The sequence below is a fragment of the Notothenia rossii genome (assembly GCF_949606895.1).
Source record: "Notothenia rossii genome assembly, chromosome: 11".
Lineage (NCBI taxonomy): Eukaryota > Metazoa > Chordata > Actinopteri > Perciformes > Nototheniidae > Notothenia > Notothenia rossii.
Genome location: NC_136910.1, coordinates 6,455,285 through 6,518,378, shown reverse-complemented (window position 1 = coordinate 6,518,378; position 63,094 = coordinate 6,455,285). Strand labels below are relative to the sequence as shown.

Sequence of the window (63,094 nt, the reverse complement as noted above, 5' to 3'; positions counted from 1 at the left end):
AGTGATGTATACATGGTATGTGTGTGTGTGTGTGTGTGTGTGTGTGTGTGTGTATGTGTCATTAAATGTGCAGCTCAGGGCGGGAAACAGGTAGAGGAAATTGGGAAAGCATTGATCTGCAACGTTAATATAAAGTAAATCATAAACACAAATAGGTCATTTAATCTCGAGTGTTTGTTTAAGCGACTGGATTTCACTCAGGCTGTGGTGAGGATTAGGGGGAAGGAGGTAAATATAGGTGTTTTGTTGTTGTTTACAATATTTTTTCAGATGTTTTTAATTAAATTTTCCATTGAACGAAGAAGGGGATATTTCTTCAAATAGGACCTAACAAAACAAATTAATAATAATAATAGATGAGTAAATATCAAAAATAATTAATATATAGAGATAATAAGTATACAGATAAATCCAATAAAAATACAATTACATTTAAAAATGTACAAATTACAAAAGAATAAATTACAAAATAAAATAATAATTACAAAATAAAGGTAATAAAAAGACAAAAGAAACAGACTTTTACCAAAAATAAAATGGGCTCTGCAGTGACATGTGAAAATAACATTTGCATTTATTGATAGTTCTCCATTATATTATATCACTATCATTACATCAACACCACACACACACACACACACACACACACACACACACACACACACACACACACACACACACACACACACACACACACACACACACACACACACACACACACACACACACACACACACACACACACACACACACACACACACACACACACACACACACACACACACACACACACACACACACACACACACACACACACACACACACACACACACACACACACACACACACACACACACACACACACACACACACACACACACACACACAGCCAGTATGCACTTCAGAGCTGGAATATGCTATTATATTTGAAATGGCTTTGTGTGTGTGTGTGTGTGTGTGTGTGTGTGTGTGTGTGTGTGTGTGTGTGTGTGTGTGTGTGTGTGTGTGTGAGAGAAATCAACACTGCATGTCAATCAATGGCAGTTTGGATGTGTGTTTACACTCCTCCTGTTAGAGAGAATCCCTGCCAGGAATACCAGGAGCGTTTTATTCCGGAGAGCAAATGGGAAACAGGAATTTGACATTCAAATGAAAATATAACTCAGAAATCTGTTTAAATGTGTCAGTTGTCGTTTGATAAATACTTCCCCTGTGGTAGAGTTTCAGGGAGTGGTTAGACGCCAGAGGGGTCACGATCTGACCTTTGACCCTGTGTTTGATATCAGCTGCAGCAGAATACCACAAACAATACAGTACCTTTCAATATACATAAAAGGCATGGTGGAAGTAAACGTCCTATATTCAATATGTAACTGAAGTAAAAGTACAGTATTTGCATTAAAATATAACAAATGTGAAAGTAGTCATTATGCAGAATGGTGAATTTTATACATATATTGCAGTATAATAATAAGTGAAGATGTTAATGTAACAGCTGATGAAGTCAACATTCAAAACACTTCAGTTACTGCTGGGTAATTTGCGAATGTACCCCTAAATCTGCTAAATCACTGGTTACTATCGATGTTATCACTAAAGTGTGAGTGTAAGGTGCAACATTACCAGAAGAGTATAGAGGTATGAAAAGCAGAAAGAAATACAAGTACTGTATTTTTAATGACTTTCCATCACTGCAAAAGTATACTATACAAGCTGGGGCTAGGACACAACAGTAAAGAAGGATGCCAGCGAATTCACTCACAGTTTAAAACTATAATGTAGTTTGATTACAGCTACCTGCGAAACATGGGTTTATAACAACACTGTATACAGGAAATACATATATATTAAGGCATAAGTTATCTAAAGATAGAATTTCAATAGTATTAGTAAGTTTAACGACTTGATACGTCACATCAGTTGTAGAATAATGGATCATGTCTTGATACTTTGGTTGGATGACTTGTTTGAGTTGTTGTTGGTTGAGTTGTTGTTGTTGTATGAGCGAGTTCTGTGTTGCAGAGCAGATCCATTGCACTGAGTTACCCAACATGCAATGCAACTACAATGCACCACAGCTCTGGCCAGTTTCTCCCTCTGTGCATTCTTCACGATTCAATTTGGATGTTGTTGTAGAGAATATACTTTAGATTTTATTTTACACAGCTGTAAATTAAATATACATACATACAAATAATCAAAAATAATATATAAATTATATTAAATGTCTTTGCTTTGCCTAATCAAATTGCAAATTATAGTTATTATACAGCACTACCCAAAATATTATTTACATAATTGTTGTATCCTGCTTTATATAGAAAACAGCTCTTAGTTGTATTGGCGGTCTAACTGTTGGACAAAACATTTCCTGGTTAATCAGACCTTTGACACGTGTGAGCTCTGTAGTCCCACCACCAGGGGGCGCTCAATAACTAACAAACACACTGCTGGAGGATAGAAGAGTCACAAACACCAGGGGGGGGGAATCAACCTGGGGAGTTGAGGCAGAGAAAAAGTAGACCCTTCTGCTCCTCTGTGAGCCGGTTCCTGCAGGTCCAACACGCCCAGGCCTCTGCGACACATGTAGAGATGTTAGGGTTAATGTCATGCACACAATGAGTCCCATATGTCACTAAACTCGGCATCGTTAAAATCACGTTTCTCTTTTGTCCAGATAAGTGTTTACAGCAGCAGTTGTGGTCACTCAAGCAGCACATGGTGCCTCTGGGAAACGTGACTGATTTCCTTAATTAGTACAACCTTCAACAAGACTTGTACCAATACTATGCATTTACTAACATTCATTTTTATAATATTAAAAAACATCTATAAGAGAAATCATTTTTTACCTCTTTACTTCCGATTTTTTTTTTTTAATAAACCAAAAAACTTGCATTGACGAAGAATTTTGATATATAAGAATATAAATAAATAAAGGTTTAAAACCCTCAAATAGTGTTTGAATTGAAGTCAAACACCATTTTTGAGCTTTTTTCTTAAACATTTTGAAAAGTGAACATTTCCCCTGAGTAAATTGAGGACACAAACGCATTTCATTTACCTGTTGAGGAGTCCAGCAGCTCTTCTGTGCAGTATGACTGGTCTGATTTAAAAGCTGCACATGTTGAGTGAAACAGCTCCTGAGCTCTACTGTCCCTCAGGCACACCCCTCTCTCTCTTTTTGACCGGGAAAACGCTCCAGTGACCGAGGCTGAATGTGTGGGGCCATGTTGTGGGATGAGGCGATTCCTGAGGACCAATGGGGAAAGGGTGAGGGGCCCATGGGGCCTCAGGAGAGGGTTTACTGCAGGTCAGCCTCAGATATTACCATCTGAAGAGGCATGGTGGTATGCCAAGGAGAGGGCTGAAGAGGTGGCACTGCAGAAAACCAAATGAAGACGCAGGAGTTCGGACACAATGCTAATGTTTTATTAGAGTTCATGCAGGAGTCAAACAACACAAAGAGAAATGAGGCAGAAAGCAGCAGTCGCACAGCACGGCCTCTTTTATCAGCATCTCTGTTCGTAAGGTCCGCGACGGACAAAGACACGGTTTGTTCTGATGCTGAGATTCAGTTACAAATCACTGACGAGCTCACACGGATAGAAACCAGGTCAAACAGGAGAGAAACAACATGTATTTCTTTTTTTTAAAACACACATTTGGAGGCTTCTTTCTTGTCTTTTTTTGAGATAAAATGTTCCTGCGTTACCGATCTCACACACACACACACACACACACACACACTCACACACTGAACACTAAAACAAACAGGGAGAAATGAGGTGTCCCTTTCAGAAATGTGCAATGTTGATGCTTTGTTACAGGATAGGTAACGCTGTGAGTGAAATCAACAAAAATATGTATTCTTCATGCGATAATTAGTGTGATTGACTCCGCCCTTTTTAGAATACTCACATAATCAAGAACCATTAGCCAGCAGCAATGTATATATAAAAAAAGGATTTTCAATTAAACTCTATTAACACTAAAACACATGCCGTTATGACAATCCCTCATTCTCTCCCTTTTTCTTTTGCACAATAAAATGATCCAAAGACATCAAAAACAAAACAGCTGAATAAATTAGTTCTACACTTTTGCTCAAAAGTATTTCCCAACTCATTATTATTAATTACATCTGTTGATTTACAGCACAGGTTGAAAGCTAACGCGCTGTCAGAGTGCACGCTTGTTTCTAAGCTTGTCGTGATTGTGTAACATGTCGCATTTATCGTTGTTAAATATCTCATTTCTAAAAACAAATGCCACGCGGAAAGGTCAGGCCCTTTTTAAAAAGGTGTTAGCGCGAGGGAATAACGGAGAAAATGCACAAATGAAAATGTGCAAACAGCTTTTGTAGTGTGATACTGAACTCTCATTACAGCGTGTTGAACTCAGACCAAGAGAGGACCAGTTACGTAAAGTTAAACATAATTATCCAAGTGTTTTCCAGCTTGATTCAAAAATAAAAAGCAAATTTTTGGTCCTCTAAACTGAATTTCAAACCGTAAATCACACATCTAACGAATCCACAGTAAATGACAGCATGTGTCTTTTTAACTCATGACAACTTCTCAGCAAAAAAAAAAGATAAAACTGAGATATTTAAACGGCATTTCTTTCAGCAGATTGAATTATCTCCCTGCAAAAATTAAGACGGCAGCTTAAGGTGAATAAAATCTCTCCAACATCATGTGATTTTAGAGGAGGGTAAAAGGACACATCTGTCGGTTTGGTGCGCAATCATCCCTATCAGGAAGGGAAAAAACGGCATTCCCTTCTTCTTAAATTAATTTAGTAGATTATCAAATGTATACTCTTCCCTTTTGAAAAACCCCGCGAGGCACATCCCTCATGTCAGAGCAGCTGGAAGATAAACCCCTTTTTCAAAAACAACATTAAATCAACATCTCTTTTTAAACATCTGTAGCTTAAATATACACACGACTAATAAACGTGACATTTGTCATTTACAGATTTACAACTCGGACTGACTTGCAAAGGGACCGATACAAACACCAAAACAATATCATGTCTCTCAGTGGGCAATAACGACCTATCTGGGGGGGGGGGGGGGGGGGGGGGGTTTCGATAATTATAAATTATTTTGGGGGAGGGGGGTTTAAATGCATGCTTTGAGGGTAAGAAATCCTACTTAGAAGGACAAGGAAAGCAGATTTTATAAAATGTTAGCTGCGACATGAAGCTCTGCAGTCCACAGCAGGCGGAGGGATATTCTTCACACACAGAGAAGAAGGAGAATTAAAGCGCGCTGCCTCACAGTCTCCATCCTCTGGTGGCGTAGGAAAATAGGCCTTTGTTTGGTTTTGGAAATGAACAGCATGAACGATTCCCTTTTCTTTAAGGAGTGTAGTGTGAGTGATAACCAGAGCGGAGGTGGGTGTGTTTAGTCGAGTCAGTCTGTCCTTGGTGGTGCTGTTCGGCTGGTTTTAGGCTGGGGGTCGGAGGTCAGAGGTCTACATGGCGAACAAAGCGTCCTCCGGTCGGTCTGGTTTCTTGCGGCTCGGGGTCCCCTGCGCTGCGCCTGGCTCGCCGCGGGGGGGCGAGGGGAGGCCGGGGATCATCTCCGAGGCTTTGGCTCGCTCCTCCAGGAACTTATCGAACTCTGGGGGGGGGGGGGGGGGGGGTCGAATCAGAGGGAGGAGGACGAGGAGGAGGAGGGAGAGGAGGATTAGAAAGGAGATGTTGGAACACAGCAGGAAAAATACTGAAGGTGGCGGTCGTGTTTTTTTTTTACTTAGGAAGTAATTATGTTGTTGTTTGTTTTGTCCGTGTCCCCTTAGGGGCTCCATAAACAACAGTTTCAACAACAACATTAAAAAAAGACACATCCCATTCATGTCTATATAGTCATGCTATAGTCAAAACTGCTTTTAGAAATTAACTTATAGAAACAAGTGTGTGCAGACAGACTGACAATCAAAACTGACAACCTATTAATATATCAAATTAAAAGTGTGAATTTGACAAGTATGCTAAAATCTGGCCCAATTAAAAACTAGATTTTTAAAAAGCAGCACGGTTCTCCAGGATCAAATGTATCCCGATAAGCACGCATTACCATATTTGTATGAATGACTTCCAACAATTTAAGCCATGCGAGCATTTGACCTGCTATTCTTTGTTAACTTATGATGACATTCTTCATCAAAACAAGAGAGAAAGTATTTCTGAATTGTCCTTCACATCATTCCTTAACGCCATGACGTTTTCCACTGAGTTAAAGAGGTTAGGAAAAGGTCACAAGACCCTACTATTTGATCCCAGCCCTGGAGAGAAAAAGGAGATGTATGATGTCTTACCTTCGCTGGTCACGCCTTCTTCCCCTTCATCTCCTTTCTGTGGAAATAAAAACACCACGGTCACACCTGGGAGTCACTTTGCTGAAGTTAGTCCACTGAAAACCACCGCAAACAAAACCAAGCTGTGCATGTGGCCATTATTATTATTATTATTATTATTATTATTATTATTATTATTTAACACACACTTACCACTTTGTATTGCATTACAAGGAGCCACTTACCTGTCAGAACCACTTGCCCAAAATTGAAAAAATAAATTAAGAAATAATAATAATATTGGATTTTTAAAATTATTTCCCATTCAATGAATACCAAAACAAATCCACCAGTTGAATGTTATTAGTAATCAGTACTGCAACACAGTCTCATCCATTTGTGTGAAATGAGCATGAACTCTTACAATGCTTCATATTTATATATAAATACAATATGCAATATACTTTTACTTTCTGGATGCTTTCCCACTACTTTCTCCATGCTACAATTATTGTTTTTTAAATACTGCTAAATATTGTTATCCACTTTGTACATTTTAATTTGCATATTTCCATCTTTAAAATGTTGTGCATGGCTCTTATTTAATATTTTGTTACTTTTGCTGTAACAATGTACATTTTCAAATAAACTAGTAAAGGTATTCGGATCACTCATTCTCGACCACTAACACCAAATGATACATGTTTTAAGCTTAGGCTAATCACACAATTTGGTTCAGATGTGCTCTCTTAGATACAGTTCATCTACTGCTAGCTCCTTCACTCATTTACTAAATGAGTAAGTGGCCTTCAGTCGTTAGTTAAAGATTGAGCAACAAGAAATATTTGACCGCATATGCAGCAACAACTACAAATAAAAACAGTAAAAGACACATTTTATCTAGGTGTTAAAGCTCATGAATTATAATTTTTGTAATGATCAGTTTTAAACAACTCAGTGTCTGTTACGATATCTCAGTGTCAGACTAAAACCAGATTATTTAAACGTCTTTTAGAGGGAAAGCTGTATGCACATCTGCATTCAAGACCTCATGCTCATTTTCACAACGTCATCATGTCAGTTCGTCTCCACACAACACATGCTAGTAACTTTGAGTGATCCACCATGTTACAGTGTGATTGGTCAAACGTGAGGAAATGTTATGGAGGAGGAATGTGTTATGTTCTGGGTTGAGAGAAAGTTGGGGGTAAATCAGAGAGGAGAGAGAACTGCAGGCAGAAATAATAATCATGATGTGCTCACCACATCAGTACACAGCCACTCCTCTATGTCATCCATGACAGAGGACTGGCCTCCGACACCCTGAGGGGCCGCATCGAGAGGTGTGGGGGGGGGGGGGGGGAACATAAAATATGACTTAAATGAACTTTTTAAATCATAAGTATTTCGTGAGTCAAATAAACAAAGAAATGGGGATGTTTGTATGGCGTGGATCATCACACACAGTGACGATAATGGAGTTCATATGCAGGAGAATCCACTTAGAGCTGGTGATGAGCAACTGACAGCACAGCAGGTCCATGCAGATATTTCTTACACAGTCACTGACCCACAGAGCTCATGAAACAAACGCTCAAGTGTCAGGTGTGACAGCAGGGCAAGTGACGAGGGTCTTGTTAGTAAAGGTTGCAAAACAGCTCAAAATAAGTAGCCCTTAAGATCCTTGAATAAAATACCTTAAAAGATACATGCACAAACATCTCGAGATGTAGCCTGAATACTTAAGATATCTCTTTCCCGCCCAGTCTACAAATCATATTATTTTTGGCACGTGGCAACCCAATTACTGCCAAGCAAATACCAACTGAACGGGACACACTGCATTTTGTTTTACTCACTTCCACCATCTGTCATTCCCGCTACTTGGGATGGTAACTGCAAATATCTTACAGAGATTCTCTTTGGTACTCGAAGCAGCTACTGATTCCCAAACAAAAGTGATCTTTATGATTTGTTTGATCCTGTGCCGTTAAATGAAACCTTCATCATACCCAAAGGCAAGCAGAATTGCAAGGTGAAAAGAGGCTTGTACGATCAGAGCCGATGAGGTCCCTTCTTTGAAGCCATTCGATTGTGTTATCAACATTAGCTCATAATGTTAAAGCAAAAATGTGTCTGTTTCTATTTCAACTTTGTGGTTAGTAGCACAAGTCAAAGCGTGGCGCACATACAAACACACTCTGAAAGTTGTTTGTGTGATTTTGAAAAACACACGGTAAGATTTAAAGCCCACGCTGGACATAAAGCCTGTGTCACTGAGACTCACCACTCCTGCAGTCGGCTGCTGGACGTCCAGAGTTGGGGGGGGGTCTTCAGAGGTGATGCTGTCTTCTGCTGTAGTCCTGAGAGAAACAGGTAAAGAGTGGATTTTAGAATCATCGCTTGAATATCTATTTTTACAAATTAATCTGCAGATTTGAGCCTCAAAATGACCTCTGAGAGAAACTTAGAGGTCCCCTATCATGCAAAATCCTCTTCTTCATGTCTCTTATACATCAACATGTGTCCCCTCTTCTTCATGTCTCCTCTACATCAACATGTGTCCCCTCTTCTTCATGTCTCTTCTACAGCAACATGTGTCCCCTCTTCTTCATGTCTCTTCTACATCAACATGTGTCCCGTCTTCTTCATGTCTCTTCTACATCAACATGTGTCCCCTCTTCTTCATGTCTCTTCTACATCAACATGTGTCCCCTCTTCTTCATGTCTCTTCTACATCAACATGTGTCCCCTCTTCTCCATGTCTCTTCTACATCAACATGTGTCCCCTCTTCTTCATGTCTCTTCTACATCAACATGTGTCCCCTCTTCTTCATGTCTATTCTTCATCAACATGTGTCCCCTCTTCTTCATGTCTCTTCTACATCAACATGTGTCCCCTCTTCTTCATGTCTCTTCTACATCAACATGTGTCCCCTCTTCTTCATGTCTCTTCTACATCAACATGTGTCCCCTCTTCTTCATGTCTCTTCTACATCAACATGTGTCCCCTCTTCTTCATGTCTATTCTTCATCAACATGTGTCCCCTCTTCTTCATGTCTCTTCTACATCAACATGTGTCCCCTCTGTGGAAAGAGACTCTGAAAGTTTCAGGAACAAAGATTCTCTCTCTTTTTGTCCTGATCCATTTCTATAAAAACCTGTCTGAAAATGAGCTGATCAGATTTTGGTCACTTTATGATGTCATAACGATTTTTTGTCTTGTGTACACCATTAGCCAATCAGCAACCAAGGTAACCCCCCCCCCCCTCCCACCTTATCACCTGAATCTCCTCCTAGAGCACCATTGTGTTCTTTGTAACCAAATGTCTCTCAGAGGGGCGTGGGGAGGGGCTCCTTATTTTCATCTAAAGTAACAGACAGAGAATCAGCTCTTTGGAAACAGGGCTGAAACAGAGGGGATTATGGGTAATGCTGCAATGATCTGTTTGGTGTTTCAGACAAACACTTCAGAGACATGTTTTGTATATATCTGAGACCTGTAATATATTGATGAAAAACAGTATAATAAGGGACCTCTAAGTTCCACTCTGTATCTCAAACAGCACACACTTTAAACTCTTCTGCCTAAAATGTGAAAACAGAGTTAACGATGAATTTCTGAAGTCCTTACGTGATGCGTGGTTCGGGCTTGGCTCCGGTTCTGGTCTGAGCGAACACGTCGAAGTCATCCTGACCCGGCGGCTGACAGCTGGACAGAGAGCTCAGGGTGCTGCTCACACTGTCAGCTCCCATGTCTGGAGGAAACACACACTTTATTGTCTTGAACTGCATTAATAACACATTTAATAGAGAATTGTCTATTCTTTTTTTTAGGTTTGTACAGAGGCTTTTTTTCTTGAAAAGGCTGTCTTTAGGAAAATATCGAGATGTCCTGCTTTTTGTTTTTAATAGCAGATTGATCTAACAAAACTGGACATTTAAAAACATCCTTTAGGACGAACATTGTTCACAATTTTCAGACACTATAAATAAATAAATGTAGAAAAAAAACTGATGATTTATTGATAATGAAAATAATGACTAATTTACTTTTAAGTGATATTTTTATTCCATTTGATCTTTGATTGCACATTTTACTTCTATTTCTTATGTTCGTAGAATGTTTAAATGAATATCTCTTATTTTCAATTGTTAATCCTACACTATTACTTTAACTTATTATGTTTATATAAATATTTTCAAACGGAATCGAAAGATAACCCTTCTCTCCCCATTGACTTCAATACACCATTTTTCCGAAATAAGGTCCCATGGGTCGGAAGTAGATGGGCGGGACTTCGCCTCTCTATTCTAACTACTCGGGACCCCCCTAAAACTGCATGACGTTTGCTTCTAAACCCCCACAACATTCATTATGCCACGGAAAACGTTAAAACTTCGCCCAGAAAGTCATATGTGTCGTCTCAGTGTGTGTGTGTGTGTGTGTGTGTGTGTGTGTGTGTGTGTGTGTGTGTGTGTGTGTGTGTGTGTGTGTGTGTGTGTGTGTGTGTGTGTGTGTGCGTGCGTGCGTGCGTGTGTGTGAGTGTACGCACCGAGGCCGGCCAGGCGGGAGGCCAGGGTGGCCGGAGAGGAGGGTCTCCCTGGGGGGGCGGTGATGGAGGGGGGCAGGCTGGTTGGGGGCAGGCTGGTGGGGGGCAGGCTGGTGGGGGGGGCGTTGGGCACGTTGGGTATGTTGCTGACCACCGCCGGGGAGCCGGGGCCGAGGTCGATCAGGTTGTCCTCCGTGGCCTCGCTCAGGACCTGAAGGACAGGAAACTGATGAGAAACCTCGAGTAATTCCAATCCCCCCCCTATGTGCAATATAAATACCATTACCATCATTACAAAACACTCTGCTATATAACATCTGCAATATTATTATTATTATTATTCGATAAATAACGTGAAATCACACAGCTACCACTACGGTTTTTGCACTACACATTTATTTTATTTTATATTCTTTAACTTTTAATGCTGTTTCATTTCTCTGTCTGTCTAAATAATAATACTGTTAATAGTTACATTTCTTCTGTGACCGTCTGTGTTTCCTGTAGTTATTGAATTGCTCTTTTTACTGCACTGTTAGTGTACAGTTTTATTATTATTGTGCTGCTGTATTTCTTGTATTTTTGTAACTTTGGCACAACAATGTCCTTCGGGGTGAATAAAGTCTTATCTTAACTTAAGGCCGAGGACGAGACAGAGCAGCAAAACAAATCCTTTGGTGCGAAGCTAAGGACAGGCAGGGTCATACAGCACAGATTCATTGACTGTGTCGGGGGAAAGGAAATGTAAAAAGATGAAGGTGCGTGATGTGAATAAGTGAAACATGGTTAGCTTCAGGAGAGCATGAAAATGTCTGTAACTCAGGGTAGCAGGGGAGTTCTTTTCTGAAGTACTGTTTCGTAAGGGCATTCAAAGAATAGCTTTCGATATTAGACTGTTGTTAAATGGTATTCTGTTGTTCCTAAATGTGCTTTAAAGAAAGACAATCCCCTTAAGAAAGTAGATGTACAGTGAGGTAGGAGGAGGGGAGCAAAAACATTTAGAACATTTTGTAAAACCCAAACCATGATGTTTGATGTAATGCAAAACATGACACTAATAGTAGGAGAAACAATAGCTTCATGTGTCACCGTCAGTTTGTCCCTAGATTTCCTCATATCTTTGGGGATAGTCAAAACATGCCATATGGGGGTGATGGTTATAATATGGAGGAGGGACCCATATTATTTAGCCATGTTTCGTTGTGGGGGAGGGGGGGGGGTGACGCTTGGCTTTTAGGGACAATATTTTCATACTTGCCTGTCTCAGCTAGCCACAGGAGAACATAAGAACACACAGGAAGAGACAGTGAATACCATTAGCATGCTGTGCTGCAGGGACACAATGTAATGGTATGGACACTATGGAAGATATAGCATGGCTGATGAACTGGAAACCCAATGAAGAGCTGTGTGTGTGTGTGTGTGTGTGTGTGTGTGTGTGTGTGTGTGTGTGTGTGTGTGTGTGTGTGTGTGTGTGTGTGTGTGTGTGTGTGTGTGCGCGTGCGTGTGTGTGTGGATGGATTCAAGCAGAATATATCTCTACATGAAATTCGAAAAATATATGACATGTATCTTTTACTTATTGAATGCTGTAGACTTTTGCACTTTAAAAGTTAAGTGAAATATAGGAGTCTAAAACCTTCCTACGCAGCCACCACTGAAATCTAAATTCTACAAATCGTGTATTACCATTAATAATATCAATAGAGTAGCCTAAACTTCATCTGGTGAAATGTGAAAGTGATTCTGAGACTGGGCTTTCAAGAGGTCTTGGTCTTTTGTCCTAAATCTTAAAGAACCCTCGTGGGGTACACCGCGCTCCTAAGCTGTGACAGGACTGCTGATTGCCTTTACTCTGGCTCAAACATGAGTGGATCTTTAAAAAAACAACCAGCTCTACTTCAGAACTTCCCCAAGAGCCATAACTTTTTCTTTGCATTGACTAATGTATTACCATAGTCAAGGTTTCCCCCTACAGGACAGAACTTAAACGGCCTGCTCCGACTGTGTTGTAGAAAAACAGTGGAAGATCAAAATGAATACCAAAAAGATGTGTGTTTGTATTTTATTAAGAAACGAAATGTCTTTGAGTGGTTTCCATTTAATCAGACATGTAGATGTGTTAAATCGGTAGGTAACAGACAGATCGTAAAGCCTGCCCTGGTAATGTAACATGCACGTCCACATTACTGACACTGAAAGATGCCAACATCAGAGGGAGAGGAAACAAAAGCACAGAATAGACAAAGGACTGTTCGGAGGACTCAGACACCGAGGTATTTTAGTGATGCAACCATCGGGTGTTATTAACCACTGAGTTACTAACGCTGACTCACCCCGTTGTTGGCGCTCTGAGCCGAGGACCTTCCAGATCTAAACCTCTCATACCTGAGGCAAAGAAAAGGCAAAATAAATTACAAAGACCTCTCTAAAAATATACCTTCCCCAAATGTGAGTAAACATACGACATCAGGGTAAAGATGAGTTTCAATGTGCATACGTATTATCTCCAAAAGTTGCACCTGGATTGGATTGTTTTCTAACCTTTCGTAGCGTAGGAAAATGTTGTTGAGGTCATCGTTGACATGCAGCAGCTCTTCAGTCACTGACTCATTGGAAACACAAGAGATGAGCTCCATGATCCTCTGCTGCATGGATCTACAGGTCCTGTTCAGCTCCTAGACACACAAAGGCATAGTCCTTTCAGATGAGTATTTTCATAATGCTTTGTGTGTGTCTGACAAATCTTATCCCGTAGGTTTGCTCAAGCACAATTTAGAACGCACACACGCACAGGTAGACCCACACACAAGTGTTTCCTTGCCTGTAATAACTCGTAGTCTGAAGCGTCCTCCTGGCCCGGGACCATCTCTGTCAACATCTCCGACATCACTTTAGTGTTTCCACGCACAACGTCCAGCTCACTGCGCAGCCGGCAGATCTGTGTGAAAGAGGCAACGGGTGTTTAAGAGATCAAATGAACAGTATTGCATTAAGACAGGGAATCCAAACCAGAAGTACCATTGAAAGCGTAACTAATAACTCATCTTAATTCAACTTATAATGTAGATTATGCTTTGAATAAAGTGTGGTAAGGATCTCGATTAAAAGCAAGAAAAGGCTTACAAGTCTTTAGTTAACTTACACGAGTCTGATTTAACTGAAAAAAAGACCATGTGTTGCGATTAAGAGTGTATTTAAATTTGTGAGTGAGAAAGGATTAGTAATAGACGGTGAAAAGTCCCAAATAAAAAGTTTAATTAGTTAAAGCTAAAATGTGTTTCGTAAAGTAAGCTAAAAGTGATAGATTAACAGAGAAAACAGTCAAACTAAATGTATGAATGAGTAGTTCAATAGTTAGCTTAAAGTACGAACTAAGTAGTGAATAAACAGTTGAAATGGTTTCCTAAAAGGCAATGGGTTCACTGTTGTCTAAACTTCCACTTTCTATTATTAATACAAACACAAGCTTAGCCTAGCAACACTGATCCAAAGAGGTCGGCTGAGGGCAATGTCACTTTGCAGCAGTGCATTCAAACTCGTTAGTATTTAATCGTTTTGATTGGTCAGGTTGGACAGGTGGAGAAAACCTTTTTTTTCTTGCATTGAACAAAAGTAGATACCTAAAATGATTCCTTTTATTTTAGAGGACACTGCAAGCTGCCATTGGGTGATTCCTCATAAGATAAGTTAAGTTAGTACTTTATTGATCCAAATTTGGGAAATGTTTGTGTTGCAGCATCATCACAAGACATGGCATTGTACAATGAAAATTAAAAGACATTAACAAGAAAGCAGAAAATATACATGTTGAATTTACAAATGAACAATAACAAGATATAAAAGCAAGGTATCATATATTACCTGTTCAGGTGTGGGATTGATGGAACCAGCGGCTTGAAGGACTGGGACCTGAGGGGCGATGTAGGCCGGCGGGACGACCTGTGGGGGGGGCTGAGGAGGGGAGCTGAACTTATGGAGGGTGGAGTCTCCCTCTGGAGCAGATACCAACTAGGAAGTAAGAGATAATACATGTGATAAAATGCCTCGGGAAAGATTATCTTCACTTTCTTGGACTTTGCACAGAAACGTCGGCACAGATCTTAGTGTGATGCCTCCTACCCTCTGAGGGGTGTGTATCGGGGACAGGGTCTCCAGCTCTGACAGCGGGAACTCAATGCCTTTCCTCTTTAGCTCCTCATAGACCTGGACCACGCCTGTGAGGTCTGGACTGCTCCTGAACGCATCGGCCCATGCCTGGAGTAGGGAGAATTAGAAAATAATTAAAAAGGAAAGAGAGAGCGACTGAACAAAACAAAAAGCAAGAGGTTAAGAGAGGGCTGACAAAGCAAACAAAGCATGGGAACAGAATTGTTAAAGAGACCTCTGATCCTTATTGTTTGTTTGCCTTCCCTTTCAGTAAACCACAAAGCTATTGGTTTTTCTGTCTAACCAGTATGCAGGTTAAAGCTAAACTCAGCCACTACAAGAGCTAAAAACCATGACACACAAGGGCTTTTAGACTTTTAGGTAGGGCTGCTCAATTAAATCCTATTTTAATCGCAATTACGATTTTGAAAACAACATAATCTAAAAAAAAAAAAAAAAAATGTATTGGTTTTTCAGTTGAATTATACTTAAAGTTCAGGGTAATCAACTGTTAAAAACACTTTTTTTTCAATAAATGTTTTCAAAGTAAATGAATAATCGTTTTTTAATAATCGTGATATCAATTATTGACCCAAATAATCGAGATTATGATTTTTGCCATAATCGAGCAGCCCTACGTTTAGGCTGTCTGAAATGTTTCCACTCAGTCACTCCCAACTGAAAGCCTTTTTGAACTAAAACACAGCTTCCCTACTTAGTGTGAACAATTCTAACCAAAGATGGTGGGAGACGGAATTGATTTGATGGAATATATAAACGTAAATAAGAAATATTAACCGTGCACACTTCCAATGTAACACATTAACGCCTCAGGGATGAGACGGGCAGTTAGACAGCTAACTACACAAAATCAGTCTGCTGCACAACTGGATATAATTAATGGGAAATCTGGATTATGTGTTACGTTTTACAATATTGTTTAGAAAATTGGCCAGGAACAAAAAGGCAGATTTATGCAACAGGCAGTATTTTCATTCTTTGCATAACTTGAACTCAATGCTGTTCTTGAATGTTTTTAGTGAAAATATGTATATTAGTGCAAGTTTAGCAAGAATAAATGTTGCCTTTTGGTGTGTTTGCATTATTGCAATCAGTTGATATATTCCATGACCTTATGCACACTTTAATCTGCTTTCATTAGATCATTTGCCCAAAGCAGACCTAAGTAGATCTTGAAATTAGCACCTTTATATACTGAATTGAACCGTGAGACACTGAAGGATTCACACTCCTATTAACAATACTTTTGCCTTAACCCTCAGATGCATAAGTGGGTCTTTTTTGACCCGGTGAGGTGGTTTTCTTGAAGTATCTTTGCAATTAAACATTTTTATCATTTCATATTCCAGCTATTCCTCAAAAAACATGTTTTGGATATCATGCCATTCAAATTTTTTATTTACATTTTAAGAAATTGTAGTTTTTGTATTACTACCCCAAGCTTTCCATAAGTGGGTCAAATTTGACCCGCATGCATTTTCTATGGAATCCTATGGGAAAACGTTTTTTTTTCCAAATGTAAAAAAAATTCAAAAATTATAAATAGTGAAATATTAAATATTAAATATTTCTAGTGTGAACCAAAATATAATACTAAATATTAAACAAGTGATTTTTCTTAACCAAAAGGAAAAAAATTGGATAAAAACACATTATTCTAATGCGGATCCTTTTTGACCCACTTATGGAAGAGTGTGGGGTCCAGTCACCCGGGCATCTAAGGGTTAAGGGAATACTGCTGTTCGGTACATTTTCTAACACCAGGCAGTTTTCCAGCTGAACCTCCTAATGATGAGACAAACAAGATACAATTAGCTCCTCTCCTCTGTCTCACAGCTACTGTTGTGCCCCCCCGCCCCCTCCTGGATCCATGCTAAGCTGTAGTCACATGGTTCCCCTGGTGGAAATAAGAGCAGCCCACATGAGCCTGCAGCGTAACCCGAGCCCTGACAGGTAACTAGAGCGGCTCCTGGCAGAAGCCCTGACGACACAGTACTTTACCTGAGGCTCTGCCTGGGGATGACATGACACACACCCCCCCACACACACTTTACTAAACACCTTCAATGCAAACCTGACTAAACCTCTCAATAACTGACTTACTCAGAGATACCAGCCCTAAGCTTTATGACATGTACAACACAAGGCAACCAACCTACCTACACACAAGCCACCTAAGCGTTATCTTACCTGAATCAGCGCGAGTACTTTGTCTTGTACGATTGTAGGCGGGTTGTTTTTAGGGGAGATTATTTTAACTAGAACGCCATCCACAAAGTCCCTGCTAGTGATCAATGCATGAAAACGATGGCCGCAGTTCTTCACACCCGTTTCCAGGACCTGATGGATGCAGAAGAGAATCATTCATGAATCACTTTGTGTGGCCGAGTGTTGCAGAAATGCAATGGAATTATATTTTGGATTGCATATTCTCAGTGAACTTTGGCGTTAGAGAACAAGACAACATGAATACTTGTATTACTGTAACATGTAAATAAAGCTTCCTCTAGCCCACTCACCGTTAAAGTCAACATCACTTCCCGATAGTTCCTGTTTCCATTCAACCTCTTCTTCACTGCTCTAATGGCATCTTTTGGCCTGCAGACACAAACAGAAAAGCACATATTTAACACACTGGAATAAAAGGATTACCACATGTTTTACATTCTTGGTAAGTCATTCGAAGCAGAGCACAGACGCCTGCCAAAAACATAATGGGTGTGGGCTTAAATGGCATTTGTAAATGGCCTTTGTAAATGGCCCTGATAGGATGATAGACACAACAGCAAATACCAGGCAAAAGAACATATCAATGATTCTTTGACTTTTTTTTACATGCTCTGCAATATTGACAATGTGTCTGTTAATCTCTATGATAGTAATAATTAACTTTTGGATTATTTCACCACTGTTATCAAATCAAAACAGCCTCGGAGCAGTGTGCGAATCACACCCCTTACGTTCCCCAGAGAGAAGAAAAACAGTAGAATCAGACATCTTTTTATAGACTGCTGATATACTGGTCCACTGCATTAGACTAGAACCAGCTAAGGCAGTTTACAACCTACTATTCAAACAGTGCCTGGCCAGCTCAAAACATCCAGTACAAGGTTAATGGAGGAGTGAGATAAGCACTGAGGCCTGACATAAATCCACTTTACAAAGCCAGGGCTTCTTCTCTTAGGACACATATTAAGAAAATACTTTAATAGCATATATTTCTACAGCAATGTAGTATATCAACAGCATAGGATCAAGGAAGACAGAACCGCACCTGTGTATATCAGAAGATAGTTAATCAATAACATTAGGATATTCATTGCTTTTCTTTCCCAGGGTACTCACCCATCCTCTGTTTCATTGATGATGTCACATATTTCCATATTAAGGGTCCAGTCTTCATTTTGCAGAGAGCCATCAGTAGCTCTCTCTGGAAAAAGATAAGTACTGTAGTCAGTTACGAAAATAACCTTTAAGGACGACTAAGGTAAACACAGCAGACCAATTATAAGGCGGTGACAAGCGGCAAGCTAGCTTAAGCTAACGTGGCTTACAGTCCTCCTTTAGGTTATTGACTTCGTTATTGTTGTTAACAGTGAATATACGAGTATATACTGAAAGAAAACAGACATCAAGTCTTTGTAGGTATCGCTAGCACAATGACAACACATGATACGGTTAACTACCAACGTTAGTTAGCTAGGCGGCTAACGGTCCAGCTGTAACTCATTCAGAGACCTTAGCATGCTAAATGTAGCTAGCCGTAACGCCTAATGACTACCGCACAATATAATACACATTTCCAGGACATAATTATCAACCTTTGCGAGTTGTCGCTTCCTAAACATCTGGTTTACATACCAATGCAATGCCCCACAGGGGTACTGTAAGGATTTCCCAAAAGGAACTCCATCTTGCTCGACAACAAACAAGTCAGTCCATGGGATGATGATGATGATACATGACGAAACGTCCCTTAAGTCCCGCCCACAGAGCAACGTCATTGGCTAAAAGATCCTGACCTTTAGTGTGATTGGACGGTTAGAACATCCATCATGACAGTTGGGTTAATTGTAAATAAAATAATAATAAAACACCAATGAAATTGCTTTTTTATGACCGTAGCACTCCTTCGAAATGATACAGACATTGAATATGCACATTAATGACAGACATCTACAAGTCTTTTGAATTGTTTGGTTTTTAATTCACAATAAAGTTTACTGACATTTTCTTTACAATAGGTGGAAAGGGCACAGACAAACAAGTCATTCTTTGAATTTATTTCCAGTCGGGAAAGCAACAACACCTTCAGCACTGTATGTGAACATGACTACTGTATGAGGATGCAGAAAATATACTTTTCTGCTTAAATACTACTTTTTGAAGAAACAGAACTGTGAAGTGGAGATGATGCTAATCCATGTACATGATCTTTTACCTCATTAGTTACCACAAAAAAGCCAAAATACCTAAAACATGAATGAATTTAAATTACAGAAAATAATTGGAATGCAGTATGTTCCATCTGTTGCTCCTATTACAATAGCATATGCACTTTGCAGTATTCAAATGTGGCAGACAGAAGGCAGACATGGAGTTAACATTCATCCACCAAATAGACAACAGCATTAGTCATAATCCTCCTGAAACCATGCGCAGTGCCCAAAATGTCACGGGCAACTGAGAACCGGCTGGAAACTCGGTGAGGGGTGGCACACTTGGCAGCTGCCACGTATAAACACTGCAGAAAGATAGCCAATGTTTTCAATGGAGTGAGATGACTCTATAACAGATCACAGACACAGCAGCTGTCACTGCTAAACAGAACAAGCAGGGTGTATGTGTGTTTGTCTGAATGGATAAAGAAGCATGGATAAACTGAGGTGTTCTCAGTTTAAGGGCCCACACACTTTTCAATTCTGCATAAGTTTGCGTTTGACAGTTGAACTCTCAGATGAGAGGTGAACAAAAAGAGCTCCAGCAGCAGTCCGTGCCCTCAGCTCATAACTTTCGTAGTCATGGGCCCACTCCACGTTTCCCCAGTATTTTATCTGTGCAGGAGGGGGGAAAAAAATGTAAGATGACTATACAGAAAATAATAAGAGTCTCTGCAGGACAAGCACCATGTCATCCTTAGTGTTTCTTCATTGTTACACTGAAGCAACTTTATACAGCTGTAAAAGATAGAACAAATGATAATGGTGATGATGATGATGATGATGATGATATTGGGATCAATAAAGTACCATCTTATCTTAACAGCTACCAGCATAGGGTTCATGGGTAAAATGTAAAGAAAACAGAAGAGGGCGCCGTTCTTCCAGAAAAAAGCAAGCAAACTTTTTGAGTTTCTTGGCAAAGAGAAAAGAAAAACACTTCCAACAGCTCTTCAATTGAGCCACTTAAAACTTTTACCGCAGAAGCAAGGACTGTAATAGCAAGAGAAGTGATGGGATTTTTCAGGATTGTCAGAAATACTAGGTCTCATTTGTTTATGGTTAGTAAAGAAATATGGTAAACAACGCTGAATAAAAAAAATGTGGTTGGAAATTGTAATCTGCTACCCCCCTACCTGGTATTCCTCCTCCAGTCTGGAGAGCAGCACAGCCTGTTCCACACTCAGATGTCTGTCAATCACCCCGATCGCCAGGACAACAGACTTCAGCTGGGTGATCGCAAACTCAAGCCCTGCACAGGAGAAACCATATTACTGTATAGCTCAAGTATACTTTAAAAGCTTATTATAATACTCATTACCAAAGCAAATGTACGTAATATCACAATTATTTCCCATGTTTTACAAACACCTTAAGTGTCTTCCTTAGATACATTGTCAGCAAAGTATGAAAGATAATATTTAGCACTACAGGTAAATCATCTAAACAAAAGAGCAGATAAGAGTGCTGCGGGAATGAGTTTGAAAATCAAGACATTTGGTAACTTTCTACATTGGTAGCATTGTAAGAAATACAGAATACCCCAAACTTGAATTTTGAAGCATTAACATGTCTTTAAAAAGTTGGCTGCTTCCAAGACTGTTGTTTGATACAGTTACTTTCTGCTATTATCCAAAATCTGGTGAAAAAAATCCCACTGGCTTTATGTTTTGAATTAGCACAAGGCCATCTTTTAGGTTGGCCTAGAGCAGTGCTTCTCAAAGTGTGGTCCGCAGACCACTGGTGGTCTGTGAGCGCCCCCTAGTGGTCCGTGAGTATATTGGTAAAAATTTCACATTTGAAATAAATGTATTTATTTAAGTTTTCCGCACTCTCGCAGGAATATCTCCGCAATGGAGCGAGTTTAAGTTTCACTTTCGATTGCATGATATAGCCCAGCGCAACACCTTCATCACACATGTTGCCACTTGTTTGTACCATTTTCAGGCGATTTGTAAATAACAATGTGTTTTTGGATATTTGTGGAGTTAGGTGGTCCGCGAGTGTTTTTTTATTGGTTAAGTGGTCCTTGGTATGAAAAAGTTTGAGAAACACTTGCCTGGAGCAGTGTTTCTCAAACTCTTTCATACCAAGACCACACTTTGAGAAGCACTGGCCTAGAAAGATATACCATCCATGCAGCACTCTATAGTTAAAAATGCTTATGTCGGATCCGTTGTTTTACCTGTCATGGACCAGAAGTTGTAAGACTTCAGGTGTTGCCGAAACGTGTCTTTTGTTTCCTTTGGAATCTCAGGACCCAAAATATTGGACGAGGATCCAATAGTGACATTATATCTGCATAGAGTAGAAGATAAAGACAATTAGAAAAAAGTGTATTACAATAGCCTAATTATCAAGGTTTATATCCCTGTATGTGCCTTTTTTACTACAAAACCTAATGCTGCCGTTACCTGTTTTCAATCCAGTGCAGAACAGGGTCCCACTCATTCTTCTGCAGCTCAACCAAACTCTGGGGCTCATCTACTCTGTAACTGCACAAAACATAAACACCATTAACTTTTCAATACACAACTGAAAGGGTCGCACTTTAAACAATTTACCAAGAACTTCTGCAAATAACCAAAAACAGGTAAAGTCAACAAGCTATTCACAATGCAGGACAGCACATCTTGAGAAGGAATCAAGTCAAGGATTAAATGACAAAATAGTCCATCTAAAGCAGTCATTACATGCATGTATGGCTATACTGACCGTAAATCTAGAGTGTTGACACTAGCTCCAGCTGTATAAGTGATTTACAAAAAACTTGTTATCCCTTGAAGCAATATAATGCTGTTGCAAAATGGAATAATTAAATAAGTTGTTTACCAGACAGTATCAGTTTCCAGGAACTTCAGGGCAGCGCTGATCATTTGCTCCTTGGTACGATGGGTAGGATTGTCCAGAGCTGTGTTGCAAAGTGTAGTCTGCAGGAAGAATTTACAACATTACTCTTTCAGTCAATTACGTTTTTAACTGAACATATTGTCTTAGGAGTAGAAAAAAAAACTAAAAACCATGGCAAAAATGTGTCTGCGTCAATACACTAAAAGAAGGCTTCTCATACATCTTCAAAAACTATCGAGTGTCACCTAGAGCTAGTTTTCTGGTCTCAAATTCTTCTCACATTCGCACATTAACCTTCAACTTATCATGACATGTAAATCAACACATTGCATATTTTTCAATAGCATTGAAGGAGTCCCAAATGCATAATGTATGTAATTGAAAAACACAAGACAAGAATATCAAGAAACACTCAATTGGGCTCTGATCCAATGAGGAAGACACTTTAAACCCCCTTCTAGTTCCCAGTCAAAGTCGTACCAGGTGCATTGTGTAGTACTTCAGTGTGTCCTTTTGAGCATCCCACTCGGTTGCCACAGCGATGGCCATGGCTTCATTTGGTGCTGTGAACAGCTTTCCTCCAGGAGTTTTTAATTTCCTTCTGTCTAGGTTTACCTCATATAGACCACCTTAATGAAAGTGAAAACAATGTTAGAGAGGCAGGAGTAAAGCATAGCATGGACTTAAGTGGCTTGCTTAATATCAAACGCATTAAATGATTAAAAGTGCTCCTTTCACCAACAAAGACACCTAGGAGGAACACATTTAACAGTGGAGAGTGCTTGTTTCTACACCATCTAACTTAGTATTCTCAATCAAATAACTATCATACTCTGTTTGACGTACCTTCACTTTGGGATATACTGACATCTTTATAAAATCTTCTTTTTTCTGTAAGTAGCAGAAATCATCACATCAGCACAAAAAGGTTAAGTTATACAATGTATTGCTGCAGCAGATTTTAATCAACATTTAATTGAAGCATCTTACCTGCTAAGGCTGAAGAATAATTCACAGCACACCGAAGCTGCTGATTTCTTGGGCACACTTTATCTGGAGAGAGGATATTTCCGAGCGGACCCTGAAGTCTAACAAGCCGCCTAAACATATTTGCAGTTATGTTAAAATGCAATGTTATTAGGAAATGCTAGCTGACAGGCTAAGCTACTAGCCGTTTCTGACTGCAGTTCGTCAATGAATTAAATGCCACATTTTAAACGAGTGAATATGAATGCAAATTAGCAGCAGTTCTTGTTGATAATGTTTTGCCTATCTGTATAAAGTGATGTCTCTATTCACTGCTTCGTATTTCTTCCTTTGCAGCTCCTTCGTTCAAAAGCATGATGCGTGTGACCTTCTGTTACTAGTAAGACAGCGAAAAATGTATCACAGTTGGGAAATGTAGTTGTATAAGTACTTCAAATCACCGTAGTACTTCTGGAACAAACTACACTCAAATATTCCCATAAAGCCTTCCGCACGTCGAACCAATGAGCGTTGAGGATGTTACCAAGGTGAATTCAGTTGGCCAATGAGAGCGCCCGATTCTGCTGGCTACGGTGCCGCGTCGAAGTCCACTTACTTTTCTGGAAGCGCCTGGTAAACTAAATTGTGGAGGGATCGGGGGTTGATTTGAATGTTGTTGGACCTCTTTAGTCCTCTCCGTAGACAACGACAGAGTCCATCGCTAAGACGGCAATCGACTGCGGTCGGTGCCCAAACCAGCGACCGGGAGCCATGCCTGTCCCCGCTGGATACCTCAGCCCCGCCGCGGCCTTCTCATCCTCGGCCTCGCTTATCCCTCCGCCGCCGATAAACACCCAGCAGCCCGGTGTTGTCACCTCGCTACTGTACAGCGGCTCCAGGTTCAGGGGCCACCAGAAGAGCAAAGGGAACTCGTACGACGTTGAGGTTGTTCTACAGGTGAGTCTTCTTAAAAGTAGATATTTTTGTTATTTAGGTAAGCTGTCAAAGGGGGGTATTTGGTGATCTGTCAAACGGGCGGTGTGATGATTGACAGCTGGGGAATCAGTGAGCCCTGTGGCCTGTGGTTGAGTAACTCGACTAGCTGTCCATGTAGCAGGGCTAGCTAATGTTTACTAGCATTTTCAACCATAAGGAGACATGTTATTCAATGTTACCATGGAATATATTAAATAATAGAGGTGTAACCATGTTTGCCTTCTGCATTGTTGGAAAAGCCATACCAACCTTATGTCTGTTAAATTCAAATGACAACAGAGCCACTGATATGAGGTAAATGTTCCCATTCTCAGTTGTTGATTGTGTTTTTCCTTCTAAGCATGTCACCATGGAGGATTCCTACTTGTGTGGCTACCTAAAGATAAAAGGACTGACAGAGGTAAGTGGAGTAAATCAATTTGTTAAAGACACAAACGTATGATTTATACTGGATCCTATTATAAACACTTAGCCACTCTAGTTCCATGTTAGGCTACTATAGATACTACTATCCTACAGTATCATGCAAATCCAACAGCATGACAACAGTGATTGAAGATAAGCAGTTCATATCAGTATATGTATTTCAGTCGTCAAATTCTAACCTATAATCTTTTTAAATAAACAAACCAACATTCATCAGATGAGTTGCACCGGAGCAAAACAAAACACCAATCTCTTCCTGTTGCGTTCACTCTCGCAGGAATACCCGACTCTGACCACGTTCTTCGCTGGAGAGATCATCAGCAGGAAGCGGCCGTTTCTCACTCGGAAATGGGACGCAGATGAAGATGTGGATCGTAAGCACTGGGTAAGGAGAAAACATGTTAATTCATATTTAGAGGTGTATACCAAAGATTTAAACACGATACAATTATTAGAGATATCAAAAAGTCTGCAAGGATTTGTTTCCATTATCATAATTAGATTTTGCTCTTCCGGGTACTAAAAAAACATATTCTTCGTGATAAAATGAACTAAAAATACTTCTGTTCTTTTCTATAAAGGGCCACATTTGTCATGTTTAAATAGCAAATGTCGATCAGTTAGGAATTTCAAAATGAGTGCATATCTTATGTATCAATGTTTGCAATTTGCGACATTGTAACTGGATTGTTGATCATTTCAGGGATATTTTAATTCACATAAATAGATTGTTACACTCTATTCATAATCTACACACAGACTCTACATCTGGCTGGCTTACCGTGCCATAATCCGTTTTTCTTTTTTATGTCTAGGGCAAGTTCCAGGCCTTCTACCAGTATGCAAAGACGTTCAACTCGGATGATTTCGACTACGAGGATCTGAAGAACTCGGACTTTATTTTCATGAGGTGGAAGGTAAGGTCCAGCCTAAATGGAGCTTGACCATATGTTCAAGTAAGTCACCGCACATGAACCGCAGCTGCTGCTCTTCCTCACCCTGTCCCTCCGTCCCCACAGGAGCAGTTCCTGGTCCCTGACCACACAATAAAAGACATCAGCGGAGCTTCTTTTGCCGGGTTTTACTACATATGCTTCCAGAAATCCACAGCAACGATCGAGGGCTACTACTACCACAGGAGCTCTGAATGGTAAGGCAACACAACACTAGTTACGCTGAGGTGTAGAGTAGTAAGAATTTGCGGGATCAGAGCCCAGACTGGCTGGAAAATCAGGGTTGGGGAAATTCCTTAACACAAAAAAAACCATTTTGCTTTTGTCAAAGTGCCCTTAATTCTCAAATTCCCCTTGCTCAGATTATTGGTGAAACTTAGGCTGTGTGTAACCATTTATATGCATGAAGAAGAAGAACGATCTAACTCTCAGTTTGCTGCATTCGATGAATATGGTCGCTCTCTGCTTATAAGCAAAACACTGAGGCCTGCTTGTCCTCTGTCATAGTCTTCTCAATCTCATTTGACATTCTTTGGCTTTTTTTTCAAATCCTTTTCCACATTACGGTTTGGCTTTTGTAACAGCCCTCTGTGTTCATTCCATTCCGTTTATTTGTTTTAATTCCCTTCTCTGGACCAAAAATACTTGGAAGCAGTTTTGTTGAATGATACACAGCCAGCAATAAAGTCATACTTGTAAGTGTTTGGCATTATTGAGAGGAATGGAAACAGTATTAACTGCAATGTGAATGTTGTTATGGACTTATAAATAGCTTGTTTATAGGATACACTCTGTGCTCTTTGCTGCCTTTTACCAAACACTGGTGTCATTTCGACAAACCACACTGAAGAAAAGGCTGCATATGAACCTCCACTGTGACTTTGTGTTCCTTAAACTCAGCTTTTATTGCCTGTCAAGTGTCGACATCCATCTTTTGACTAAATATTTTTTTTACAAACTTAATGCAGTTGTGTCAGAACAGTCAAACGAAATATATTTTTTCACATAAGCTCATTTTAACGCAACAACTAAATGCCTGATATTGTTTTACCTGGCCTGGTGATCACATATGAAGGCAAATGACATCTAATGTACACAAGTTCATTTCTAAATTGAAATACTTTGAACGGCTGTTGTAGAAAAAATAGATCAGAAAAGGGGTTTGATTTCATACAAAAATCTAAACGATTGTGTCTTTTTTTTAAACTGGACAAATACTTCTTTTTTTTATATCTGAGAAGTGCATTTTGATAGTGAGCTTATTTTAGCTATTGACGGCTGGAAATGCATAATTTTCACGGCTTGATGCAGTCTGAAAGCACCAATGCAGAAACACTGATGACTAATTTCCCCTCTGTGGGACTAATAAAGGTATTCTGATTCTGATACATCATAACCATGCTTTTCAATATGTGATAACCATGCTGAGATTTACATGGGATTTGAACCTGTAGTCCTTTTTGTTTGCTTTTCATATCCAACCCTATGTGTACCTCTAACACATACCTATCCTAACATACACTGTGTTGTTGTCCGGCTGCAGGTACCAGTCTTTAAACCTCACCCACGTCCCCGAGCACAGTGCAGCCATCTATGAGTTCCGGTGACCCCGGCCCGGCGTTGTGGATCTTTTATTTTTCATGGACAGAGACTTGAGGTAAAGCAGAGGTCTGCAGATGCTGCTGAGGAGGAAGAGGAGGAAGAGGATAACGAGCAGGGATGGGAATAAAGGCTTTGGAGAAGTGAAAAAGTCTAACGTGTTCCCAATGGGTGGATATCGGACAAATGAATGTATGGATGAGAAGAAGGACAAGAAAGTGGAGATGTGCTCCCTGGCTGGAGCTTTTAAAGTAAGAAGCAGCAGCAGCAGAGACTGGGCGTGGCTCATATAGCGTGCCCCCTTTCATCATTTAACGTCTGGTTTTTAAATCAAACGCATCTCAAGAAACCGTACAAGCTGAGTTGGGATTTCCCATCCTCGTTTAGCGACTTCCCTCGCTGATACCGTTGGACGAGGATTCCTCTGAGGAGTCTGCTCTCATTAACACGAAAGAAAATCGCCAAGGAAAAATAAAAGTTTGGGTTCTTGATTGATTGGAGGTTTAATCAGCCCTTAAGCTAGAACGACAGTATTTTCTTTTTTAAGCTAAGCTGTTTCTTTATTTTGTCATTTGACTCTTAATGATGGACGCAGAGTGATGCTTTTTTTTAAAGCTGCAATGTGAGGAGCTTTTCCCCCGTGTTCATACAACTGCTTGGGAGATTATTATCACATGTGATTGCTGTGGGTCTATTGAGTTACGTTTGCACAGAGATGGTCTATATGTTAATAATGCTTGCAGTCAGGATGTTACACTCAGCTGTTTTTAAGGGTTTGACTGTGAGGGGAGTTCAGAGCCAAAACAATCACATAAAAGTATTCATAAGAGTATTTTTTTTCCCCTGCACTCTGCGTTAAACAAAGAGCTTTTTACTCCCTCATGTGTCATTTTAAATTAAGATCCCCACCATCCTTTTATTTCTGTCCCTTTGACTATGCAACACTTTCAACATGGCACTGTCCAAACACACAACCTGCAGTTTTCAGAGACAACATTTTATTCTATCCTCATAGTATATGAAAGAATCTATCTTCAATAAAGGAAATATTTTTGTTGAATTGCCTTTGAAAGCACTCCCTAAATCATGTTCCCTCCCCATGTGATTGTGCCATGTTTCTAAAGCTTATCAGAGTTGTATTATAACAGTGTGTTTGTTTGAGAATAAGCCTGGATTTGATTGATGGTGTGACTGTACAGAATGGATTATGAATTTTTAAAAATCATATCAAATCATCTTTTGACGTGTCTTGCTTGTTTGACCGAAATACATGTTTTAAGTGATATTTTGAAACCACATCTTATGTCAATTATGAAGTGATTTAAGCTATCCATCCTATACAGTAAAAATAAAATGTTAACTACTTTTCAACATTTACAACAAGTACCAATCGCAAAACCCAGTTTGGAAATAAATAATAACTATTAAAAAAAAAAGCAGCAAAAAGGCCAAACTATGAAATGTTCTTAGACAAACAAAGTTTCCAGTCAATTTTTCAACCCACTTCTTGTTTCAGATGTACTAACTTATAATATTGAGTAGTTTAATCTACATCACAACATTATATTTGACAAGTTCCTATTTTAAGTGCGATAAAGTTAGTATAGTAACTACAAATATTCCCGTTGGAGATGTAGTCTGGTGTAAACGGCATGAAAAGCAAATACTCAGTAATTGGAGTCTAAGTACCTTAAATTTGTACTTAAGTATAGTATAATTTATCCCCAGGAGGGCATGAATATCCTTAGATAGTTAGTCCATCTAACTGTTATTGAGCCATTTCACTCCAAACCACATGGTGTCGCCAGAAGATAAGGATGCTGATAAAAACTCAATTTGAGCTCCATACAGTTTTTTGGACATTAAACACAATAAGTTAAATATTGACCTCTTGGTGGTGCCAGAGGAAGAACCCTGCAATCACAAACGTTCAATCCACGTATTATAATAGATATATTATTGTCTGGACCAAGATCAACCTCTCCATCCCCAGATCCTTTAACAAAAACATGGCTGATGTTTCTTAAAAATGCTCTTTTTACATTTTCCTCAGGTCCATTTTTCCCAGATGTATTCCTCTACATAGGTTACCAATGAAAATGCTGGACGCCAACATTTCCACCAGCCAGCACAATATGTACTTTTCTATTGTGCCCATGAAAACTGCATAGATTGTGTGAGTGTGAGTGTTTCCCTGCATGCCGTCAATGACGCATGCAACATAAACTCGACTGGAATGTGGATCACTTACAATTACCGGGACACCAAACTAACTAACCATTGTTTAGTCTGTCATGTTTGGAATTTATGTTTTCACTCAGGGCTTTGATGGACAGTTAAAGGCTTGGGATGAGCATGTGCACACAGTGATACTCAGGTTTTTAAGTATAAGACCGATGACTTGGCAGCAGCCCAATAATTAAATCCAAATATTTTTTGTTTCGGCCTAATGTGAGACACCAGTATTATCCTCAAAACAAATTATGTTGCTTTGGCCCACACTGACTTTACTTTACAGCTAAAAGAAATAAAATTGCATCATCAATGACAGCATGTGCATGAGCAACCCAGTCTCACGGCATTTCGTGTTAAAGTCACAAAATTGATTTAATCTATAGATTCGTGTTGACCAACATGATTTTCGCATTTTTTTCGTGTCACACACAGAACGATTTTAAAAGCAATGTATTTCTATTGGTAGCATGTTTCGTGCCTGCACAACGTCTTTTTGTCCGGTCAGGTCTTGGAAGACTGGAAGCTGTGTGATTCATAAAAACATTTTCTTACTCAATATCTTATCCTAAGCCTAACCCTTTTATTTTAAATTGTATAATGTCTGAGTTTTTTTCCGTCCACGAGGACATTTACATTGCTTTTAAATCGTTCTGTGTGACACGAAAAAAAAATGGTGAAATCGTGTTGGTGAACAAGAATCAAAAGACTAATTTCGTGAATATAACATGAAATGCCGTGAGACCGTGGGTGTTTCTCAATGTCGAGGACGCTTCCTTGGTAGCACATGTACCTCCGAGTCACTTCCTTCAGAAGCGAGGCAAGCATCCTTCCTAGCCTCGGAAAACGAAGAATGGTGGAACAGGCTAACAGGTGTGCAGGTGTGCGTCATATGAGAGGCCCCGCCATAATTGGAGCGCGAGTTCCGCCAAAAATTGGTCCGTGCGCAAGGCATTGTGGGGGTTTGTGGGGATTTTAAGACCGCAGAGTCTTCTCACATGTGCAGCCTCGAAATTTCCCGCAACGAAGTACGCCGGCCTCGGTAGAATTCCAAGTATGCTAGACATTGGAACAGTCCTTCGGCGGGACTCGATGACGTAGTAGCCTATCGTTGAAATAGTGGCTCTGGAGCAGCTTTCCTCAATATTGAGAAACACCCTATGTTGGCATGAGCCAAAACCTGCTTTTGGTATAAGGAAAGTGTGAGACAATATTCCAGTGACCTTTATTTTGGCAACTGATGACCTGGAACTTTGGCTTCATAACCACAAGTGATACGTGTAGATTGTGAATGTAACAATGTGGTTAAAGTACATACAGTGTTTCCCACATATCTGAAATATACTTGGGGGGTGGTGGTAGCGAGGGGGTGGGGGGGGGGGGGGGGGTGAGGTGACATGCCTTTGTGACGTACAACAACATTAACATTAACCTTTCTGTTGGTCGCTTGGTAGCAGACCCTTCACGTGATGGCAGAGCGAACAGGTACAGCCCAGCTAGAAAATTCTGAAAGTGTTATCATTCATTGTTCTAGGGATCTTTTCTTTTGGTTCCCAGAATGTTCTTCTGAAAGGTAGGATAACAATAACGGCCTCAATAACAATAAGGCCTCAATAACATCCTGAAAACATTTTCAGAATGTTGCTTGGATAATGTTCTTCATTTGTTATCAAGTAACATTGAGGGAACGTTTTATAAAGAACATCTTTAATGTGTTATCCCAACAACGTCCAAAACACATCCTTAGAATGTTGCAGGCAAAACGTTCCACCTTTGTTAACATATCACATTAAAAGAACGTTTTATAAAAAAAACTTTCTGTCATTTCAGGCCTCAATAACATCATTAAAACATCCTCTGAATGTTGCAGTTAAAACGTTATGTCTTAGTTAACCTTAAACCTTATAGGAACATTATTTGAAATAATAAACATCCTAAAAAGGTTCTTTGAACATCAGATTAAAACGTTTCTTTAAAACATTAATAGAACCTGTAGGTAATGTTAGCCAAAGTTGTGAGAATGTTCTCCGCTAGCTGGGAGGCAGGGCCCATAGTGATAGCCCTATAGTTTAAATCTACTACTCACAAATAAACATATGGACATGGGTTACTGTTTTTAAAAAAAAAGGTAAATGTATTTAGGATCCTATCCATGTGATTTTAAGTGGGGGTGGATCTCAAATCCTCTAGGGAGGTCAGGGGGCATGCTCCCCCCGGCAAGATTTTTTATTTTATTTTGGAGTTGAATGCATCAATCTGGTGCATTTTGAGGGGAAAATAAAGAGACTAGATCTATGGAAACACCTATATGAAACAGAACTGTATACATTTCAATAATCATAAAATCATGGCCATAACCAATAATATCCCATATCCAATATGAAAAAACACTGAAACTTGTTTATTTATTTATTTTTGGTTCATTTATAGTTGTGAGTGTGTCTGGGCTCCTGAATCAGCCTCTCCTGTCTCCCTCCTCTGCCTCCTCTCCCCCCTGCTCCTCTTTGAGGCAGCAGCAAATACTAGTTTTAGCTCTCAACAAGTTTTAAATGTGAATCTTACCTTTTGTCACCTAGTTAACTTTTTATTTATTTATTCATGCATATTTTACTAATCACTACCCCCTCGAATGGAAATATGTGTTTACATAAATGGTGACCACACCGTTTGAGACCCACTGAGAACTTAGACTAAGTTAACTATCTAAACACTCAGAGAATCCTTTGCCTCACCTGAGCTGTAGTTATCCCGGGCTTGAATGACTCAGAGAGACCAATCAAGGGCTTTGATTTATGATCTGTATGACAGTGGCCATGTCGGCAGGCCACATCATGTAGACAGCCAGTCAACCTGTGTGAGGCAGGCCACTTAACAGGCCAGGCCATCGGGAAACCCCCCGGTCCTCCCGATGGCCAGTCCGGGGCTGGGTACAGGAGGCGTAGAGCGAGGGATCATTGTCCACAAGTTAATCGATCGCAGATGGCGTTGTGGTCACGGACGTATAAAAAATATATATATATATAAAAATAAAATAAATAAATAAATAGTTCGCGAAATATACTTGGGCGGCCGTTAATACACCTGGCGGCCCGCCCAAGTAAAGTCTATGTGTGGGAAACCCTGACATGCTAATACAATTTTAAAAGTTACAACTGCTATTGAATGCTATTGATAAATAGGCCTAGCTGCACAAGTAATGACATTTCCATTAGCCTTAACTGTTGTTAGCTGTGCGTTAGCATGCTAAAATACTGAAATAGGATGATGAAAAATCTCTCTCTCTCTCTCTCTCTCTATCTCTCTCTCTCTCTCGCCCTGTAATGAGTTCGTGTACTCTTTTGTACTTGTAAACAAAAGTTTTTGTCCCCTGTGTGAGTTTTTTTGTAATGAGATTTTCCATGGAATAACAGACAGCTAACAGACTAATTTCCACCACTCATGGAACACACCCACCTTTTCTTTTGAAAAACTGCGTGATATACTGTCGCTCTTTAGTCCCTCTCTCTTGTCTTTCTCTCCTTTCTTTTCTTTTTGAAAGCCTGACTTTGTTAGTCGTTGAGACATGGTACACAAGTAAGTACTAGCATCCCTGCTCACATGCTTTCACTCTCTGCTAGAAAGTGCCGTTTGGAAGCGGAGGCGGAGCCAAACCATTACATGTAAATAGAAGGGGGTGTACAAACCAGCGCCGACTGAGAGTTACGTCATCTCCGTTCACTCCAATGGACCACATTTTTACAGCAATGGCGGATCGTGGAGCCTCTCAATCGTTCCCCGGAAGTTAGCGCCAAGGCTAGCAGAGCTGTAGAGTTGCAGCATAATAGACCGTTCGTGACGGACTTTTAAAGGTAAGAAGAAGTTTAAAGATTTATATTGCGGATATTATCAGTACATCTGATTCAAATTAACATGTGTATTAAAGGATGTCAGTGGATTATCCCTAAATTAGTAGATTTAGGGAACGTTTACAGATAACAGATAAAGCTAGGATTCCGGATCAAGTTAGCAACACACGTTGAACAGCCTTTTAATTGTAAATTCCGTTCTCTTAATGTCATTTCGTCCAACGTTGTTGAATTAGAGAAGAGGGTCTTCTAAAAGGGATTGTATGCGGGGGTGGAGGGAGTTAAATATTAGATAAATATAACTTTGGTGCGTGTAAGAGTGAGTGTTTTTAGCAGAGCCATATTGTGTCCTTGTGATTATGTTGATTATTACCTGTCTGTATAAAGTTGCAGCTCAGCTGATTTTGGATTGATGGCAAAGGGAGAGGGACTTAAGTGAGAGTGAAAACACAAGGTAAGTTTAATACTACTGTTTTATATAAGTAAGCATACTAAACATGTATTCTATCACTTTATTATATAAGTAATCTTGTTAGTAACCTACTGTATGGCAGGTGGAGGGGCAGTGATGTTACAGGTGGAGGAGCAAAACTGCAAGACTGCAAACTCACAAGACAGAGAAATCAAAGTTTGTTCTCCAGAGAAGAGGTTGATTTCACTTCATTTATTTCATATTTTCTAAAGATGTGGAAATGGCAACAAAAAAAAACTTGAGAGCTGTAACCAAGACAACTGTAACAACATGAGTAGAGAGCCACCAAGGTTTTTCAAGTCCATCTCTTACTCCATTTTGCCAACCCAAATTTCCAGGTACATGACGGGACACCTTGCTTGTTTTTGTTGTTTGCGCTCCTCTGGCTGGGTGCTGGCAGGTGGAGGGCAGTGATGTTGGCAGGTGGAGGGGCATTGATGTTACGGGTGGAGGGGCATTGATGTTAGCTGTTACACACCAGACTCAAACTTAACACATTGCATCCTTCTTTGCAGTGTCCTTAATCCTGGAAGGGGAATCTGCAATTCCTGCAGAGTTTTGTTACCCGTTGGTCCGCACGCAAAGCGAATTTTTAAAGCCTTCTTAATTGTCTCATTGCTCCATTTCATCCCCTTTGTGGTGAGTCTGCCTAATGCCTTAGGTTGGTCTTTTTAAAACGTTTTCTTATATTTGTTGTCCCTAATTTTCATTGTTTTCTTGAGAGCTGCATTTTCCTTCCTGATTTTTCTTAGTGCAGACTTTGCTTTTTTGGTGATTCCTTCTTGGCTTTTTAATTTTCTCTTTAATTTTTTTAATAGATCTGTTTGACTGGCTGCTGGTTCCCTCGTATGCTGACTGGCTGCTGGTTCCCTCGTATGCTGACTGGCTGCTGGCTGAGTGGGTGGTGTCCACCCTCCCTGTCTCTCCTCACTAGCCATGTCCTCTCTTTCTTCACCCTCACTTTCCTTTCTCTCAGTCTCCTCATCCCTTCTTCCCTCAATCTTTGAGACTAATGTAAGTAGAAGACATGGCACTGTAGATTTTCGAACATTTAAAATATTATACCACTTAAAAATAAGAAATATGACTTTTGTTACTAAGAGTTCATACTTATTATACCTGTGTCACCTTTCACTCTATAGCTGTGATCATGAGCTATGGGCTTTGTAGATACAGGTCACGGGGTGAATCGCGGTGCAGGGGCCCTTCTCTTTTTGACCACAGGGCGATGCACGAAGATGGTGGGTATAGCCTCTGCTCTCAGCCTAGTCTTGCCCTTTTTTATCTTGACAAACTGGTCTGCATCAAAATGTGCCTGCGGAGTGACTTGAGGTTACTTCACACACAGAACAACTCAGTTTTGTCTGCCCACATACATATTCCATAGTGGTTGAATACACAGTATTAGGAAACACTTTATACTTACTGGACATGTTATACTCATTACATACTGTATATAAAATATGACCAAGAATGTGAGACAACGTTATAGAAATTCATATCACATCTGTTACTCATGCCATTTGTCATACTTTGTTAAACTCACAAATAATAAAGTTCCATAACTTCAGTTGGGAACAAAGACCACACCTTATCTCCCCAAGGCAATTTCCCATCCAATAGGTGTGCTATATAGGTGTGTATAACCCTTTCTCCTGTCTGTTACTCCCTCTTTCAGCACAAGAACCAGAGGGGGATTCAATGGAGCCTGAATACCTGCATTGAGACCCTCACCCTGCACCCTGAGTCTCAGCTCTGTGTTTTTCAAGCCTTTCCCTGTTTTTTTTATTAAACAAAACATTAAGCTTTCCCAATGGTGTGGTTTTCGTTTTGTGAAAAAGTGCAAATGCAGTGTTTGTATATAATATCCTCACATATTTTTTTGCTGTTGGTCATGAAATTGCTCCTGCTGACTTGAGCCAGCCATTTTTTCCTCCGCTCTATGTCAGTGGGGAAGCCGTACATTCGTACTCCTTTCTCGGAGCGATTTGAGCATCCCCAGGCAGCACAGCAAACCATGGTGGCGACTAGGAGGCAGCACAGCAAACCAGGACAACACGGAGGAAAAGGCACAGACAAACTGCATGATATGCTATTCAATGTTTATTGAATTCCATGTATTTGCAATGGATGTTCCTAAAACAACACATTTAACATCATCATCATCATGCTGCTGCTGCTGCTGCTAGTCCTTTGATAGTCACCTGTCGGTCTCCTGTCCTTTCTGAAAGCCATAAAGACGACATTAGTCATTTAGATAACTTGTGTCCTCAATTACCATGGGATTACTGAAACTACCATGAATTTAAGAAAATGGTAGAAATTAATCTAATCTGAATTTTGAAGCATTCCTTTAGATCCCCTCCCTCTAAATATATCAAACATTAGAAAGTGATGCTCCTGACTACTATACAAGTTTAAGAAGATAATATTGGTTTTAAAGAATTCAAAGTTATAAACAGCAACAGGCTCTTTAACCAAGGCACTGTTAGCCTAACATGTGAACTAGTTGTTCACACTAATCCTAATATTATCACTTAATATTAGCAAATTTTATTTTTTAAAACATATTGATTTAAATACATACACATATCGATTTGATTTAAAAATATTGCAAATCAAAACCTTTATTCACTAATAATTACCAAAAATCGTAGTTCTATCTCCTGTTATCAATGCATTCACATTGCCTGCCATGAACTTCCGGGGAACGATCCTCGTCTGCATGAACCACGTGACGATAACCGTTTTTGGACTTCCGCTGTCGTAACTCTTCTATCTATACGGCGCTGGTACAAACTAGAGGCTTTGGATAATTAACTTTTGGAAGAAAATAAGTTAAATGAATTGTAAGTTTAGTCAGTACATTATCAATATAACGTTCTATTAATGTTAATTCTTGATGAATGATGAAAGGTTACTTAAACATTTTTTTCTTAATGTTCTAAAATTGTTTGGACCCCCGTGGTGAGGGTGTTTGGGGTAAGGTGACCAGATTTTCAAAATTAAAACCGGGGACATTTTGAGTTTTGCGGTCAATATATCATTAACATGTCCAATTTTCTTCACTGTTAAAGAACAAAGGGGACGATTCTGGTTCAATGTCATTCGAACATTTTAACTGTTGGATACAAACAGAAGGATGATAGATCATAGAAACTTCAAAGGTCTTTTATTTTGAAACTCTACATCAGATTGTCCTGATTCTCACTGAGTGACTAGATAGGGTGTCCTGCTATCACCCTGGAGTGAAATAAGTCTCTGATGATTTGACAGTTTTTTATTTATTCTTGTATAAAAACAGAAGGACGATAGCCCATATATGAGATTTCAAAAGTATTTTATTTTGAAACTCTACATCAGATTGTCCGGATTTTCTCTGATTGACTAGATGGGGTCTCCTGCTATCACCCTGAAGTGAAATAAGTATTTGATTGACTTCGAATGACTCTGTTGTGAGATGGTGTCAACATCAATTGAAATTAGTGACCCAGTCGAAATGTCAGATATGTCTTCATAACTGTATCCTTACATTTTACATTCACTCAGTTATAATGTGGTAGTTATACGTAGTTTGTTTTAAATGATTATTGATCACATTACATATTGCTTAATTTAAGCTCCAGTATATGAATATGTTTGGTGTGTTTTTTAGGTATATTTGTTATTGACCGAGTAAACGCTTTTATTTTGAAGGCAGTTTTTACAGGCCTCTACCATAATGCATAGGATATTCGCGCACCGCACAGTCAAGCCAGCCCGCACAACGTGTTTTCCGAAGTGGGGGCTAGCTTGACCACAGTGACAGTCTGTTTACCCAGTGTTTCCTTACATGAAAGGTTTTATTTCACCTTGCTATGCGTTTTTAACGTATTTTAAAAAACGGGGACATTTCCGGGGACAGTTTCAACCGGGGACAGGCCAATACAAATGGGGACTGTCCCCGGAAAACGGGGACGTCTGGTCACCCTAGTTTGGGGTGGCCAATAGGGTGGCCAGGATTCAGCTGTGGCCACCCCCCAGCTCCGCCACTGATTGCAGCCATGTGGAACGTGCACTTCATTCATACTTTCATGAGGTGGAAGGTATTCATACAAGTCTCATTGTCTTCGACGTAAAGCTCCAGAAGAACAGGTTATACCCCACAGAGTTACAGTAAATGTGTGTCAGTCTTACACCCTAAAAATAACTAATGATTTCCTTGTGACATAATGTACAATAATTCCGTCACTGTTCGGCCCAGCTTATTAATGCACGCATGTTGGAAAGTTGATCTGTTTCAAATTAGAGCATCAGAAATATCAAGCCAAACTAAACGCCTTGAAGTTGAAAAGATATATACACAAAGGAAAAATAATACCAAGGAATCAGGACAGAGCTACCTCTGTTTGGTTTTAGTCCATTTATAATAAAGTGTTATCTTATGTATTGTTTTACTTGAGCCATTAGTGATGTATAAGGTAGGTGCAGTTAAGATAAATGGGTTTATAATTTGAATGATTTGCTCTCTCACACCCAGAGATCAGTGAAGGATTACAAAGGCCAAAAATAATGGCTTGGAGAAAAGTACACATGCAGATTAGGGTGGTCCTTAACATTGAAAGTTGGAAAGTCTAAGCTCCAACCCCCAAAATTCATTCTATTAGTCAAGAAAACCCTCATGATGATTTTTTTCCTCAATCCGACAACATTTACCCCTCCCTCATCTATGGGCTCAGAACAGTCTCATAATAGACACATGCACACAGAAGGATTCACACTTGTATTTCCGGATCCACACTTGTGTTTTTCAATGCACACACTAATGTGTTCCGTTTCATAGACATGTAAATAAAATCAAAATACAGAAAAAAGTTTTACAAATAAGTATTTTTGATCCTCACATATTTGTTTTCCGTTTAAATCCCCTGAACCTGCAAACACAAACCGCTTGGATCGCTGTGCATTCGTGTGTGGGTTTTTTGAGACTCCCCTGACGCTCACCCGATTCATACTTGTAATTGTTTCTATCAATAAACAATCAGATGTCTCCTTCATTCTAAGCCAATCACATGAGCGCGACCCACGAGGGTATGATTTATTGCGTTCATGACACTTCATATACGCATTTTGCGCAGTCCGGTCAGCTCTCCGTCAGACTCAGCAGCTGATCTGATCTCTCTCTTGCGTCCGGTTATACTTCACTCGCGTTTATGTCCATATCGATCAGATCCAACTCCCCTGATCGGCCTTTATAGAGAGCACCGATCAAACTATTAAGAGTGAATATCGGCCGATAATGACCGGCGGGGCTCCCCCCCCCCCCCCCCCCCCCCCCCCCCCCCCCCGTTGACAGTTCCCTGTCTAGCATTGGCTTCGTAGCGCACTGATCGATTAGGCTAAACTAACCTGTAGCTGCTCCCTCCACACTCACAACAACTTCATACAGACATAAATAAAGCAGCTGTATTCGCCATACAGGTAACACACATTTAAAACGGTTTTGCCTGCAGTTTTTGTGTACACAAGCATTCATCAATGGTTCGGAAAGTGGCGCTGTACCTTAATAATATAAAGGCTTGTATTTGCGTGCATTTCCTGTTCGGAAAGAGGCAATGTACTGAGATTAGCGCCTGCAGGCAGGCTTCATGGACCTATCAGCTCCGGACTGCGCAAAATGCGCAGGCCTACGTGAAGCGCTACGTCATGACCACAAGAAATCTACCCGCGCTCACGTGATTGGCTTAGAATTGAGGAGACATCTGATTGGCTATAGATAGAAAACATTACAAGTACGAATCGGCTGACCGTCAGGGGAGTCTCAAAAAACCCACACACGAATGTAAAGCGATCCATGCACAGAAAGCGGTTTGTGTTTGCAGGTTCAGAGCTTTTAAACGGAAAACAAATATGTGAGGATCAAAAATACATCTGTAAAACTTTTTTCTGTATTTGGATTTTATTTACATGTATGAAACGGAACACATTTGTGTGTGCATGGAAAAACACAAGTGTGGATCCGGAAATACAAGTGTGAATCCTTTTGCGGATCATGAAATACAAGTTTGAATCCTTCTGTGTGCATGTGTGTATTATGAGACTGTTCTGAGCCCTCCTCATCCACCTGGGCTGCCACACAGCCACGGTGCTGCAACTGAGGAAAACATTCACCAGGAGAGTTTTCTTGACTAGTATAACGAATTCCGGTGGTTGGAGCTTAAAATAAATGAATAAAAAAAATGTACCTCTCACGAAGGACCACCCTACTGCAGATAGAATAATGATAACATTGATTAGATGAAGCAAGTATTGAAGAAATATTTACAGTTAGCATTAGGTCATCTGAGTTTGTTTTACTGCTTATTATTTTTCGGTGTGACTCAAGTTCCTCTCAGGGTGTGTTACGGCTGTATGTATTCCCTGTTTCTTTTTCCCGTTGGTTCCTCTACCCAGGTGTGCTGCATTGCTGTAACGAGGTTCAGACGAGGTGCACCTGGAGAAGGAAGTGCTTAAAAGCTCCAGTGCAGCAGCAGAAGGGAGAAGCCTCTGGGGTGGGGACTGCTGTGTCTCTGCGTCTCATCCTAGGAGAAACATTTGATGTGTTGCCTATAATAAATCCTATGGATTCGATGATTTTAAAAGGTGTCTTTCGTGTTATATTTGGGTCAGTGGTGGAATTTTGTTAGCTCCATAAGGCCATTTTTGTGGGGCGTAACAGGGTGTAACACTTACAATCATTCCAGCTAAATTCCTTTCCTTGGAGTTGCTTTTGACAAATACGTGTGCTTTCCTGCGATGAACCCAGTGTTACAGTCACAGTGATATAATCTATTACTGTATACGTGCACTTTCCTGACACTGACCCCAGTGTTAAAGTCATGGATATCTATTACTGTGCAACAATACTTCCTTGTTTTGATAACACTTATGAGAAGCTGCACACCCTTTAACATCGACTCCACCCTCTTCTTTGCAGACTACTTTCCAACCTTTAGCCACAGGTGTATTCATTTACCGTATACTCTGCAATAAAAATTATGTTATCATGCAACTTTATTTTCTACAACTACTTGGTAATACAGCTTTTTAACGGTTGCTTTTATGGCTTCGTATCATTGTTATTGAGATCAAGCACGTATTGAAATCAGTATCTTCTTGGTTAGAGGCCAAAACATACAATTGATAACTGCTGGTTTAGAGGTATACACTATCAGTGATTATTTTTATATCTGAAAATAAATATTGATAAGCAATGTAGAAGCTATTGTCAATATACTGAAGAATTACCCAGTATTTGTAAGACCATCGACGCCAGTTTGTTTTACAATTTGTCAAAAGTGAACACATAAAAGCAAACAGAAATCAGGTTTTTTGCCAAGTAGGTTAACACATAGGCTACAGTACGAGGAATTTGTCTCTGTGTTTTTCGGTGCGTACATAAATAAAAATAAAAATAAAATGTAAACCAAAAAACGATTTAAAGAAAACTATAAAACATTACAAATAAAGCGATATTTACATCAACTATGGTTGAAATATAGGTATATAAACTGTCAGTGCTTAATGTTTGTGGGCGACTGTGGCTGTGAGGGCGTGCGGTCGTCTTTCAACCAGAAGGTTGTGGGTTCGATCCCACCCCATGCAGTCAACATGTCGGTGTATCCTTGGGCCAGATACTTAACCCTGAGTTGCTCCCGATGGCATGGCCAACGGTGTGTGAATGTGTGTGAATGTGTGTGAATGTTAGGTACTAGAGTAAGGCACACTGCTCTGTATTAAAAAGTGTGAATGGGTGAATGACATGTAGTATGTAAAGCACTTTGAGGGTTCTTAAAGACTGGATAAAGTGCTATATAAGTACAGTCCCTTAACCATTTAACTAAAAGCATAAATGTGTTTCTCAGTTATTCCCAATATTCTGCAACAATCTTGCTCGGTTTCAAGTATCTGTGCCACATGACACGTCCGCAGCTGTCCATTAATGATTGGAGACGCAGCACAACAAACGTTTCTTCCTTCCTTGGTAAGAAAAGGCATAAAGGAAGATAATCTTTTATTGCTTCCTTCTTCTTTGAAACAGCAAAAGGAGAATGTGTCACGCTTATTCACAGTTACGAAGATGCAAAGGAATCTTTCAGGTTTAAATGTTCTCATATTTGTTTTAATAGGTTACTGTGAAACTTTCAGGATGGTGAAACTCATATTACTTTAAATACCCACAAGAGAGATAGAGATAAATGAAAGCTACGAGCCATGCACCTGGATAATTGCCAATTTTCAGTTTCAAGGCAATCCAAACAAAGAAGTGATTGTGAAGGAGTTCAAATCAAACAAAGATGATGCCCTGTGGGGCTATGTGGAACCTCCTTGTTAAAAAGCTGTCTTTATGACAGATGGAGCATTTTATCATAATAAATAAAAAAATGATGGACACACAGCACACAGATTCATTGTAAGTGAAACTGATCCTCACAAAGACTCACGTCCTTATCTGTAAGCCAAGTAATTATGCGCCCTGTGTTGATACTAGGGATGCTCCGATCGATCGGCCGGGTTAGGGTTGCTCTCTAAAAATGGGGATCGCGAGAGCCGATCGCATGAGGTAAAATACATGACACTTTTCTCTGTGCGCGGCAAAACAAGCTCGCCAAAATAGCTTCACCAGTCCAGTAGTATTTTAAGGTGAAATCTTTATATTTCTTCATAATGAAATACATCCCATTGCATGCAAAACATAAATAATTATTATCCTTATTCGCAGATAATACTATTCATATTCGTTATTACAATTTATGTTTTCATTATTTTTCTAAACTACAGTACTTCTCATTGTTCTTAGTTGGAGTTTATCATGACTGATTTTTTAAGGAAAAGTTTATTTCTGTCACGATTCTCATGTTATGTCACGTTTATAGTTTTGTAGGTTTGGGTGTTTTTGTGGTTTTCCCTGTAATGTTTTCCTCTGGGTTATTGTCTGGTCCTTTTCCCTGGTGTGTCTAATTGTCTGATTATGTTCACCTGTGGCCCCTGTGTTTTCTCCTCCCTCCTCACCCGTGTCTTGTTGTGTGATTAGTCTTGTGTGTATTTAAGTTCTGGGTTTTCTCTCTGTCTGTCGGTTCGTCTTGTGCCATCACTAGTTCGGCGGTGAGTGTTCTGGTTTGTCATTGTTTATATCATAGCCTTGAAATAAAGGAGTTTTTTCAGTTCATATCTGCATTTGGGTCCTGCTTCCTTCACAAACCGTGACAGAACGAACCGACCAAAATATGGACCCAGCGGATATGGAAGATTTTGACTTAGATCTATTTGATCTAGACTTTTCGCTTCAATGTTTTCATGCCGAGTGGAAAGGAACTTCCTCTAGAAAGGACAAAGAGGCTATTCTCGAGAGATTACGAATGGAGGTGGCCGAAATGCCTTCGTTGAGAAGTTCGTTGCCGGATTGGTTACAGCTGTTCACAAGTTGTCCTGAGGATTGGTCCGACGCTTGTAACCCTTTCCTCGGATCCGACTACGGTCCTGTTGGAGGTCCACGGAGTCTCCAAAGAGCCTCTAGGAGACGCAGGGCCAGGATTCCAGCCCGTGCTCCAACAGCCATGATCCCGGTGTGGGATTCCCGGCCTGCTAGCCCCAGGCATGCTAGCTCCCTGTCTCCCAATTCCCAACCTGGCACCATATGCCTCGGTGGGATCCGTCTGAAGTCAACCCATGCTTCTGCCCCAGTTCCTGCTCCTGTTAAGGAGTCGTATGATGGAACTCGTCTGGCTTATGGCGGTCCACGGAGTATTCAGGCGGCTGTGAAGAGAAGGAGTCGCAAGGCCAGTCTAGCAGCCCGAGCCCCAGCAGCCATGGTTCCGGCTACAGAACCGGCCCACACAGCCATGGCTCCAGCCCAAGTACAGGCCCCAGCAGCCATGGCTCCATGCTCCAGTACCGGCCCACGCAGCTTTGCTTCCATACTCCATTACCTGGCTTACACAGCCAGGGTCCAGGCTTCCGCTCCGCGCCCAGCAGCCATGGTTCCGGCTCCAGTGCCGGCCTCAGCAGCCATGCCCCCTGCTCCAGAACCGGACCTTACAGCCATGTTTCCGGCTCCAGAACTGGATCTTACAACCATGTTTTCAGCTCCAGAACCAGCCCATACAGCCATGGTTCCGGCCCCAGTTCCAGCCATGGTTCCGGCTCAAGTACCGGCCCCAGCAGTCATGGTCCCGACTCTGGCTCCTCGTCTCCTGTTGGCTGTTCAGCCGACGCCAGCTCCCCGAGTCCTGTCGGTGTACCGACCGACACATGTTCCTTCTCAAGTCCCCTCTCAAGTCCCCTCTCGAGTCCCCTCTCGAGTCCCCTCTCGAGTCCCCTCTCGAGTCTCCTCTCGAGCCTCCTCTCGAGTTCCCTCTCAAGCCCTCTCTCGAGTCACCTCTCGAGTCCCCTCTCAAGTCACCTCTCGAGTCTCCGATCAAGTTCCCTCTCGAGATCCCTCTCAAGCCCTCTCTCGAGATCCCTCTCAAGCCCTCTCTCGAGATCCCACTCAAGTCCCTACTCAAGTGCCGTTGGAGGTTCCGCTGGGGATCCTGCCAACTCTATGTCCTGTGCCGTTGGAGGCCACGCCGACTACTCTTCTGCCGGGGGTCCTGCCAACACTATGTCTTGTCCCGTAGGAGGTCCCGCAGACTGCTCTCCTGCCGGGGGTCCTGCCAACTCCATGTCTTGTCACGTTGGAGGTCCCGCAGACTACTCTTCTGCCGGGGGTCCTGCCAACCCTATGTCCCGTGCCGTTGGAGGTACCTCTGACTGCTCTTCTGCCGGGGGTCCTGCCGGCCCTGTGTCCTCTTCCGTGGGGGATCTTGCCGACACCGGCTCCTGCCCGGCCTCCTGAGCTGTCCGGTCTTCGCCCTCGGGCCCAGTCCCCTAAGTTCGCCCGCTGTGGTCTTCACCCCTCCTCGAACTCTGCCTTGCCCCCTCTGCCTTGCCCCCGGGCCGTCCGCCCGAGTTCCCCACCTTGGTCTCTGCCTTGCCCCCGGGCCGTCCGCCCGAGTTTTTTCAGTTCATATATGCATTTGGGTCCTGCTTCCTTCACAAACCGTGACAATTTCTATGCACATTTACAGATTCTAATAACTAGATGCTGCTCTATGGACACAGTATCTGATCCATCCTCACATACATACATATTATTTACTGATCAGATCCAAACTGTCCAAATCATTTCCATCAAACTGAAATTTTGAAAGGGGTTTCTGTTCAGCTGCTGGTTTGAAACAACAGGAACTCTGAAACCAGCAAACAATCCTGTATTGCTGTAAATTCACATAATACACACTTTTGATGCCAAATTTGAACACCAAATTGCCTGTTATCATTCTTCCCGGTAACAGATGTGAATAGTTAAAGGCAAGTTAATGTCATAAACATGGTGGACAAGTGTTAAGAGGACAGGACTTTTATTGTTAATCAAATATGACAAAGCTTGACTACATTAAACAAGTTACTCTTTTCTGAAATGCATTTAACTTCAACCTCCTTTTTTCCTTGCAATTTGTGTATGTGTATTTAACCTGTTTAGACTAATGTTGTCTGTACTCCTAAGTAGTTAGTGTTAGATTAGTTTTTAGGGTGTTGGCTTCGAAATATCTCTGTCTATCTCTATCGACCCTGGTTCGCGGAGGACACCAAAAAAGTCCTAGAAAAGACAACTTAAACTTAACTAATGTGTATTTAAAAAAGAGGAATAGTTTTGGTTTCAAGACCCTGGTTCACGGAGGATATCAAAAAAGTCCTAGAAAGACAAGGTAAACTTGGAAAAAAATATATATTTTCGTGAATTCTAAAAGATACCATGGGGTCAGATTAGAATTTCCTAAAGGGGGGTTTGTTTAGTGTGAAACACTTGAAATAAGTTAAACAAGAAAGTGAGGTGATAAACTATTTCTGCTAAAAGGATTAGCAATGATTGAGAACCTGGCCGAAACATTTCAGGCGTGTGTATCTCACACTGCACTGTAACTTTAATTCATGTATCTTTGCTTTGAAACAAGTGTTTTTAAATGTCATTTCATGATATGTTTCTTAATGCTCTTAATGTCTTTCATTTTTGTAAAGGACTTTGAATTGCCTTTTGTTGTAATGTGCTATAAATAAACTTGCCTTATACATGAATGTTCTCAAATTCTAGAAGTTTTAGTGATATATTGTAAATACTTTCTGTTTAGTGTTCAAGCCTATATTTGGATAGCTTATTGTTGTTTCACATTTCACACATCTCTATTTCCTATAATTTTACTTTCTGTAATGATATTCAATCATGTTTCCATTGAATGTCTCTTGAATGCATTGACAAGCTCACTTTACATTTGCTGAAACTATGTACATTTGTACTGTATGGAAACACGCCATATGCTCAACTCTCATGATGTTAAAACCTGCACTGATCTAACCTGAGCGCTGTCAGAAACATAGCAAAGATTCTTATCATGCCTTAAATGCTCATATGGAAACTACACATCTCCAGCCACTTTGTGTGAATGTATAACGTGGTGATAGATGGATTTTATGACTCTTTACATTTGGACTGAATGTACTTTGTTTCGTGTCAACATATAAATGATCTATAGTGTCACAAACATATGCGCAATAAAATGCAGAGTGAAGGTTCTCAATTGTTTTCTGTGGGAATCCTCATGTGGCTTTCACACAGGTGTTGGCATCTTATTGGGTTATACATAACAATTGGACAGTCCTGACCTTTTACATTATAACACTGTGTGTGTGTGTGTGTGTGTGTGATAAAGTCCTGGCATCACTTCAGACAAAGACTGCACACCCGTGTCCATCTGATGAGAGGCCGGGATAACCCCCTTAGACTCTGGACCTCTGATGCAATCCTCACTTTGAAGAAACACCTGCTTTCTTCACCCTCGAACCCCCTGCCACACACATGCACGCACACACACACACACACTCATACGTATTTGGTCAGTCTCAACAAACGCACACAGCTCTCCACACTTGCTCCTGATAAGGGATATTGCTGCCAGATGACAAGTGTGAAGTGATTACATGTGTCAAAAAGGTTTCATTATGGGAGTTGAGGATGCAGGAGATGCCAGGAAGCGATTGAAGGAGAGCATGTCATCAATTCTTGAGAATGTAATAACATGTTTGCTAGCCTCCCAGAAAATAAAAATGCCCCTACTATTGGACAGATGAAGGAATCGTTGACATTTTGGGAATTACCCTAATGTTCTGACCTGCCAAGATAAAGACTTCTCTCATGTCTATCTGTTAATATGAAGCCACAACAAGGAAGCTGTTAGCTTAGTGTAGCATTTAAGAATGGGAAAACTTATCTCTGTTCAAACAAAGGTAAAATATTCTGTCCAGCGGTACCTCTAAAACTCGCTAATGAGGCATGATAAATCTTGTTATAACAAAGGTTTAAGGGCTCGGCCCTGTTTTATCAGGATCAAGTCTGAGACTGACTTAAGTCTACGATGGGCTATCCAGGGGTGTCAAACTCAAATGCACAGTGGGCCAAAATAAAAAAATCGGTTCTAGTCGAGGGCCGGTCTGGTTCAATGTGTAATGCAAAACTTATTGAAGTGAACTTATTGCACATATTAAACTAACAAAGCTTAAATTATTGCCTATAAAAACAACGTTAAACATTAAATAATCAGTTGCATTCATTTCGTGTGGCTCTATCTGCAGAGTCATTTCTTATGATTACATTTTTCCACAGGCCAACAACAGCTTAAAAAAACAATTTCCCTCAAAGAAAAAACCAAACATGCCCTGTTGTCTCAAGAAAGAGTGCAGAAGGAAACATCCATGTAAACTCAGTGTGCTGCTCTGTGATGCTAGTTCAAGCCAGATACTTGGCATCTTATCTTGGGTGCAAGTTCATCAATGTTTGGGGTCAGGCTCTGAGCTGAGGAATTGACCTCAGGATTGAGTGAAGGTGTGCGTGCAATATACCGGCGGGCCAGATCTAATAGTAATTGGAAATTAAAATCCACCAAGGGCCTGATTTGGCCCCCAGGCCTTGAGTTTGACACATGTGGGCTAGCCTATTGTGACAGCTAACGACAGTGAGTTATGCAAGTAAAACATTCACTTGGTTTTCTGTCTACAGCTCAGACTCATCTACCTATTTGAGCCTATCCACAGACTTAAAGTTTTTTGTAGGTTTATATTTATGCGAAGTTTGAATACTGATAAAAAACAAGCCAACCTAAAAATGTATGATTTTTGCTCATGAAAGGAATCTATTTGTGTTGGACGTCAATGTCAAATTTCTGTTCATACTATTACACAATCATGTGGGTTTTGATCCATTTCATATTTCAAAATAGAGTCCTTTAACATAAACAAAATATGATTACCGAGACACTATCATGAAGAGTACATCTGGGCAAGTAAAGCAGTTAAAATGGCTCCTTCTGGTTAGTAAAATAGGGGTCAAAATATTAGTGTCAAGATAATATAGAGATCAATTTGTTTCCTTGTGCATCAGCTGATATTATGCAATATATAGACATCATTCTGTTCGGAAATGACATGAAATTGTTAAAAGTATTTTGTAAAACAATCCCATAAAGGGTTAATGATACCACTACAACATTATTTCTGTCTGGTGAACGAATGTTCCAGTTTTACTTTTGATTTTTCTGCTTCCCTAGGGTGTAAAGCCCTTTTGACCTTATTGTCACGCAGGGGTAGCAAAGTGGGTCCAGAATTGCAGAATGTTTGCAGCAAGCAGCCAATCAGTCCATAGATTCCTGGGGTGCGTGCGACATGATGACTTATGTTAACGAACATCCCTTTGAACCAAGTCAACACACCTTCCAGGCGCAGAACAATGTATAATTTAACAAAGAAGAATGCTAACTTGATCATACATTTTGACTATGAGGCAGAACACTTCCTTATGTATTCATAGTCTATACACAATTACAGTATTAACACATTCACCACAATATAAACGTATGTCTTGGCAACATTATCAATCATTCATTGAAATCCAGTCAAAGTGAGTCCTTTGTTTAAATTCTCGTAAATTAATCTACACATGAGCTATCAATTTCACCACCTGGGAGTTTTTCTCTAAGAACACGAGCAAGCGGTGTTTCTTGTTTTTACAGTAGGTGATTGTCTTTTTTTATTTCAGTATTGGTCATCGATGGAGAAGTGGCACTCCTACCTGACCCCGCCTCTGTCTTTGTTTCCATCCTTTTTTCTCCGTGCCTCATGTGTGTCTTCCTCTGACTCCGCCTCCACTATTTGGGTATATGTACTGCTGCAGACTCTGTGATCCAGTAGAAGCAACAGCTCACCTGCAGACCTTAAAGCTGCTATTCATCCACAGAGCTGAGACACACACTTCACACAATGGCTGGGGATCAACGCTTTGTAATCAGTGCTCGCATTATTGGAGCCGTGCACAGGGACACTCCTAAACTCAAGGTGAGTTAACACAGGCACGATTTAACTGAAGATTTAACTGTGTGATATTCTGTATTTGTGTAAAAAATGTCATCCCTCATCCTTCATTATTTGTATTTCTCCACAGATGTTCATGATTTCTGTGTTGTGGTCGGACAACAGTGAAGTGATCATTTACAGGTCCTTTCAGGAGTTCAGGAAATTCCATGTAAGTCCCCAAAAACAAAATAAATCACAAATGTTCTTAGATTGGTGTTTATTTTGAAGAAATAATAAACGTTTTTTTTCTTTCAAACAGAGGCAGCTGAAGAAGAGATTCCCTAGCATTAACATTTTCAAGAAAAATAACAGAGTGATCCCCAAATTTAGAGGTAAGAATAGTTCAAATGTATGTTAGAAAAGGTCTATTTTAATGGTCTCCTTACACAAAAATTGTTCATTTGCAGCCGATAATTAGAGGAAAAGCCAACTACAAGAGTTTAAGAACACTGCAAACATTTAGCTGATGTATTGTCTAATGTCTTCTGTTTTTCAGTTTTTATCATAGTTTGAAGCAATTAGTTGGATATTACATTTTGTACTTTCCAAGAAAAATGCTGTATAAACATAGTAATTCACCTTATTTCTCAGCCAGTCTGGTAATAATCTTTGGGCATTTTCCTTCCCTATGACTGTTTCCTTCATGAACACATTTACATTTTGGACTAGACGCTGCTCTCTTTACAGTCTGGTAATAATCTTGAAAAATGTTCCTCTCCTCTCTGCAGGACAGGCCAGGAAGAGCAGCCAGAAGAAAGGATCCAAGCGCTCCATCCAACGCATGAAGTTCCTGGAGAGCTACTGCGAGAAAGTTCTGAAGTGCGATCAAAGTGTGACACGAACCCCAGAGGTGACTCAGTTCTTCACGCCCAAAGATCACGACCTGCAGCCAGACTTCACCAAGAACAGGTCAGTTCTCACACCAGAGTTTCAGATCAAATTACAAGAGAGTTTAAATGAGCTCTTGATTATTAAATGACTGCTTTCTCTCTCACACAGCATCATGATCCTGATGTCTGATGATCTGCCTGATGGTGGAGGAGGAGGAGAAGTTTCTCACCAGCCTAAAGGCAGCGTCACTCACCCGTTTGTCACCCAAACTTACTCCTGCTTGGCCGCCTACGAGACAAAAGATACCAAGAATCGTCCGTTTAAGGTCGCTATGGGCGAGAAGCTGGACGTGCTGATCAAAGATCCTGCAGGTCAGTGCCTCAGCTTTCATGTAGATTGCTACGGGAAATCATCAAAACAAACTTGAGCTACTCTTTATGTATTTCTGTTATGCTTAAAGGTTGTTTTATTTCCTCTCCAGGTTGGTGGCTGGTTGAGAACGACTCAAAGGGTTTGGCTTGGTTTCCTGCTCCCTACCTGCAGTTAATGGACGGAGAGGATGAGGAAGACTCTGAATTCCAGCATGCAGGTGTGTGTTGTTTTCAGTCAAATTATAATGTACAGGAATGCATGTAGCAAGAAATGACGTCATTGAACAAGTACACATAACTCCTTTATTCTTTATGGAAAAACATTGAAATGTACATACAGTACATGTTATAGTTGTACTCAACAATGCAAATTGAAATAAAATTAGAACACTAAAATGCTTAAAATAAACTTCATATTCTAAGAACAAAAGGTGTACATTATTCTTGTTTAATGATTTCTTCATCCAATTTGACAGTTGAATCACTTATTTGAGCATTAAAAAGTTTAACAATTCGGGTAACTTAAGCTATTTTACATTTATGTATCTTACAGTCACATTAAAACAGTTACCAAATCAGCCTACTAACACTTAAAGAACATATCTAGGATTAAAAGACTAATGTCACAGCAGGATTTGGAAAAACTTGTCCATACTCTTATCTTTTTGCCGCTGCTTTTAAGTGAAACTAAGCGGTTGTGTTTCGTTTTTGGTTAATGAACATTTGGGGCTGGTAACCCCAGGGAATCAGTGTCTGGGGACTTTGTCCTGGCTGGTTTTCTCTGTGTATGCTGCTCGGGACATATGTGCCATACAAGCGTACACAGCTCATGTTCGGAGAAACCATAAAGAAAGGCATCAGTAAAATGGAACTTCTGTGTGAACTATTCATATCTTAAACTGCACTGTAACTTTTTATTCATGTATTTTTTTTTCATGTAAATTTTTTTCTTTTATTATCTTTTCTTTTTAACGACTGTTTTTAAATGCCTTTGTCTGAATGTCTTTCATTTTTGTAAAGCACCTCGCCTTGCCTTGCTTTTTATAGATACAATGAACACATTTACCATTCATTAAATGTAAGTATCTACAGTGCTTCTTAAAATTCCATCCAAGCTCTGACATAATCTGGCATTGCTGTGCCAATAAATTCATGCCAGGTGCACATATTTTATAATATGATGCCAAGTTTTAATACAGAATCACCACTGGGGATTGCTCTTTGACCAATGGAAGCTAACATACATCTATTCTCTTCTAGTCTCTAACTGCACTGCCACAGTTCTGATCTTGTTATCTTCTTTGTGACTTCTAGGTGACTTGTACTGTGCCGTGAGGAGTTACACAACGAAGCAGCACGACGAGGTGTCTGTGTCCCTCGGCTCCGTGGTGGAGGTGCTGAGGAAGTCTCACGACGGCTGGTGGCTCGTCAGGTATGGAATCTTATCTGTCTGCACTGCAAACAATAGAGAATAGGAACGAAAGTTGTAATCCATTATCTTTCTTTTGCAATCCTCTCCAGATTCAATGGCAAGGCAGGTTACATCCCCTCCATGAACCTTCAGCCCTATAACAACCCTCGGGCCGGCCTCTACAGCCTGCAGAGGAAGCTGCACAGCTCCACCCTCAACCTGGCCTCCAGCAGGGAGGCTCCGACTTCACGTCGATCCAGCGATGACACCGGTCTGGGAAGTGATTCGGCAATTCAGTTCAGAGGGCATCTCCACAAGGCCCGATCCCTGGACGTCCTCTCTGAGACCCAGACGCAGGTGGAGAGGGATGCAGAAGAAGCCCGAGCACGAAGCATGAGCAACACAAGCACCGATACCAGCTTCTCAGACTTCGAATCCACATCCAACTTAGCAGACGGAGGAAGTCCTTTGGCATCGCCTCAGCAAAGCGAGAGCAACATTGATCTCAGCCTCTTAGACCGGCGTGGCTCCGATACCAGCGACGAGAGATCTGAATCTGCTAGCCTCAATGTTTCTAGGACATCATCAGTCGTTCCCCAGGTGCCTGCTCGACCCAAAACAGAGGAGATCCTGACCCGCTGCTCCACCATGACCCGAAAGGCAGCTCTGGCCAACAAGACCCGGCTCCAGAGTCAGCCGGAGAACATCCACCGCCGCTAGGGAGTTACATTCCTTAGATGTATTCAGTGTGCATGTAACATGTTCACCTCAACAGGTTCTGTCAGTCAGTTGTGCAATATTGTACAACATGTTTGCTATACCAAAGATTTAAAACGTGCGTAATAGCATAAGAGGATGCCAAGAAATTTCACGTGAGGTTTGGAAATATCACTCAGGACAACAATAATGATAATATTAATAATAATGTAGCTTCAGTGAAGCATTTAAAGGAGATGAAGAAAATGTATTGAACTTTTATTATTTTCTTTAGCTTTGAAACCACTTTTCCAGGAAATGTAAGTTAAATATTTACATTCAACTGTTTTAAGTATCATTCTTTAAGTTTGTTTACGGTTTGGAACTATTCATGAAAGAAAAGATAAGTCAAACATTAAACTATTAAGCACTTTTACCACTATTTACGATCTAATTCACAGCAAAACCTACATAATTCATTTAATAATGTTTACTTTGTTATATTTTACTATCTTATACTGAATTTTAAGTTTCCTGTCATTTTCTTAATTAAGAACATGACAGGAAAGTGTTTTTTTTTATTGTATGAATATGCATACTGATGTGCTTGTACTGTATGTACAGTACGTAACTGTAACATTACCATGTCAATAAAATCAAATATACTCAAAAGTTACAAGATGTCCTTGTTTAATGAATACAAACAGAAGAGTGTGTATTTCCTTCTAATTCATCAGGATTAATAGCCATAAGTTATCATTTAAAAAACGAAAATTAGCTTTATTGATCTGATGTTTTTTGTGAAGGTTTAAAGGTGCTTCACCAATGTTTGAGTCAACTTCAGATAACACAAGCAACAATAAAAATACGAAACATTGGTGAAAACGTTTTCCTCCACTAAAATATAGATAGCTAAGATAAGATAACTTTAAAGAGATGCCAGTGTGCTTAGTACCAGGTTGTTATCATACCAGCAATCGGTTTTGCTCGTTCTTTCGCTTCCCGTCTGATGAAAGGACCAGGAGTGGCTGGATGAAGTTAGCTACCTAGCTAGTAGCAAGCACGTTAGTTAGCATTACAGCCGGCTTAGCCTTGTCATTTGTATTAGCCTTAACATGAAGTAACATTAAACAGGGCTGCCAACACTCACGCATTGAGCGTGAGAGTCACGCAATTAACCCATATCTCACGCACTCACGCCACACATGCCTTTCCTCACGCTAAGTTTTCTTCCAAAATAAATGTATATAAAAATAAAGTGAAGTTGTAAAATTATGTGAAAGCGTGAATAAAACTACACATCTTCAGATGTTGTACATACATAAGTGTCCTACACTGATAATACAAAGTTATTATTTCCTTCTAATTTGTTATTCTTTTCAAAATAAAACACTGTTATTTACACAACAATAACAAATAATTATCCTTGTTTTTATTTATTGGTTTATTTCCATAATCTCGTGATTTTTTTACGTCCGTCAGGAACTGAATTTCAAAATAAAAATAACCGAAACCGACGTAGGCCTCTAGGAGTTTAGGATGGCCGAAGACACTACACTACCCATAATCCCCAGCTATCGTTTAGGACTACAGTCCCCGTGATTAATCTTCAAGCTCTGGGATTGGAAGTTGGAATGGCAGTGCGCCAAGGTTAGCCTAGCGTCAAACAGCTGTTTGAAATGGAACGAAACCACGCCAGACTATCCAAAACTGGAATCGAACGCCCCCCCAGAACTACACATGCTGGCTATTGTGTTTCGCAAAATGTTCTATGGGACGTCTCTACTGAACGTTTTCATTTTTCCCACAATTAGAAGTTGCCATGACATTGGTGTTATCAAATGTAAAACATATAATTAATAAATGGGTGAAAATCGCTTGTGTCCATAATGTGCAGCATTAATATATACCCACATGACAGCTCATTGTTACTTTGTAATTCTACTCCACTACAATTCAGAGGTTAACCTGGTATTTTTACTCCACTACACTTATTTGAGTTACTTTGCAGATTCTGATTAATGATGTGAAATATAAACAACCCTTAAAGCAGAGTTTAGTTAGTAAAATTCAGGGAAGGTGATTGTCAAGTGCCAACAATCAGGAGAGATATTTGATAGTTGGTGCTTGAGAAGACTAAACATTTATCTGCAATTGACATGAATGGAAACGACTAATAAAGTATATTCATTACTCGTTATCCTCTACTAATAGTTAATTAAAGACTGTATATTATGGCTATTTTGCACATCCCTTTCAAGATTTCTAGATTTTCAAAGGTTTATTGACATATCATATACACAACTACGATGTATGCGATGAATGAAAATCTTGGGTAGCAATGGCTGACTCAATCTGATTCGCTGCCTAGGGCTCGCCCAGAAGTGAAACCGGCCAATGGAGAACTACCAACTCACTGTCTAGGGCCCGCCCAGGAGTGAAGCAACCAATTAGAAATATGAACACAACTCCTCCCCCAGAAACTGTATAGAGAGGCGAAGTCCCTCCCCTTCCGGGAGCCTCCATGGGACCCCGCAAGTGGAACATTACACATTGAAGTCAATGGAGAGAGAAAAGTTATCTTTTGATCCCGTTTGAATTGTGCCACGAATGACACATATGATGTTTGTCAATCTTAAACAATCATTTCCATGTAAAAAAAAGTCACAGTTTGTCGTAAAACTGTTGAAATATAAGACTATGAAAAATACGCAACTAGAAAGACTACAAATCCCAAATCGCATTCTGGGTCGCGTAAGTGATGTCATAGGCGATAATGCTCCAAGACTGGTTGCGACTCGCAATTAAAGCAAAGAAGAAAAAGAAGATCTCATAACTGATTTATTCCCTCCAATAAATATAAGAGATTGCTCCAATAAATTCACTTTTACAAGATGCCTGTGTGCTTTGTACCAGGTTGTAATCACAAAAGTGATCAGACCACTTGCTCGTTCTTTCGCTTCCCGTCTGGTGAAAGGACCAGGAGTCATTGGACCAAACATATCAAGTAATATACATGTTTTGCATGGAACATAGTCAAGTTAGCTACCTAGCTAGTAGCGAACACGTTAGTTAGCATTACGTTACATTACTTAGCCTTGTCATTTGTATTAGCCTTAACATGAAGTAAACCAAAATATTAAACAGTAAGAGTAGTCATGATGGTAAGTATTTTGTGAAACATTTGAAGAGTAGCCTATCGCCCCCTCCACCAGGTGCTAAGGTGGCGGGAGGTAGGCTAACGCCACATTAGCATCGGGGATATTTTCTACTTCATGCTATCTGCACAGATGGTTAACATTGAACATTGAAATATCAGGCAGTTCAGGGAGAGTCGAAGGCAGGCAGGCAGGCAGGCCGCTTTGCATGACATTCTTCTGGATGTGTTTCATTGTGATGATAGTGAGAGTGAGTCAATCTGTTGTTGGAAAGACAGTAGTTGAGTGATTACTGAGAGAAAATTATTAAAAGAGATAATTATTCAGTGCTGTTACTTTAAAGTGTTGTTACTGACCTTTTTCTCTTTTATTTTCTTTACCTCACCTGTAACTGCTGAGACCCTGAGGAACATGCACACTGGACTGATTTGGTTATGGTATATTATTTATATACCATAAACATTGAGTGTGATATTTTGCGTTGGTCATGTGAAATCATCTTTACATACTAGAAAACTGTAGGAGAGGCAACTTGTTTTGAAATTGAATTTTTAATATCCGATAATAAAGTTGATCTGTTTTTTTTTTTATTCTTCTCTCTTCCCAGCTCCATCCATCACCATTCTCTGTTCCTGCATCAATGCTCATATTTTTTTACACAATTACAAATAAAGTCAATGTATTGTATGACATGAAGTTGTGCTTCATTCTGAGTCAATAATAAATTCACTCTGCCTTCAACTGCAAAATGATTGTGGACTGCACCGACATCCATGTAGCTGCCCCCCAGTAAGATGAACCAAGCAAAGTTGACATACTCAACATACAGCTGTGCTCTTAAGTTTACATGAAGAATTTGTGAAATATTGGTAATAACAGGTTTAAATCATTATTAGTAATTAATTATATAATTTTCTCATTGTAGATGAGCAGACAGGGAGCCAGATGAGAAAAGAAGAATATGCAGCTGCCATTTTCCACATGGAAAAGAGAAAGGGCCAAGTGTATTTGAGTGGACAAAAGAGAAAGGGAGCTTAGCTGTTAATCAGTCAAGGGAACTGAAAACTACTAACTCCACTAACCCACTGAAAAACAGTCCGTAGAGATTTAAAGGCGTAGTTGTAGTTCAGTCCAACGTTTCATTTGGATTCATTTGACAACAGTCGACTATTTTCATAAAGAATATATATATATTTCAAATTCAAAGTCAACTTTATTGTCAATCTTACTCAGTTTGTGTTTATAGACAGAGATCAAAAAGATGTTTCCAACAATCCCAAATACGAAAAATAAAATTATACAATTTACAGATATGTATACAAATATATATATCCTATATACACCATCATGTATAATGATGGTGTATGATGTAGAAGGAAGTGTGGTAGATAACAAGTAAATATAGAGTTACATACAGATCCATGTTACAGCAAAAGATGGAATAACTAAGAAGCACGCAGTATAATAATAATTACATGCAACAATTAAATAACTGCTCAGCATCTTCACCACAATCCCAATATGCTGTGTCCTGTTTCCCTCCCCTCTGCATAACACCCCATCACACCTACGAAACACAACGCAGAGTCCGAGGGTGTTAAGAGTATGTTTATTTAAATGTCCTCCTCTCTACTGGCCAACACAGGGAGCATATGCTGGGTGTAGAATTTTTCCAGGAGGAGGAGATTTCCATGCCATGCAGGGTCTTTGGGGATGGGGATGATGATCGCCTCCTTCTTGGTCCACAGTAGCAGAGACTCCGGTCTGTGATGTGCAGCTGTTATATAATATAAAATACATTTTTTTAAAATATTTGATCAACAAAAAAAAAGGATTTGGTCAGGATCTAGAGTCAGTGTGTAGTTTATTAATTAATCAATGCTCTCTACATTAGGAAAACACATACCAGTGTACCAGGGGGAGTCACACACAGCTGTGCCTAGATAACCAAACAAATTGACAAGATAACCAAAATCCTTGAATCTACACACAGCAAATAAACTCAAATGACACAACGAGATGTAAAAGGAGATCACACATACAGTATAGTCGATAAAAAAAATGTCCGCTTCAATCTGAAGAGCAACTAAAACAAAACACGGGAGTGTATTTTGTTCTTGTGAACACTAATGTTATCCACAGCATACAGAAAACTAGTTGCTAAAACAAAACACGTTAGTGTACCTTGTTAGCTAATGTTAGCTAGCTGACATTAACGTTAAACATTGCACTCATGTTACTCACTGGAACCTTGTAAAGCCGGTCCCGCATGCTGGCTCTTACAGAACCGACTAACTCCCCTTTCGTGTATGTACAGCTCTCAACATGCCCAGACTTGTAGTGATTTTCACCTCGTTTTATACTTTTTCGCCTCATTCTGAAAGAAACAAGTTACAAGTTACTCACTGAAATTTGCTAACGTGACGGCCATCTTTGTGATGGTGACGCGTATTGTGCGAGACCAGAGACCTGTAGTTCACTGAGCGGTTTCACACAAAAAAGACTTTTTTTTTACTTGCAAAAATGTTTCTTTAATTTGACAAACATCATATCTGTCATTCGTGGCACAATTCAAACGGGATCGAAAGATGACTTTTCTCTCTCCATTGACTTCAATGTATAATTTTCCGCTTCCGAGGTCCCATGGGTCGGAAGTAGATGGGCGGGACTTCGCCTCTCTATATAAGCTGTCCAATATTCATGCTCGGGACTCTTGTTCTGACTGGCTGTCGTGGTTCGTATATCACACGGTGGTAGAACTTGAGTCCAGAGTACTCTGTATTTTGTACTGTTGCTTTTACCATTAAAACAGATTATTGTTTTATCCTTTATCCCGGTGTTTGAATCCTTCTTCCTTTAACTGACCACTCATCAACGGACGGCGCGGAGCAGAGGTGAACCTTCCACCACCACCATTGGGTGGCGCTCCAACAAGACACGAAAGGATTTGATGCTATATGCGTTTAGTCAAGTGTTACTGTAATATCAACAAAGAGAAGACACCCAAATAATGATTGACATATTTATTTCTGAACTGATGCATAACTTAACATGCAAGCAGATCTAAATATACTCAGAGCTCTCAAGTCTCACGCATTGGGCGTGAGACAAACGCATTTCACTCCATTCACACGCTCACACGCCACACCTTGTATTTCTCACGCAGAGATTTTTTTCCAGGGTACCGCCCACCAAGTTGACCGTTGACATTCGCGATACAGAGGGCTTCATACTCCACTAGCCCCCCAACCCCCCCCCGTTGACATTCGCGGTACAGAGGGCTTCATGGAAAGTTTGAGGGGAGCCAGAAGTTGGAGTACCGAACACCGCTGCCAAAATCTCCCTCTCAACTCTGTTCAAAACTTGAGAGCCCTGTATACTAATATGCTCACAATGTTAACAGTAATATGCTAACATGTTCAGAACGCTAACATTAGTATAAAAATATGTTCAATGTTAACACTAGTATGCTCACATGCTCAATGCTCACATTAATATACTAACACGCTCACAACGTTAGCAGTAGTTTGCTAACATGCTCACAATGCTAAAATGCTCAGAAGACTAACATCAGTAGCCTATGATCACACTCACAATGCTAACATCAGTATGCTAACAAACATAGTCACAATGATAAGCTATTTAGTTCAGCCTGCCAGAATAAGCAAATGAGTGCTTAATCAAATATAAGTTTTGCTCATATTTGGTCATAAAGAAAATTATTTGATGAACTTGAATGTTATCCTGATGATGGATTATTATTACTATTACAAAAAAAACACATTAAAGCAAAAATACTTGGTGGCAAAGGGACATTTATATTTGTACTATCTGCTGCTTAGCATATGAAAACACACTAGCATTTTCTCATGTTTAACTTTTGGTAGGCCTATTTGGTTTTGTGCAGCATGTACATGGAAATAAATCAGCAACACGGTGAACCCCTGCAGACATGCTGAACAAGCATGTGAGTTACACCAAGTTTCACTTTGACTGTCTCTTATCACGGCTGAATGAAAGAGATCTTATTGTGTGTCATCTATTGCCACAAGGTCACTCTGCCACTCCAAAATGTGTCTGATAATAATTAACATTGATGCAACAACATAATGAAAGCACGGCACTGATTGATGTGCATCTTTTTTGAAAGACGAGATCAGGCTCCAGAACATAATAAACAGTTGCCTAGCAGCAAGAAGACTCTTTGATAATTACACCACACTGGTTTTGCAGCATGCCCCATCAGCGAGTGAAGTGATTATTGACCTCGATCTGATCTCTCTCTAGCAGACTGTCTCCAGTTCAGTGAAGGTTCAATCGTGTAAATATTTCCTGACTGGAGAACATTTCTGTGAAAGCTGGTCAATATCCTGGTCTCAGACACTTGTATAATGACTTCACTAATAAACATTAATTGAAAATAATTGGTTTAAAGCAGAAATCATCGGCATTTCCATTGTTTAAAATGATAGCATTCCAAAATACATCTAAGATTCTACATATCTGCTCTGTAAAGTGTATTAAACTCTACATACTGTGTTTGATCTTGGTGAAAGCCCTAAAAATGTGCGTGACTATAAACTGTTATATTGTTTTAACAACAATGCAGTTTCGATCTTAGCAGCAAGTCATGTTCAAGCTTGGTTTTCTTTACCTAAACGTACATGATTGACATGTTGTTTTGTGTCTCTGTATTAGTGAAGCTGTTATTCTAATGTAACTGGACATATAATACCCTTTACAATGTATGCATAGCTCCTAAAAGAGACACTGTCAGTATTAAGAGAACAACAGAAGTGCTGTGTATGATGGTGAATTTACAGTGATTCAATATGCATATAGGTTTCCTGGCTACAAAATGTTCTCAGACAGAAGGGTATCGCCCTGACCATTGTCAGGAAATTATCATATGGATGTTAGGGTTTGTAATTAACATTACATGTCACTTGTTAGACGCTTTTATCCAAAGCAACTTACGCAATACTGTGGACAATCCCCACAGGAGCAATTTGGGGTGAAGTGTCTCAGGGACACAACGACATGCTGACTGCAGTGGGGTTTGAACCTGTACAGTGTACACCAATGCACAACCCACTGCACTGGTCTGCATCACAACTAGTCTATCCAGTTGCTCTTCCGTTCATCATCATCATCATCATCATCATCATCATCATCATCATCATCATCATCATCATCATCATCATCATTCATCACTCCAAATCTTTCTTGTGCACATTAAGCATCTTTTGAATAACGTCTCTCCTGATTAGTTGCGTTTGGATTTCTGACTCTCTTCAGACCTGAGGTTCAGCATACAAGTGGATGCGATTGTGAAGCATGCTCTCTGCAATTTGTGAATATTTTAAAAGTAAGATCATTCCCTCTTCAAGGTTAATTGAGATGTTTAAATTCCCAAATGTATTCTCATCTGCATTATTGTATAACACTCTTTATCTTAGCTATCTCTTATTTGGTGGAGGAAAACAATTGTGACATCAGTTATGACATGACTTACGTGACCCTGGGATTTGTAGTCTTTCTAGTTGCGGATTTTTCATAGTCTTATATTTCAACAGTTTTACGAAAAACTGTGACTTTTTTGACAAGGTTATTATTTGTTAAGATTGACAAACATCATATGTGTAATTCGTGGCACAATTCAAACGGGATCGAAAGATACGTTTTCTCTCTCCATTGACTTCAACACATCATTTTTCCGAAATAAGGTCCCATGGACCGGAAGTAGATGGCCGTGACTTCGCCACTCTATTGGCTCCTTGCAGTATTTATGAGTCCTCAGCGCTAGGCCACGCCCTTTGCTGAACCAAGAAGTAAACTCCCCCAATGGACATGGTAACTCAAGAGACAAAGAAAGTAATTCATACAAATAATTTTGTCAGTTAATTTATGTAACTGTAGCCAAAGTTTGACAGTCCGACGTAAGGCCGCTTAGTGAAAAAGCAAGTTAAGCTAACTGTACTCGGCTAGTTTATCAAAATGTCTTACAAGTGTAAGGTTTGTAAGTTCAGTACAGGGTCCATTCCTGCATGCATTTGGTTGTTTGTATTCAAAGTGTTTTAAAATATTGTGTATTATCAAAGAATAGTGATAATGTATTTGCCAAACAGTGCCTTTTGTTGTGCCTCGTCAAATGTGTTATGTTTATGTATTATGTCTGTCATTTCATGTTTAGTCAGGTTTTCATTTTTATTCACGTCATGTCAGGTCTGTCTATTTATGTCATTCATCTCTAGTTAAGTCCCTGTGTTTCATGTCGTGTCTCGTTTTCCATTTCCTGTTTCATTTTCTACTTACCTCTTGTCTCTCATTTCAGGCCCTGTTACTTCCTCCCTTTGTGTGTTTTCCCGCCATCGTCAGCATCTGCCCTGCCCCTGATTGTTTCTACCTGTTCCCACTCACCTCATGTTTAAATAGTCCTGTCTCCCCCCTGTCCTGTGTCAGTTCGTGTTTGTTCCCACGCGTGGTCAGTGGCGCCAGCAAGGGGGGGCCAGGGGGGGCCATGGCCACCCTGATATATTTGTTGGCCCCCCCACTGACCCCCCACCACACACACCGCCTCGCCAGTCACGTATGCGTAGTAGTTTATCTGATATTTAACAACAAATACACAGCCGTCGAGTCGCTTGATTTGAGCTTCCAACGCTCATACTGCAGCCCCTCCCTCTCCCTCTGCTACCATGGTAACACTGATACTCGCGCACCACTCTGATACTCGCGCGCACCACTCTGAGATTCGAACAGACAGCAGCAGGTTGCAGCAAGACGTTTCTTTCTACTGACTGGACTGGAGTTGACAAAAATCCACCAGACTTCTAGAAGGTAAGTCGTATACGTTTGTTGCCTGTTAAGCCCCACAACACTTTAGGCTTTAGTGTGTTAGCTTTAGGTAGCAAAAAACGGAGATATGCTTAGCTTTAGCTGTTATTCTGATCAAAATGTGTGTTCAATGGCATTAAAATGAGAAAAGGCTCGGGGCTCAGTAACGGTACGTCCACACAGCAGCATTAAAACAATCTTCCAACGCTTCCAACGCTTCTCTGCCCATTTACTTTGAATGGGAGTGACGTCACTTTGCCTCGCTTTTTTCGCCGAACTGCATTGTGGGGAAGCAAAGCAAAGATTTCCAGGATTTTCAGGATTCAAAAGTTGAGCAATGTTCAACTTTTGAAGCTGAGCTGGAAGCGTCAGCCAATCAAATCCCGTTTATGCAAATCTGACAGTACAAGCGCTAGCCAATCAAACCGCGTGCAAGCTGGGAGTGACATACCACAGTTGATTTCCTCATATTCCAAACGAGAAATTACGGTAGCAAATCACCCGGTTCTTTACGACCAGAA

The 63,094-nt window shown here is 40.2% G+C and overlaps 4 protein-coding genes and 1 long non-coding RNA gene across 14 annotated transcripts; 3 read left to right on the top strand and 2 right to left on the bottom strand.

The window, feature by feature from the left end:
* Positions 1–3,416: 3,416 nt before the first annotated feature.
* tom1l2b (target of myb1 like 2 membrane trafficking protein b) lies at positions 3,417–19,028 on the bottom strand. Of its 2 annotated transcripts, XM_079657567.1 has the most exons (15): positions 18,894–19,028; positions 18,378–18,462; positions 17,552–17,630; positions 17,223–17,372; positions 14,985–15,119; positions 14,727–14,873; positions 13,687–13,803; positions 13,407–13,540; positions 13,199–13,250; positions 10,866–11,073; positions 9,944–10,067; positions 8,596–8,671; positions 7,572–7,631; positions 6,330–6,366; positions 3,417–5,632 (listed from the first exon to the last, which is right to left on the bottom strand). In XM_079657567.1, exons 1-15 carry the CDS (start codon positions 18,943–18,945, stop codon positions 5,484–5,486), a joined length of 1,605 nt encoding a protein of 534 aa, XP_079513693.1. In that variant the 5' UTR covers positions 18,946–19,028; the 3' UTR covers positions 3,417–5,483. The 2 variants fall into 2 exon arrangements, with proteins under 2 accessions (XP_079513693.1, XP_079513694.1); XM_079657568.1 differs by lacking the exon at positions 7,572–7,631.
* Positions 19,029–19,215: 187 nt separating this feature from the next.
* Positions 19,216–23,680, bottom strand: atpaf2 (ATP synthase mitochondrial F1 complex assembly factor 2). Its single transcript, XM_079657571.1, has 8 exons — positions 23,312–23,680; positions 23,168–23,212; positions 22,802–22,950; positions 22,304–22,401; positions 21,886–21,966; positions 21,657–21,769; positions 20,608–20,723; positions 19,216–20,086 (listed from the first exon to the last, which is right to left on the bottom strand). Exons 1-8 carry the CDS (start codon positions 23,427–23,429, stop codon positions 19,949–19,951), a joined length of 858 nt encoding a protein of 285 aa, XP_079513697.1. The 5' UTR covers positions 23,430–23,680; the 3' UTR covers positions 19,216–19,948.
* Positions 23,681–23,984: 304 nt separating this feature from the next.
* LOC307023905 (glucose-induced degradation protein 4 homolog) lies at positions 23,985–28,496 on the top strand. Its single transcript, XM_079657572.1, has 6 exons — positions 23,985–24,244; positions 24,624–24,683; positions 24,987–25,094; positions 25,525–25,626; positions 25,729–25,859; positions 27,206–28,496. Exons 1-6 carry the CDS (start codon positions 24,059–24,061, stop codon positions 27,267–27,269), a joined length of 651 nt encoding a protein of 216 aa, XP_079513698.1. The 5' UTR covers positions 23,985–24,058; the 3' UTR covers positions 27,270–28,496.
* A 4,458-nt stretch (positions 28,497–32,954) lies between these two features.
* LOC307025115 lies at positions 32,955–35,619 on the top strand. Of its 9 annotated transcripts, none has more exons than XR_013804070.1 (5): positions 32,957–33,341; positions 33,732–33,792; positions 33,875–33,986; positions 34,326–34,449; positions 34,629–35,619. It is a non-coding gene; the product is annotated as an uncharacterized lncRNA (long non-coding RNA). The 9 variants fall into 9 exon arrangements; XR_013804072.1 differs by having other exon boundaries at positions 32,958–33,341; positions 33,893–33,986; XR_013804073.1 differs by having other exon boundaries at positions 32,958–33,341; positions 33,726–33,792; positions 33,893–33,986.
* Positions 35,620–49,111: 13,492 nt separating this feature from the next.
* Positions 49,112–53,209, top strand: LOC307025045 (NADPH oxidase organizer 1-like). The gene is made up of 8 exons (XM_079659626.1): positions 49,112–49,251; positions 49,358–49,438; positions 49,529–49,601; positions 49,998–50,178; positions 50,269–50,471; positions 50,582–50,689; positions 51,786–51,903; positions 51,993–53,209. The coding sequence occupies exons 1-8, from the start codon at positions 49,177–49,179 to the stop codon at positions 52,600–52,602; spliced, it is 1,449 nt and encodes a 482-aa protein (XP_079515752.1). The 5' UTR covers positions 49,112–49,176; the 3' UTR covers positions 52,603–53,209.
* The last annotated feature ends 9,885 nt before the right edge of the window (positions 53,210–63,094 follow it).

Bases quoted from the DNA above. Each gene is read 5' to 3' on its own strand.
- tom1l2b (XM_079657567.1), bottom strand. From the start codon at position 18,945: ATGGAGTTCCTTTTGGGAAATCCTTACAGTACCCCTGTGGGGCATTGC. The intron at 18,463-18,893 runs GTATGTAAACCA...ATCTTTTTCCAG, and splicing joins CCCTGTGGGGCATTGCATTG to AGAGAGCTACTGATGGCTCT. The intron at 17,631-18,377 runs GTGAGTACCCTG...TTGTGTCTGCAG, and splicing joins ATCAATGAAACAGAGGATGG to GCCAAAAGATGCCATTAGAG.
- atpaf2 (XM_079657571.1), bottom strand. From the start codon at position 23,429: ATGTTTAGGCGGCTTGTTAGACTTCAGGGTCCGCTCGGAAATATCCTC. The intron at 22,951-23,167 runs GTACGTCAAACA...ACTTTCATTAAG, and splicing joins CAGTATATCCCAAAGTGAAG to GTGGTCTATATGAGGTAAAC. The intron at 20,724-21,656 runs GTAAAACAACGG...TCTCCTGTGCAG, and splicing joins CAACTTCTGGTCCATGACAG to GGCTTGAGTTTGCGATCACC.
- LOC307023905 (XM_079657572.1), top strand. From the start codon at position 24,059: ATGCCTGTCCCCGCTGGATACCTCAGCCCCGCCGCGGCCTTCTCATCC. The intron at 25,095-25,524 runs GTAAGGAGAAAA...TTTTATGTCTAG, and splicing joins ATGTGGATCGTAAGCACTGG to GGCAAGTTCCAGGCCTTCTA. The intron at 25,627-25,728 runs GTAAGGTCCAGC...CCGTCCCCACAG, and splicing joins TTATTTTCATGAGGTGGAAG to GAGCAGTTCCTGGTCCCTGA.
- LOC307025045 (XM_079659626.1), top strand. From the start codon at position 49,177: ATGGCTGGGGATCAACGCTTTGTAATCAGTGCTCGCATTATTGGAGCC. The intron at 49,439-49,528 runs GTAAGTCCCCAA...TCTTTCAAACAG, and splicing joins AGGAGTTCAGGAAATTCCAT to AGGCAGCTGAAGAAGAGATT. The intron at 50,179-50,268 runs GTCAGTTCTCAC...TCTCTCACACAG, and splicing joins CCAGACTTCACCAAGAACAG to CATCATGATCCTGATGTCTG.